Raw genomic sequence first — 72,089 nt, forward strand, 5'->3', positions numbered from 1 at the left:
AGTAGCCACAATCCACTGCAACCACCTTATGCTGTGTAAGCTATGAGTGGGTCTGAGAATATCACAAACCACATGGTTGTCCCGTCACTCCAACAAACCCACCCTCTTGGATGCCTACATTTTCTGCAGAGCTGTTGCGGAGACAGGATGTTCAGTGCACAAGAGCTTGAAAAATGCTTCTATCAGGGCGGTTTGCAGTTAAGCCAGGCTTTCTTCTTCTTCAACGTGTGGCTCAGTTATTTTGAACCCCTTTGCTGTCCCAGAAAGCCCAAAATGCAGCAGAAGCAACAGTTACTCATTTCTAAGTATTATTTCTTTAAAATAACGATCATAGGGTAAGTTATCTGAAAGTACAGAAAACTCTTGCTGAAAGTACAGAAAACTGCAGAAATCAGAGGTTCACATCAGAGAGGAAAGGTTATAGTTTTCTAGCCAACATTGGTTTGATGAAAAGAGGAACCACTCCTTCTGACTTCCATCTTCAACTATGTGCAATGTCAAAAACCATGACAACTCAAGTATAACCCCCATAGAGAAGAACGTATTGCCATTTTTCCAATTAGTTGATTTTAACCCATAAAAAGCTTTAGTTTGGGGTCATCACTTAGACGTCAACTCCCCTCTCAGTTGAGAAGTTAAATAGAACAGCCTTTCTAGATAAATGTTAAATATTGCCAATCTTGCAGTAATGGCTCCGAACTCTAGAATTCATCCCCCGCCCCACTCCAACAGAGAGCAAGTCTGTGCACTTTCAGAGCTATTTTACACAGGTATTTTCTGAGCAGAAGTGTCTTAATTTAGGCTTGGGGAAAGTCTAATTATTTGTGTTAATTGATCATAATGGGACTAGAGTTCTGGCTAGTGCAGTTTTATAAGCTGAAATAACTTCACATTAATAAGAGAATAGCTTTCCTTTGAAGTAATTAAGTTGCTTACTAGTAACTGCAGTTCTCCAATTACCTTTCTTCTGCTTCATTAATCTGGGACTGTTTCAAGAACGTACAAAGTGAGAAGGGTTGATGTACACTACATTTGGTAATGGAATCTCAAAACAGGCTGAGTGATTTTAAAATGTTTGAGTCGTGTACAGTTCAGATTGGACTAGTTACTCTTTGGGGCTAACAAACAGTAGGAAGTCTACAGGAAGAACCAATTACTTTGAAAATTTAATAAAGCAGATCATAGAGAATTCCACCTAGAGTTGCTTTTAAAACAGACACACACAAATAAGCAAAGAAGGTGTTTAGGAAACTTGCGGAATGAGCCTTTAGCTCTTCTGGAGCATGAAATATCTTTCTTACAAAACGTTGCACCACACACTTTGTAAGGTCCAATGCCTTTTTCTGCAGCCAAATTAGGTGAGCAGCAGCCATGAGCCAAGAAGCAGAAAGTCATAGCCTCACGTTCCATCTAAATTTAAACAAAACAACGAAATATCAGGCTGTTAAGAAGCCGATCCTGTATGAATAGTGCCCACCACCAGATAAAACAGATCTTAGATGTTTAAAGAAAACCGTTTGACAGCATTCTGTCAAGGAATCACTTATCAACAGTTGTGGTTGTCAAATCTCTACTACTTCATCATTTGTACGGTTTCTGTCTGGTTTTTTATTTGTGTTTGTTGCAGAACTAGTTTTGCAAGATTCAAATCAACTAAGGTGGTGGGGTATGATTGGGTAAAGAATTATTTCACAATGCGTTAGGATTGGTCAAAGAATTATTTTGTAATATTATAATAAAATGATTGGTTAAAGTATAGCTAAGCCGGAGTCAAGTTTCACTACATAAACTGAGGTCCAAGAAGACTAGCTGGGAAGGAAAAAGGAAAAGGAAAAGCTAAAGAATAAAGACCTGGAAGAAAAACGACTATTCACCTGCAAGACAGCCTGAGAACAGAGCTGCTAGAATCCTATGCATAAGCATGATGTGAAGCAACCAGAAAAAAGGTGAGAATGACCTTGCCTGGCCAACAGGGAAAGTAAGCCTGTGTGAGCAGGATTGGTAGCACAGCATTGCATGCTTAGCATGTGTATTCCGCTTGGTGATTGTTAATACGGATATTACTGTACAAGGCTCTTCCGCTGGTAAAAGGTCCTGCAAACCTGCAGACTGTTATGCCATGAGCCCTTGGAAGGGTAAGGGTGGGTGCCCTGGAGTGTGGGATTATGCCTTGATCCCTAGGAACAGGATAAAGGTAGGTGCCCCCTAGAGTGTGTGGGTAACAACCTGGATGGGTTATTTGAAGATGACACTCCATTAGGACAACTACCTTACGGAATTTAGATGCCTAGGGCAGTTCATGACTGTTCAGTATTGGTCTTACATTCCTATTTTCTGTATAAAGGGAACATTTAAAGTTCAGCTACAAAGAAGAGCTGGTTTTCTGGCAGAACACTGACAAGGGAATAAAATTTGCAAGAATATATTTAAGAGTTATCCAAATCCATATTAGATAGAACTAGAATTTAGGCTGGAAATGGGTACAATTTTCTCTTTATGGGATACATGGGAACTTACAATTAACACAAAGTGTAAAGGTCTCCTGCAGCCTAGGAACAAAGTTGTATTAGGGACGGGAACAAACCAGATGATCACATAAGTCTTGCCCATCTCGAATGTCTGTGATTCCATACCTATGAAAGGACAGACAAGACATCCAGATCTTTCCCCATCCTAATTCTTCACAGACATACTCCATCCTGTTAGCCATTTGCTCAGACTCACAGATGTAGCCCAACCTCATAAATCACGGAGGACCTCACAGTTTTCTCTGCTCTGGGATCAGCAACTCTGAAACTAAGCAGGCTAAAAGTGGATAACTTCTTGCACCTGATTTAGATTAGGACAGTGGTTCCCAAACTTGTTCCGCCACTTGAGAAGGGAAAGCCCCTGGCAGGCCAAGGGACGTACTGGCCGCCACTTCCAACACTTCCCATTGGCCTGAGCAGTCAAACCTGCGGATGTGGCAGGTAAACAAACCAGCCCGGCCCGCCAGGGGCTTTACCTGCACAAGCGGTGGAACAAGTCTGGGAACCACTGGGTTAGGAAATAGAGCAGAACAAGGAAAAAAATTACAATTACCAACCATATTTGAAAGACATGTTGCTAAGTCTGCACTAACTTACTTTGCTCAGGTTTTGTAAACTCCAGATTGCAACTAAAGAGACAAATACAGAGATCATGATTTGGAAGTCAAACATTTAAGCAACCGAGAGTTTTCTGAGCAAAGTAAAAAGGATCTGAATACATGAATTAAGAATGGGTGGCAGCAGACTGGAAAGAGAGATATCAGGATCATACAGCCTTATCATTTTGATCAGAATATTTTTCAAAAGACAATGAAGAGAAAACAAAGACAATTACTTCTACAGTAAATCAGAAAGACACTCTTCAAGATACTACTTGGCCTTTCCTAGTTACAAGTCAGACAACTACTGCTAGCTTTCAGCACATTAAATAAAAATTAAAAAAAGAATCCAAGGATACTTGGAACAATTTGGACTTCCCATTACCAGATAGGAAAATGACCACTCACAGGGCTGAATTTGGAAATGCAGCCCTTCTGAAAATTAAAAGCCTTTCAAGAACATCCGTCAAGAGTGAGCAATGTTAGTAACCTGTACTAACAGACAAAAGTACATAACTCTTCAGAGGATTTTGGAGGTGAAGTCAAAGTTTACATCGTAAGGTGTAAACCTCAACCATTCTGTAAGACTCTCAGAGTTCAAGGAATAATTTCTCTGGAAACCAGTTGATATTATAACCCCCCGGCTCCAATAAATCACTTAAGGGCAAGCTCTAAATAATTATGTTCAGAATGGTAGCTAGTTAAATAAAAGGGATTCATGCATCAGTAATCAGAACCTATGTTTCACTTCTGCTGACAGAAGATTCCACTCCTCGAAATTCCTCTGGGTGAAATTCTATGGCCTGTGATATGCAGGTCATCACACTAGATGGTCACGATCATCCCTTCTCGTCTCAAGATCTCTGGGGACAAAAAAAAAGCTACCAGGAGGTTGACAGCTCTCTTTATTAGACTCCCCAGATAGCACCATGGCCAAAAGAGGGCAAACTCTCAGATGACAGTTTTGGAATCACACATGATTAGTGCTTTTAAACATTCTTCTCCCTTCAAGTACAATCTTTGAACACGGCACCAAACTCAAAGAATGTCCTTGTGTTAAACATCAGATATAAAGCACGCTGATTCATGGAATGGAGATTTACATGTATATTTATCACTTTTTGAACTCCGATCGTACAGTTTTACGATCAGATGTGATGGAATCTTTTTGTCCTAGACAGCTTTTTAACTTATTTTTTTAAAAACCAAAACATGACATAGCTATTTCCGTAACAAGACAAATTCAGAGTATACAACCCATAACAGCTCTACCGTAACCAGGTCCATGTTTGCCTGCAATTCTAAGCAGGGGGGAGCTGTTGAAGCAACTGCATCAAGAATTAAGAGTCATGTTATACAAAATTTACAACAATTCACGTCAAAATAGCTATACATTATTTAAGAGTGGATAATTAAGTGCACCCCAAATTTTGTATCAGCATACAAAACAAAAAATGTATAAGTAACTAAAGGGGGAAAAAAAGACAGTGAATGAAGTTTTTATTGTTATTTTGTTGGGCTCAGTTTAATATACTCAATTTTTTGTTTCGCTGAGCTTAATAGATTTTTCATAAGGGCTCCTATTTATCAATAAGTGGTCTAACAAAAGCTATCGAACTAGCAATTTCATTTAAGGTAAACTATTAAGTAGGTTTTCTGGAATGAAACGAGCTGGGCTTATACCTATTACAGACTACAAAGATACGAATGCAAATATTAATTGCAGATTCAACTGAAAATTTAATTTGGACAAACCTTTGCACCATGAAAAACAGGCAAAAAGGCAAATTAAGTTACAATGGTCCTAATGGGAGCAAAGATCACCAATAGTTCAATTTTTAAAAATTTTGTAGCTTTCAAATACATTTTTTCATCAAAAAATATATATGCAATACATTGAACTGTTTCCGAATCAGAGATGGAAAATGGGGGGAGAGGGGGGGCAGGGGGAGGGGGAAGGGAAGGAAAGTTTGCCAGAACTTGGATTTGTCTAAATAAATTCCCTCCCCACAAAGCACTGAAATATATCCTAAATTAAAAATCTGACCCATTTAAAAAAAAAAATGCAATCTAAAAATCAAGAGACAAAATGAGTTCTCAAAGCAGGCCTATGTCACACTAGTAATTTGCAATATGCCCATGTGTAAGCACAGTTGAGAGTTATTTTATTAACTTAAAGTAGCGCTATGCAAATCACTCTTCTCTGTGCAACACATTCTGTTTTCCATTTTTTAAGAGCTAAAGCTACATCAGAAAGATTTTGTTCCTTACAAGTATTTTATACAAGAGATTTCCAGCCAACATAGACAATAAGACACTGCAATGTTTCCAATCAGTTAAATTTTGTTTTAATGACGTGGGCATTTCTTGAAATGAACGCAGCTATTACCTACAAAATAACGCACATTAATTTTGATGGTCTTACAAAACCAGTACTGAGCTGCAAATCTGATTCAAAGTAATATACTGAACGTTCGAGAATATCTAAAAACAGATATTAATTTTTTTACTTCAATTTTGCAATACTTCTTGAAGAATTTGAAAAATATGATGTTGTAACAAGATTATAAAAACTGGAAGGAATAATACACTGTATCACTGATCCTCAGTAAGTAGAATTCTGATTAATATTAATCACACTAAGTGTTTAAAAAAGCGTTCATGGTTATTTAAAAAGTGTTGTGGCCCCCTAAACGTTTGAAAACTGATAACCTTTCCACTCTTTATTTAAAGTCAAAAAGTTTTTTTAAAAAAAGTCTCACAAAACAATAGCAATAATCAAAAAGCATGAATTGTATTTTTGTAATCAGTAAGATCTCTAGTGCTGAAGGGCTTTTCATAGTAAAAAGCAGATTCTTTGGGGATATTAGTTAGTTAACTTAATAAAATTCAGTTTTATGATGATTTTTCCTTCCTCCTACGAGGCGAGTCTGCTCCATTTGAGGTTACTGTTCCATTTACTCCATTTTCTAGGAACAAGAAAAAAAACTGATGATTTCCCAAGCAAAATAACATTTTATATTTGATTATCTTTAAGTCATTTCTAAGTCAACATATAGCTTTTGTATATTTTATTGCAATGTAAGTATTACTCTGCTAAATGCTGTCTTAAGAGACTTTCATGATGCAATAATTGCAATAGCTTAAAAAACGTTCTGTGTAAAAAAAAAAAAAAAAAAAGGCTGTTTTACATAGTTAGCAGAAAATATTTTAAAAGAGACTGATTTTGAGTTCTGGACAACTGAACTTCTAGTAACCAAGATATCCAACTTTACAGATGAAGGGTTCTAAAGAGATAATCCCAATACAATTTTTTAGAAACTCAAACCTTTTGCTTTTCTGCAATGTGTGGAGAATACATAGTATAGTGCAGCAAAAAGCTTTACTGGCATTCATCTGGGATGACTTACATAAGTCACTCATGGATTCACCTTTCTTAAGTAATGTATCCACTCCAAATTTTTGTTAACAAAATACTTCTACCACACCATCAAACACATGTAATAAAGTATACAGTGTATTATGTGCAGTTTGTAAATATGATTGTATTAGTGATCTTTTCACCTGCCTCTTTCTCTGTAGACTTTCCTTCCATGTGAAGTACCAATGGAAAGTTGCTGGATTGTTAGTTTATTATAAAGCAAAAGTCATATGCATGCATCTAAGCACATTTTTTAACCTGTTATAAATTAGCCAGAAGATTGTGGGTTTGTGTTTTTTTTTTTTTAAAACCAGTACACAAAGGCAGATCTGTGACCTGAGAACTATAACAACTTGAATTTTGGCACGGGCAATCTCCCCTACTGGAATACTTAAGCTGTTCAAGAGATTGCAATGCTGAATTTTCTTTTCTTTGCTAAATCATGGCAAGGGTAGTCATTCCCATTCCCTTTGTTCTTGAAAATGCCTGAAATACTTGCTCAAACAGACGTTCTGAAAAATTTAGTTTGAGAAAATTCCATCCTGGAAGGCTATGGAGTTTGAGGAAGTTCTAGTAATCCAAAAATGAACTTTCAGAACAAAAGCACTTACACAACCAAAAAAGTAGGAAATGTAGCTCCTAAACCCCCCACCCCCAAAAGATTCATCCAGTTCCCAAACCATTTCTTTAATATGCAGGGCCGGCTTTAGGATGTGCAGGGCCCAACTGGAAAGAGCTACCACCGAAGTGCTGCCAAAGACAGTGGCAGCGATTGAACTGCTGCCAAAGATAGCAGCGGCAATTTGGCGGCAGCTCAATCAGTTGCCACTGTTTCTGGCAGCCCCTCTTAGGTGCAGAGTCCAATTCCCAGGAATTGGGGGAAACGCCCTAAAGCTGGCCCTGGTAATATGCTTTTCTATAACAACAGGCTTTGGAAATTAAGCCTTTTTAACCCTTGACTGTCCAATGACAGGTTTCCTTAGGCTATGGATTTCTTAAACCTGCTGTATCCTTGCAATTAAGTTAGGTACGTTCTGCAATGCAAACCATAGTAGACAACATCTGTCCGCAGATGCAGTCAAAGTGCCACAGGGGCTTAAAATTACTTTTCCCTTCCAAACTGCTTTCCACATCACCACTACTGTCTGGTACTTTCCTACACTAACTCTGGCACGGTGAATCCTAATAAGACATTCACCATTGAAGTGGTGCTTCATTGTTGCATCCTAGAATCCCCAGCAGAAGGAGCAGCAGCAACATCACAGAACTGGGAATTCATGTGGTCTTTGCCTTAAGGCAACCACTATCACCACTACCATGAAAACACCAAGGAGCAGACAAGTGTACAGTCCCAATAATCACATCCATAAATTTGACCCGTACAGCAGTCATCCGCAACCAGCTCAAGCTTCTGCAGAGTTTGCATTCAACAAGCCCTATATTACTCCAATTTCAGATTAAACACTCAATTTTGCATGAATCACACGTAACTAGCTATATCATTCTGCCCTACTGGTCCCCTATTGGCTTGCTCCTGGCTTCAGTTGGAGTAAGTAAAACCAAGAAGAAGAAGAAAAAGAGATCTGGAGACATACACTCTTGCAAGGGAGAAAAGAGCTGGAACCAAATCTCTGTAGCACCAGGACCTGCCACATGACTTTCTGCCCTTTTCCCAGTGGAAGGGTGACGTACACCAATACACCTATCTAGCCCCAACCCCACACCATCAAAGTCTCAATCTCACAATGTGTACATTTTAATTCTACAGCTATTTCTGACATACCCAGATGATGTTAGCAGGTGTGGGATTTGGTGCACTCAAGCACATGTGCTTAATACATACCACTACCAGGCCTGAGCAGCTTTAAGTCTTCACAATGGAGATAAAGTTGTGTATAATATCAAAATGAAGGAAAGACATTTTTGGGAGGGTTTTAAGCCATTTTTCCCTTTAATTTGTACTTCTTCTCCCATGGTTTTTCACATAGCAACAAGACAAACAAAAAATTAAATGGGAAAAGTAGTTGTAAACCCTCCAAAATTGGCTGGGCCTCCAGGGTAGGTATAACATCTAAAATTACTTTATTTTGTGAAATACCACAATTCAAGGTGGATATTAGTTGGTAATTACATATATCATGAGAACGGGAAAGAGAGGCACTTAACTTGAAGTTTGTGTTGCAACTCACCGACATCACACATAGGAGGGTACTACAATGATTTAAATCAAGGTGATTTAAGTTACTGAATTGTATTATTATTTAAATCACTTGATTTTTAAAAAAAGTCATTAAGTCAGGCTGAATTTTTGCAAAACTAATTAGATTACAATTTAAATAAACGGAGACGTTTTGTTTGTTTGATTTTTGTAAAATATCAGTACTGGAAGAGTATCTTACTTGAATTTTATAGAACTATGGCAAAAAAAAATTACTGCATTAATATTACCAGTGAGAATTATTTAAACTTTCAAATACATTAGAATTGTGATTAAAACAAAAACAAAATCATACAGACTAAAATTTACAAAACCAAGAGCCTTCAGTTAAGGTCCTAAGCAGCATGGAAGCACAAGTCCCATTTACTTTAACCTGCAAACCCAGCTGGAAGAACCTGTTATTTGCTTAAACAAAAAGCTATAATTAGAGAACAAAGTCTCACATCACACCAGAACTCCAAATAGGGACAATTGTTCCCTTAGGCAAATTGCCTACATATCGCTTGAGAACCAGAGGGGTGTAAATGTTAATACACCCTAGTGTGTCACATGCTAACTGTCCTGCATGGACCCTGCTGGGAAGCACCAGAAGTTCCCTTGTGCCTGTTACACAGTATTACTTCAGGACTACATTAACAGGCACTAGTGAACTTCTAGCGCAGGACAGTTAATGCATGACAAGCTAGCGTGGATTAACATTTACACCCCTCTGGTGCAAACTAAAGCACCATGTGCACAAAGCCCATAGTCAATTTGAAGAGACATTCATAAAGGATTACTCTCATGTAAATCAGGCCTAAGAGTGAGACAGGTAAATATAGAGTGCAAATCAGAGGTGACTTGCAAAGTCTTAAAAACAGCCACAGATTTTGAGATATCCCTTTAACCTGGCAAACTGGAACACATTATCTTAATTTTTACAAGGTATGAGTTTGAGTATCAAAACCAGAAACATCTCATTTCACACAGCAAACATTCAACAGCACTTTACCCAATTATGCTAAATAAGTTTTTCATATTGGTTTAACTCTATCTTCAGAAAGAAAAACCTTGCAATACAAACCTCGCTCTTTTTTGGATGGTCTACCTTTAGTTGTTACAAATTTCTTCTTCAGTGACTGAGGCTGAGAAGAAGAATGTTCTCTCCACCTTCTAAGCTGGAAATTAATGAACTTCCACATCATAAAGGCTTGAGTTCCACAGATTGAGGACAGTACAATGATTCTATAAACAGATTTAAGACAGAGCAGAGGTAGTCATGTAAACAAGTATCACACGAAGGCATGTCAACAAGTTTGTCAAGTTTACCAAACAGTTAACCATCAAGGTTTGTATTTGTCAAGAGAAGCTGCCTGTTTGCTCACCAAAGTATAGAAAATTTCCTCAGACACATGCAAGCAATCATTCTTTCAATAGGCAACAAATTAGAAACTCTTCCCAGTAGGCAAAAACTGATTTTTCTCATGAGTTTTTATGGAGGCACAAGTCAGCCTGGTTCTGACTTTACTTCTTTATTTTTGATTATCATTAAGAGACAGATGTTAACACAGATACGGAAATAGGATTTAGCAAAAGAAGAACAAAATTAGAGTGAGAGACCTACAGAGGGTGGAGACTGGTCAAATGCACAAATATGGAAGCAGTAGCAGATTCATGGCATTCTCTCTCCTTTCCTATGTTTGTCAGAAAAGCTCCTCCGATTACCAGCGGGCTATGGTTTACTTCCCATAAAACTGAAATTATTCGATAAGATGATCCCTGACCCTAACAGTATTTTCATACTTTCCTTCTTCCACAAATTAAAATCCTGAAAGGTAGAGAGGGTGCACAGGTAGGACAACAGCATGGCTCCTAACTGTGCCATGTTACGGCAGATGAAAGAAACACCTGGCAACCAGCAGTGCGGACTCTCTAGGTCCCTGAACAAGTGCCCTATCCCTTTTATTGGTGCCTTCAGAACTTCAAGACTTCCCTGAAGAACCCACAGCTCATTTTCCTGGGTGAGGGAAGGGAAATGGTGGCTGCTCCTTTCTTGTGCCTAAGAGGGTGATCTGTAGATAATTCCACATGTTACAACTTGGTTTATTGGAGCTTACAAGATTTTTTCTCAGTGGGATGCATCTAGAGGCCAATCTACAGATTTTAGGAGACGCTGAGAGACTTAAAACTTCTGTATATCAGAGGGCCTCTTTAAGTCTAAAACTGCATTTCTCTGGCAAGACAACCAACACTATGATCTATAGTAGTACAAGAATTCTTCAGTTAATAATTTTGTTGTGGAGTTGGGCAAATGCCTTACCATTGCTACCAAACCTCTTGGTATGGGCTTTAAGTAAATTACTAAATGTCTTCAGTCTAATATGAATAAAAACATTCCATAATATGAATTAAGTTGCATTTTATTCCTGGGGAAATTCTGCGCCACTGCACATGTGCAGAAACACATTTCCCCTCCCCCCCCGCAGATTCTCTTTGCTTTCCACAGAAAAATGTTTTCTGTGGGGAAGGAAAGAGAAGCTGCATCAGTGCTCATTCACCCTTCCCAGTAGAATGGGCACATCTGTTCTGGCAGCCAGGGGAGAGGTAAGTCACCGCAGCTGGGTGGCAGGGAGAGGACGACGGAGATGGAGTTCCCCATCCCCTGCATGGAGCAGCTGGGTTTGGGTCAGATCACTCCCAGAAATCTCCCCTGGCTGCAGGAAACTCTACACTGGTATCTATGAGAGTGTGCACGTGCAGTAGCTGAAGCTCAGTGGGGTGGGGGTTCCAGGTGGAAGGGGGGGAGGCTCGGCAGGACGGAGGGGGCCCACATGCCTGGGGGTTGGGTGGTCAGAGCAAACGGTTCCCAGTACACAGTGATCCCTCCCCTCCCCTACTTCCTGGCCCCCTCATTCCTCACTCACAGGGGGAGGGGTCAGTGTGTACTGGGAACTGCTTCCTCTGACCGCCCAACCCTTGTGCATCTGGACCCCCCCCCCCCCCGAGCCTCACCCTCACACACACACCTGGAACCTCTCACTGAGGTCCCCTGCATTGGGAGCCCCTGAACCCTCCCCCATGCCAAGCATTACTTCCTGCACCGAACTCCCCTTACACCAAGCCCCCCAAGCCTCACCCCCTACACTGGGACCCCCCCCAGACCTGGACCCCACCCCACTGAGCCCCAACAATCTGCATCCTGACCCCTCAAGCCAACCCCATTCCCCCAGCACTCAGCTCCATCGCTGAGACCTAACCACCTTCACCTGGACCGCCCTGCAGAGTCCCATTCCTCCTGCGCCCAGAACTCCCGTGCATCCAGATACCCCCTGCCCCAGATTCTGCCACACGCACAACCCTGGTACTCTTGAGGAATTCTACACCAAAAAATTAAAAATTCTGCAAAGTTCTGCATATTTTGTCAAAATAACACAGTAATACAACAATAAAATTGAAATGACACCATTTTCAATTATTTTGGTAATGTATTTCAAAATAACTTGACAGCAAATAATTGAAAATGGTATCATTATATTGTGTTATTTTGACAAAAAATGCAGATTTTAAAAATATTTTGGTGCAGAATTCCCTCAGGAGTAATATTTAAAAAAAGGTTTCAATTTACCATACCTGATACCCAGAACATTAAAATTTCCGGTAGTTAAACTGAGGTCCTGATTCTCTGCTCTTGCCAGGCCAAAGCCAACAGTGAGAACAGAGAGAATCAAAGTCAGAAGTCTTCCAAAAACAAAAAGACCAGCCCACAACGAAAACCTACAAAGAAAGTGCCACAAGTCAATAAATATGCATATTCATTATTTGGATAACATCAGAAAATCATTAGTCTGACTGTTTATTTCCATTATGTGGGACTCTATTTACTTAGAGAAAACTATCAAGATTTCTTTAAAAATTAGGACTGATACTCAACATGAGATGTTACTGCTAATCTCCTTTAAATTCTCAAATGTTTACACATTTACTAAAATAAAAATTTTAATTATTCTTTGAATAAGGAAGATGCTGCAATAATTATTGAGGTGTTTTTTTTTAATTACAGAAAAGACGACGTGGTGATTATGTATCTTAAATATGGTGATAGCCCTTAAGTTAGATTTTAAGCAGCACAGTCATTTATGCACAGTTTTAAGGATCAGCATAAGTGAACACACTAGATATTATTCAACTTCAGAATGTTATCTAAGAGGGGTATAAGTTGCTAACTAGGAGCTACTAATTTTGATTGCTAAAAGCTTAACAGGAAAAACTACCTCAACTCTTGGCCTTTAACCCTCATTTTCTACAGAGTTCAAGACATGTAAAATCAATGACTGTGCTCTCCCCCGCCTGTATTAAGGGAAACAATGAACGTGATACTTATTAGCAGCTATGAATTTGAAGAATTTCATTTGAAATTACGTCAAGTTTACTGTGTCTGCTACACCAAATATCCCATTATAATTTTCTTGCATATATCAATATAAAGTATATAATAAGGAAGAGAATTCTGCTGTATCAACAATTGCTTGAGTAGGCAATAGGGTAATATGAAATTATTTGTTTTATAGCATAGAATTAAGGAGTAGTACTCTATATTAGAAATATAGAAGTTACTTCTGAAGGGCAAGCAAATTTTAACTGAACTCATTTTTTATTGTGGCTATTGTACAGCAGAAATACAAACTTTGCAAGAAGCTCATGAGCCACAAAGTAGTTTTCTTTGTTACAGTTATGATAAATACTTACCCTTTTTGATACTTTTCATCACTGAAGTAAAAGAGGCGGGAGATGTGGAAGAGAAATTCAACAAAGTAATGCAACACCAGAAGAACGAGTCCAAGACGGGTGAGGCTATCAAAACAAGAGCAAACCAAGTATTCAAACATTTTATGAAATATTTATGGTAGCAGATAAATCCAGTGAAATTTATCTTAGAACTGACTTACTTCAAAAGATAAGCTCCAGCAATATGAAAAAGATAAAGTCCAATGTAGACGAGCTGGCGAGGGATATCTTCCTATTAGACAGAAGAATGAATTAGTCTATGGGACACAATGTTTTCATGTTCATTGATTTTATAAATTTCATTTAGGCTGCTCAGACACCTTAATTCTTCCTTTCATAATACTAAAAGTGTCTCCAATGACTAGATTTGTTTGATTCTCTCAATTCCATACCAGTCTCATTCAGAAGTTAACAAATAGATTAGTTAGTGGTAATCTCAAGCATCCACCAGAATAAAGAAGAATAAATGGGGGGGAGGGGGAGATCAATTGTCAGATAAAAATCAGAGGTGCTTTTCAAAGCAGCTCAAGTATTTTTCTTAAGGCAAATTTGAAAAATTATGCCTCTGTACTATATTTCACTTACATATCAAAATATACAAATATTTCACACACTAAAATTACCTACTATGGCATCCAAGGTTAACCCAATTACAATTTAAAAGTTTATTTTCTGCTCAGTTTTACTTTTTCTGTATACACTAAAAAAAGTTCTATTAATTAATGAACTCAAGAATTTTCACATAAAATGCAATGCTAAGAATGCATCTGTTTTAGAAGCGCGAGATCCTCAAGATGCTTCCATTTCAGGATTCCATCCTCTTAGGCTGATCTGTATGCTGACAGCACAGTGAATTTTTTTTTTATTAGAAATGATACCAGTATATGTGCTGGCACTTCAAGTTAGGCTTTTAACTGGTTCCATTTTGATGATACCACATGGAAGTTAAACAGAGAGAGGAAGAGACTGAACAGGCAGGAGGAAGAGATAAGAATAAGACTAGGGCCAGAGAGAGTGAAAGTAGATAGAGCGATTTAAGAATAATTATAAACCATTTGCAAATATTAAAGAATCACCTATATGACCACATATTCCAGTGATACATAATAGTGTGGGGTGTAATACAAGCCATGTTCTTAAAGAGCTACACACAATGTACAGGACACTGACAAAATTTCAGAAAACCTCTACATTTTTGGATGAGCTTCCTCTATAGATTGAGTGAAGTATTTCAGTTTTCGCTTGCACATATTATATAGTAGTTGAAATTGTGAAAAATCCATCCAGCAAGAACTACATTAAATAGACCCGTATTTTCATGTCAAATCAAGTTAGCATGTGCAAATCTGTGTGCATACCATAACACTAGTGAGATACAAAAATCTAGCTAGAGCATGTGTGATGTTATCTGATTAAAATATGACCATATAGATCATTGTTGCAACACTGCTATATATATATATATATGCAGCAAATTTTGTACAAAGGTTGTCAGAGTGAGGTGTCTATGAAAAGGTTATGATTTGCTGGTTATGATTATGCTATCTGAAGGCATGTATCATTTTTGTATTTGAAGTTATAAGTATTGGCTCTATACCTGGATTTCAAATGTTGGCTCCTGGGGTACCGCCCACAAGGCAGCACATCTTGGAGGGACTATTCAAATCAAGGGGCTCATCAAGAAACACTTGGTTGACAATAGACCGTGGGAGATGCCTATCTACACTAAGTGGACTGTCATGTAAATGTGCTGTCTGGAGTGTAGGTAATGGCTTCCTGCAATGACTGAGTGAAATTAGGCATGAACATGTGACTTGCCCATGTGACTCCAAACTCCATCTTGTTATTGTAATTTTAAACAGTAAGAACAATGGGATGATCTCCACATGGCAAAAAGACTATAAAGGGCCCTGGAAACACCTCCTTTTTGTCTTCAATCTTGCTTCCTGCCTCTGGAGGAACTTTGCCACAAACTGAAGCTCTGAATAAAGGGCTGAATGACCCATCCAAGCTGTGGATGTATTCCTGAGATTTGACTTAAGCCAGCAGTTTATTCCATCACTGCTACAACCCTGAACCAAGACCTTTGCAATTACTGTATGTATTTGATTCTTTTAACCATTTTTAACTCTCACCGTTCTTTCTATGAATAAACCTTTAGATTTTAGATACTAAAGGATTGGCATCAGTGTGATTTTTGGGTAAGATCTAAATTATATATTGGGTGTGTGGCTGGTCCTTTGGGATCAGAAGAATCTATTTGATGAGACTGGTTATAAAGAACCACTGATCTGTGAATCTGGTGTTTTTGGTGGTGACATAAGAACTAGAATGCCCAAGGAAACTGCTTTTATGATTTCTTGTTAGCCAGTGTGGTGAAAAAGAAGTTTACTTTTGTTGTTGGTTTGGTATATCCTATTGGGGATTAGCCAGCAGTCTTGGAGGTGTATCTTCCCTATTTCTCAGCAGTTTGTCCTAAATGTGGCATCCTCAGTTGTGACCCACTGAAGCATGGTTCTAGCATGACCTTCCCCATATGGTCTGATGGAAAAGAATAAGAAAATTATCTTTATTATAAACAGGCATTTTTAAGACTCGTGCTCTTAATACATGGCAAGCAAAAATTGTGCAAGCTAGAATTCTAGATCTGTTCACTGTCCAGCAAGGAAATACCACGCCTCCTTATTAGGTGTCCCCATACCCCTCCTCTTTAAATGACAGCTGCTGTCTGAAGTGAAAGGTGAAAAGTTACATGCATAGAGAAGACATACACTTCAGGATCTGCAAGGGGTGAGGATCTGTAATTCTGAAAATAAGAATTAAAGCTCAGTTTTGTTCTCTTCATATGTAAGGAGACTCCACAGCCAACTCACTCATTAAAAGCTGCATCAGAAGGAAACATATCACACTGGGTACAGGTTGGCTAAATGTGAAGTAACACCAATAGCACAATACAGCAGATTTTCTTTTAAAAGAGCAAAATTAGCAAGATAAGAGGTAATTTGTTTTGTGATGTACCATCACCAATATGGATGAATATCCATCTAATAGAGAATAGCCAATACAGATACAAGTTAACAGCTCAGTTCCATGTTCTCCTCCCTGGGTGACAAGAGGTTTCTTCAGCTGACACCTTCCAGAACTGGAAAAAAATTACAGCTAGCGTACACTCCTCTGCTTAGTCATTTGTTTGAGCTTGATGGGCCACTGGGATGCCCGGAGTGGGTGTCCATATGGGTGTTGCCACAAAAAAAAAACAACAACAACAAAAAAACAACACAGTTGAAATTCCAGTAAGAGAAAAAGTAACTCTGGATAAGCCAAAATGGGCTAGAGTAAAGTGATGGGTGAGGGGAAGGATCAGCCCTGAGCCCACTAGGGTGAATGGAGATCCTTCCCATAAGACCGCTCAAGAGGGCACGGGCCCAGTATCAGGCGGTGGCCCAGTACAGCTCCATCCAGTAAATGCAGTAGAATGGCTACTGTTCTGGTAACTTGTGAAAATTGTCTCCTCAAAGATCTACTGGACAACCACTTCAGGCTCAAGCCATACCTTCTAGAGATGCCACTAGCTGGATTACAGGCATCAGTTGAGGGATCTTTCCTCAAAGTTTTTGGGTTGGAAATGCCTGCAAGGGAGGAGTGTTGGATGCAGACTCTGATACCTATCTCCCAGCCTATGAAGATCTTTGAACAGTAAGAAGAGAGACCTAGACTCATGGAAGGGTTATGCTGAAGAAAGGTGAACTGGGTAGAAATCCAGGAAATGCCAGCAGACTGAGCCTGGCCACAGAGTTTGGACAGAAAATAGCTTGGAAAGGCAAGCACAAGTTTAAATGAGTCTGAACAAACAACATTTAGAAGTAGAATTTAGGCTCCAAGGTGGAAAACCAGAAAATTTACTAGAGAGTCTAACATAGGTGCTGTAACTAGGGGTGCTGCAGCACTTCATGGATTGAAGTGGCTGCCATTTACAGTTTGGTTCGGAGTCTCAGCACCCCCACTATAAAAATTGCTCCAGCACCACTGGAATCTAAGGCAGCCTCTACCTTATGAAACCTAGTTACAAGAGGATGGGACCCCAAAGGAAAATCCTGGTACTGAGTGGAGCAGAGACCTCTTTTTCAAACCTATCTTGAGAAAACCTTAGGATAAAATTAATAGGGGATTTCCTGGCAAAGATCACATGAGATCGAACACACCCTGTAGTAAGCAGAGGAAGTACACTTATTTTGCAAACAAAATGGATGACAAGGATCCAGATTTCTAGCTTTGAGAGCAAGGAGCGTTCACAAGTCAGGCCCGAAAACTAAGTGGCATGGGGTTGAGGTGAAAGAAGGAAGAGCTCCTGATGTTGTAGTTTCTTTCATTCCAGCAGATGGAAGCTGACATCATGCACGACAGAGGTCACAAGAATACACCTTCTGTGGCTTCAGACTCTATTGAGGAATACAACTCTGGCACATACATATTTCCTAGGCTGTCATTGCAGGCAGAGCCTGAACAGTCAACAGGTGAACTACACCTTCCTATTTTTCCACCTCAATTTATCACAGCAAGGATCCATAATAGACAAAAGATGTTTCTCTGGCTCAAAGTGGCTGCCTTTTGCAACTGCAAACTCTGCTGTTATTACCAGGGCCAGGCATTTTAATTTGCAAGACAATCCGAAATTTAGACATTTAAAATAGTGTGCAACAACGCCCTCCCCCCCAACAATACATACAGATTTGTTCATTTTTCTATTTAAGTCAATCTTTGTTGGAAACACAAACTAACCAGATGAATTTCTAGGTTTAAAAAAACAGATAGCAGCCTGAATCAGCAAACACTGAACACACTGTGCCATATAACCATAGAGGACATGGCACATAAGAGTTTCCTGAACAATATAACAAACCTTGATGTAAATACTTTCCAGGTTTGTCAGAAAGATGAAGTGTTTATCCTGTCGAAAGAATGAGACACTGAAAAGGACAATCCTCTTGTAAACGGATTCTAAGAACATCAGGACTGATCCCCCATATACTTTGTTGCCCACGTGAAATGCATGGAACCAGAAGATAAGTCACTTTGACTACAAGGAAACTCATATACACAAAATTGCTCATTAAAATGTAATCTGAAGAAATGCAAGTTTACCACCTTAAAACTGCTTAGTCAGTAAAATGAAATAGTTACTATTCACTAGAATGAAATACTCCGCAATTTACAAGCTAGAAACAGCCTTAATCTAGTCAAGACTTATTAATGCCCACTGAAGGAAAGACTTGAGGCAACTGCAAATTCTCTTAAGGAATCTTAGAAGTTCATGTAGAAAGCTAGATTACTTTGTTTTCTGATGGATCTGTGGCTGAGCAAGTACACCTCTATCCTGATAGAACACGACCTGATATAACATGAATTTGGATATAGCGCAGTAAAGCAGTGGGGAGCTCCTGGCCCTTTAAAGCGCCACCTGAGCACCGCTGCTTTACTGCATTATATTTGAATTCATGTAGAGCCCCAGGCCCTTTAAATCCTCGCCCAAGCCCTGCTGCCAGAGCTCTGGCAGTGATTTAAAGGGACCGGGGCTTCCTGCAGCGGCTGGAGCACCAGGCCCTTTAAATCACCGCTCGGGAAGCTGATCCAGTCTGGCACGGTGTACCAGACCAAACCTGATATAACGTGGTCTCACCTATGTGGTGGTGAGATTTTTTGGCTCCCAAGGACTGCGTTATATCAGGGTAGAGGTGTATCTGTGTGCATCAGATTTGTATCCTTTGCTTACACAGGAAACGGAGTCTGGGACAGCTAATGAAATCATGCAAGGAATAGACACAGCTTTAGAAATGGTGGGGATCAAGACAGAGCTCAAATCAAATCTAGGTGATCTGAATTTAGATAGCATACCAGTAAATATACAGTGTTCAAATGGTGTACAGGCCAAAACACTCAATGATATTGTGGACTGCACTAACCACACCCTTGAGCTTGTTATTTAGCTCTCAAAGATCACCCCATCCCTAAAAAGCTTAATTAAAAAATAAAATTCAAATTTTGCCATTTAAGTTCCAACTTCAAGCATTTGATCTCAGAAGTATCTGCTGCATATACTGGGTTGCTAGTCAGGCCAGAAAACTGAAAAAAGTGATTATGATAACTTGGCTATCAATTACTTCAAACACACTGCAAAAACTCAGGCACAAAGCTTGATGAACTCTGAGGGAAATCAAAGCAAACATGTTTGTGAGCTCAAACTGCCATAATAGATGCAATCACCACTGTGACTGAAGTTCCTTGCTTTTTAAGTTGAGGATATCTTGTTGCTCGAGGAATCTCAAAAACCAGAATTCTCAGCAATGAAAGACTATCCCAACCAATATTTATGTTCAGTAGAACTACTAATTTAAATATTATCCAATATGACTAAAGGTAGCAGAATCAAGCCTTTAACCAGCTTCATTTAAGAGCTTGTCTACATGAACATTTAGTTTGTAACAAGCTGGGTTGTCGATCTGCCTCTGGCTAATCTGCCATGGACTGTCTGTCCACGTGGACCCAACTCTGATTTAAAAGAGAACTAAGTCAAAATGCATTAACAAACTGTTAACACAAATCAGTAGGGTCCACGCAGTCAGTCTGCAGCAGAATAGAGTGGGGTAGATCCAGACCCCAGCTTGCTGCAAACTACATGTTTATATAGACAAGCCCTAATTGTACTAGTAAGTATACATGCAGTGCTCTAAATTTACAAATTACTGTAACAACTTTGAAAGGTGTATTAACATAAATTTAGAAAAGTACTCACTGAGGTCTATTTATGTGCCAAGTGAAAACTTGAGGGTTTAGACATATCTGCAAGTTGGCACATAAATACACCTGAGTGACTGCTCTCCTAAATTTACCAAGAAAGTTCACAATCTCTGGCATACTTTTGGACCCTGGAATACTCTGGTATTACTTGTTAACTGCAGTGGCTATGACCTGGAAAAACTTTTTTTAGTACTTTGAGTTGAGGACACAAGTTTTCTGCTTTAAAAACTTTTGTTTTGGTAAGAGATGGACACACACAATAGATGAAGCAGTCATAACCTCTAACTCCCCTTACCAATAATCAACCTATCACTTATCTCAAGAACAAAATTAGTTCGTTGCCAGAGACTGAGAAAGGAAGGAAGTTGCAGTGTTCAAATCTGATGAAAGGGGGATGGAGAAGCATATATAATCAGCATATTGGAGGCACTGCAAACCTAAAGCCCTTGTGATCTACCCTGGCACTCTTTCACGCACTGAGCTAGATGGGACCTGGCAGGCATCACCTTCCAAACCTCAATAAAAAAAGAATGGAAGCACCCAGTAACACAATCCAACCAGCTCTACCAAGTCCTGAACATAGAAAAGCAAAGGGTCTTGGTTATTTCACTTTATTAGATATAACGAATAAAATAAGAATAATGGCCTCTGCCCATTTTCAAAAGGAGGTGAGGATTCTGATATTAACAGGACTCAATAATGTACCTATTGAAATCAATGGTAGATTTAAGATTTCAAAGAGAGTACATGTGATTGGGAAGGTTAAGAAACTTTGACAAAACTATGCCTTGTCTACTCTTCTCCATAAAAGTGACTTCTGAAACTAGTTAATTTTTTGGAAAACCACACACTTTTGGGGCGGTCAAATTATGTTACAGAACTCATACTTATTCCCACCCCAAGATCACCTATAATGGGATCTATACAATACTTGATTTTACACAATCTAATTCAGGACAGTCTCCCTTTGCTAAATAAATTTATGTGCTGTTTCCTAAAATTCCTTGAGCTGGCCAGGTGGGTAATCTTTACACTACCTCCCCAAATATATCTATTTAAGATTCCCTGGAGTTGCTAAATAAGACAATAATTGCTACCAATCCTGCAATAAGCATCAGATATGATTTTTTTTCATTTTAGTGAAAACTTACTCAGACTACTAATTAAATAAAAAGTTTGAAACTGAAACTTACATTCAGTATGCACAGGGAAAGAATTCTGACATTTGTTTTTACTATGTTAGAAGATCACAGTCAATTTTGTTCACACAGAACATATTAGTGTTTAGAGAAAATACTTGATTACACAAATTATCATTGAGGCCAAGAAATTAGCAGGATTAAAAAAAAATTAGAAGAAAAACGAGAACATGCATACTTACTGAAGCAAGGAAAAACTGAAGGGATTATAAACTCATTCTTCAAAGTACAAACCAATCTGACAGATATTATGCAGACCTCACTTACAGTTTGGTGTCTAGAAACTTCCTCTGAAGCATTTGGTAACTGACCATTCTCAGAGACAGGATACTGGATCAGCTGGACCACCGGTAAATCTAATTTACTAAACCTTACGTTCTTAAATATGCTTAATAACTTCAAATTACCAAGAACCAGGGCTGGATCCTACCTCTGTAAAGTCAATGGCAAAAACCCTTCTGACTTCAATGATGCAAAATTAGACCATAAATGGTAAGATTCACTTTTTTAATAACAATTAAACCGGAAGCCACCACTTTGATTTTGTCATATTGGACTGACTGTTTCATCCTTTGAGCGTTGAAAGTTATGAGGTAATGTTTTTATAACAAACTGATTTAAAAGTATTATTTAAAACACTGGTTAAAATTGAGAATTTACCTTATAGATGAATTTTTGATTTGCAGTTCTTTAAAGTGTGTAATAGAACGTCAATCTTATTTGCACCAAATAGGGCTTGCATGGAAATAGTATACTGACAGCTCCCAACAAGAAAGACAACAGCTCCATTCACAATGGAGATATTGAAACAATTATAGGTATTTCAAAGTAACCACTCAGAGAAATGCTTTAACACATTCTTCAATAAATATGCAGCTATCTAATCAACTCTTTGATACTGAAAATCGAAAGCATGTTCAAATGATGGTCTACAAAACAGAAGTGAACTATTGGCTGATACAGAAGCATACACTTCTACCCCGCTATAACTCGGTCGTGGGGAGCCAAAAATCCCTACCACGTTATAGCTGAAACCCCGGCAGGGTTCTGGCAGAGATTTGAAGAGCTCCGGGCTCCAGCTGCTGCGGATAGCCCCAGGCCCTTTAAATCGCCAGTGAGCCCTGCTGCCATAGCCCTGGGGTAGGGGTGGCAGGGCTCCAGCGGGATTTAAAGTGCGGGGGCTCCACGCAGCGGCCGGAGCCCGGAGCTCTTTAAATCATCAACCAAGCCCCGCTACTACCACGCTATATGCGAACCTGTGTTATATCAAGTCGCGTTATAGGTGTATAAATTATATAATTATATTGAAACCTTCATTTCTGGCACAGTTGTGGGAGCACAGCAGTATTTTCACCGTTAAGATTAAAAAAATATTTTCAGCTTACTTTTTTAGTCTTCTGGAAGTACAATTCTGGAAAAGCATGAAACCAGTATGCCAACTGTGAGATGTAGAAAAACTTCATTTGAAACCTGCACGGTACAGCAATAAAATAAAAAACATCACTTCTGTAACTGCAGTCCAAACTCAAAAATTTCATGAAGTTTTCTGCACACTTGGTTAACCATGGGTTTGACAACAAAATGAATACAGCATCTTCTCAACACTATTCATAGAAATAAGGTTTTTGGAAAGTAACAATGATCCAAAAAAGATATTACAAGAATAGCTAAACGCTTATTAGCAACTTCATTCTCTACAATATTGCCCTTAAGAAATAATATTTCTGGTAGTTACTTTAGAGTTGTGGGGCATCAGGTTCTAAGCAGAGATTTTAACCACCTCCATTACTGCACCCCTTAGTCTAAACAAAACACCTACTCTGGGCCACAAATCTTGAAGGATAATCACTACTTTCTAACACTGAAGAAGGAATAAACCTTACGGAATCAGCATGTGTGGGTAGCCCTTCCACAGAGATGTTGGATCCGATACATAGTTCTCCTGAAAATACATAAAACTGTTGGTTACTTTTTAATCACAGGACAGACAGACAATAAATACAGAAGCCAGTGATGAAAGTCTATCACATTTCTCATTTACAGCACACGTGCTACGGACGCAGTATAAGTGAAACTGGAAAATGCACTCTTATTCCAGAATAAGAGTGTTCATACTTAGAGTTAGTTCCAGTATAATGATATAATTATATTAGTAAGTTTAGTCATGTCTCCAGTAATACTCAGGGCTTGCTGACAAGAAAAGACTTCTGTTTCTGGAAACCGGAATGTAGCAGAGATTTTTTAAATTTTTTTGAAGAGACTCTCAAAGCTTTTTACAAAAAGTCATTATGCCTGAGAGTTTGACCAGTATTTAAAATAAATTTTAGAGGAAAGGAACTAGAAGCAGAGTCACTTGTTTACAGTCATACAGCATTGAACCGTTGGAATAAAGGTAAGGAGTCCTGACTCAGTACCATGCTCAAAAATTGATTTGTTGTTTGAAAGGCAGAACCCCCAAAATTAGGGTGGGGGAAGGAACTCTACCATTACAAGTACTAACTGGCAAATCAACTGTGACAGAGACCTATATACAATATGGCTGAAAACGGCTAAGTAATTTTCATAGCACAAAAGTTAGATGAGCAAGGGTGTGATATGTGACAATATAAATGAAAGATAAAAGACATACTCACGGAGACAAGAATATTCGTGCCCCAGACACATGAGAAAAGGTAGAATGCACTAAGTTGTCCAGATTCATTGAACTTGCTGTGTTTTGTTTTGGAAAAGTGCATTCTCCTGTTAATTTTCTAAAACGAAAGTTATTTATGTTATTGATAAACATACTGAACCATTTGTTTTTAAGAGGAGGATGGTTAGATGTTTCTTATGTATAGTTTCATCAAATATCTAAAACTGAAGTCAATGTAGCCACACGTTCTAATTAAATCTTACAATAGTAATTTATACCATACTTATCTTAATGGAAGAAATGCATACTTGGTACTTACATCAAGCACATACTCCTGAATAATGGCATGCATGATTATTGCTACCAGCATGTAGAAAAAAACTGTAGCCAAGTCCTTGATACCATAATGATAAAGGGAGATTGTTTCTGTAGATTGTTCTTCTAAAGGACAAAAACAAAGTTTTCTTTTAGAAAGCTCATTATGAAAATCCTGTCCAGTCCAATTACCAATAAGCTTGTCTATTTCTCAAAGCAGTATTGTTAAGACCACAAATCTATTAAAAAAGATATTTCTATTTTGTGCAGGATGCAAACTGAAACCAAATTAATGATTCATGACTACGTAACTCACTAGAGACCTAGTTTATCAACTCCCTCCCATTAAACTAAATTTGCGTCTGTAGAGATGTACAACGGAAAACAACTACTGTATTTAAACGCCAAAACTCAACTCTTACAGTTCCTTCTTGACTACTTTAAATTATTTGTCCCCCTCTGACTAGCACAGAGCATTACATACAGGCCCAGAAACATAATAAAAAAAAGATATTAAGAGGATTCCTGTGCATCTTCACATCAGGCAATATTTTTAATATGATGAACACAACGGAACAGCCTTAAAAATGTTATCACAAAACTAATCTCAAATGACAGAGTTTAAGATTAAGAATGGATTAGCAAGAATTACTTTGGTCAGCATCCAGACTTGCACAGGGTCAATCTTACAACGAACACTCAATTTGGGAGAGTACAGCATACCAACAATTTATGAAAATGCTGTCTACTCCATGGTACTAATGTTTAAATTCTCAAAAGATACCTACCTGTAGCAGGCATGGTAACATTGTACTGAAGTGTAACAAAAATGACAGCAGCTTTTGCTGTAATCTGAAAGAACAAGACAAAGTGAGTGCTATAAAATCGAAATTTAAACAAACCAAAGTTTACTAATCAAAAAAACACATATCCAACATGGCTTGAACTAGATAAGCAGTGGAGGAGGGTGCTTGGCAATGACAAAAGAAAGGAACCTCATCTCAAAGTCATTTGATCTGACTTTCAACAGGCAGAACTGCTTGTCTAGGGAAGCAAACTCCCACAATGCAGGGATTGAACACTGACAGACTACTTTAACAATCCTCTCCAAAAAGTCGCCTCCAAACTGCCTATTTACCAGTTAATCCAGGGGTTCTCAAACTGGGGGCTGGGACCCCACAGGGGGTTGCGAGCTGTCATCTGAAACCCCGCTTTGCCTCCAGCATTTATAATGGTGTTAAATATATATATAAAAAAAGTGTTTTTAATTTATAAGGGGGTGTCGCACTCAGGCTTGCTATGTGAAAGGGGTCACCCGTACAAAAGTTTGAGAGTCACTGAGTTAATCCCCTTCCATCACATTAAACTAATAACACAAGCTGCAATTCCCTTTCCACTATGCTTCACTCTAATATACCAAAGTATTGTAATGCCAAGTCATCTATTTTAGACCACTACCTTTGCCCTTATTTTCAGTCAGTCACCAGTTATAGCTTTGTTTCAAACTCAATTTTAACATCCCAGCTAAAAATAATAATAATAATACTAATAATAATAATAAAAAAAAAAAAATCACCAACAGGAGGGTAGGGGCGGGCAGACAGACAAAATATAGAGCTGATGCTAACAAATCCTTAAAAAAAACCCCAACCAATGAACTGCAAACCAGGCTCAAAAGAATTAGGCCTCGTCTACACTGCCACTTTACAATGCTGCAACTTTCTCACTCAAGGGCATGAAAAAACATCCCAGAGCGCTGCAAGTTTCAGCACTGTAAAGTGGCAATGTAGACAGTGCTCCCAGTGCCAGTAGACGGTGCTCCCCTCGTGGGTTTTGTTTTTTTTGTTTTTTAAAACAGTGCTGGTGCTGTGACTACACAGCCCGTGAAGTTACTAGTGAAGACAGATCCTTAGAAACCTTTGAATACTAGGCAACACAGAAATGCAAGCACACAAAAAAGAGTAAAACAAGGTGAACAGAATGCAGCTAGAGCAGTGATGCCATTGATTATTCTGGACTATATGAAAAAAATATTAAAAAGTCAGAACAAATTCAGAATAAAATTGCTACCTTTCTTTAGAAAAAACTATTTATTTATTTAGTTAAAAAAGAGCAGCACCATGTTATCTTTTCTACTTCTATTTGCAAACACGAAACCTGGTGTAAAATAGTAAAGATTGGAAAAGATTCCATGAAGTCCACCTAATACACCCAAAACAGTTTTTTTTTTTTTTTAAATAAACAAAAATCAAGTTCAGAATATCTGGAACTGAAGGGTTTAAGGGATCCAACTACTTCTCTAGTGCCATACCATCCATCACTCATTATCACCCCTATACAGTTTACATTACCTATGCAACATTTACTTCTAATGTTTTGAAAAGTACTTACAGAGGTCAAAATATCTAGAGACCATAAAATCCCATTTCCTGTACAAGAGAACAACTTCTAGTGGTCACCTAGTCATTCTTTATTTTGTCCTTTGCTTCCAGCACTCTACAATGTTTTTACAGTTGGCTTTCATGTCACAGACTACATATTGACATTTAAGTACAATCCATGGTGCACCACTTTTGTTGATACCGAACTAACACAAAGAATAAAAGCAGCAAAGAGCCCTGTGGCATCTTATAGACTAACAGACGTATTGGAGCATGAGCTTTCGTGGGTGAATACATAGTGGGTCACCCACGAAAGCTCATGCTCCAATATGTCTGTTAGTCTATAAGGTGCCACAGGGCTCTTTGCTGCTTTTACACATCCAGACTAACACAGCTACCCCTCTGATACAAAGAATAAAGATTCGCAGAGCCTTAAAACTTTCACAGTAAAAGCAACTACTAAAGAAGGTCTTTGTCGGTACAGAATAGCATATAGTGGAAAGACTGAACATAAAATTGAAAACTTATATTCCAGTATACAAAAATATTTTCAGCATTAGCAAAATCAGTTACTACAATAAACAATAAGACATTATCACTTTGTTTTTTAAACACAGTGAATCACAGGTGTACATATAAAGGAAAAAATTCAAATCCATCCTTTTTCCTTTCCACACTAAAACAGTGCATAGACTGTTTTCACAACTAAACACATCCGGGAAAACAGACCATGTCTGGCTTTCAGAGACAAGCCTTTGCGTAGTATAGGACAGATATATATTTCTTTTAAACCCCTACTCTCCTACATATGTTGACAATCTGTGGCTTTCAGATACTGAATATTACTTAAAGTTGGAAAAAACTGATATCAAAAACTAGTGATATATATAAAATGCTTATAAATCTTCAGGCTGCTCATCAAATGAATAAGGGATTGATTACACTCTTAAGAATCATGGTAACACTGACAGACTACTAGCACATCAAATTGAGGCAAACATACTAGCACATCACACTGAGACTGTCTTATCTTGGCTCATAATAGGTGAGTGCTATTCTGAAGGTAGCACATATGTTACCAGTCTTTGTGCACGTCCTCAATAAGCAACTGAAGAGAGGCAAAAGAGACATTTTGCAAAATAGGAGATCCAGTAGACAAATTTGCCATTTCTTTTTCACTTCAGTGACTTTTAAAAAGAAAATTTAGAAGAGTAAATTTTAATTTTCAACTTGATCAGATAGTTTAGTCAGTAAGTGTACTCTGACTTTTAACCACTGTCTCAAAAGCAGCTAGAAAATACCTAGATTTCCAGGTGGCTCAAATATATTTTTTGTTGTCCCAGGCAGCAGCATATCACCACTCTTCTGGATGGTTGTCATAAGTAGTCAGTGATGAGCCTGAATGCAGACAGATGCAGCTTTAAAGCTTAGTGGATACTTAGGTGTTGGGCCTTGTCTACACTTGCAAGTTGCAGCGCTGGTGAGGGGGTTACAGCGCTGCAACTTAGCAGGTGTCTACACTTAAAAGCTCAGCCAGCGCTGCAACTCCCTGTTTGCAGCGCTGGCTGTACACCTGGGTCTGCTTCCGGTGTAGCGAGACAGCGCTGGTGATGCAAGCGCTGGTCATCAGGTCGTGGACACTCACCCAGTGTTTTATTGGCTCGCAGATATTAGGACTTATCCCAGCATTCCTTTTCCAGCCGTCTCTCGTTCAACTGCTTAGCACCAACTGCTTCTGGGCTTAGAGCCTGGAGAATGAGAGAGCGGGGCTTGCCCGAGCTCAGGCCGGGAGAGCGGGAGAGCAGGGTTTGCCAGCCTCCGGCGGGGAGAGCAGGAGGCTTGCTGGAGCTCCGGCCGGAGCCACAGCGGGGCTTGCGGGGTTTTGCCGCGCTCCGGCCGGGAGAGCGGGGCTTGCTGAAGCTCCGGCCGGGAGAGCGGGGCTTGCGGGGTTTGCCCGCGCTCTGGCCGGAGAGCGGGGCTTGCCGGAGCTCGCGGCCGGGAGAGCGGGGCTTGCCGCGCTCCGGCCGGGAGAGCGGGGCTTTGCGCGCTCCGGCCGGGAGAGCGGGGCTTGCCGCGCTCCGGCCGGGAGAGCGGGGCTTTCTGGAGCTCCGGCCGGGAGAGCGGCGCTTGCGGGGTTTGCCGCGCTCCGGCCAGGAGAGCGGCGCTTGCGGGTGTTGCCGCGCTCCGGCCGGGAGAGCGGCGCTTGCTGGAGCTCCGGCCGGAGACGCGGGGCTTGCTGGAGCTCCGGCCGGGAGAGCGGGGCTTTAATAGAAGCTGCATGTATGTATTTCAGTTCAGACTTTGGCCTTTTACTTTTTAACCAGGCGGTGAAGAAAGGGACAAAACAGATATATGCTAACCTGATTGATTTTGGAGTTCATTTTTCTCCATGAAACTGAAGTACAAGGTATAATACAGAAAGAAAGAGAGATTATAACAAAGGACATATAGCAGTATGGGATGGCAGGGCTGTAATTTAGTTTTCTTGTGATGCTAGTTATAAAACACTACCTGCAGTGGTGGTGTTTTTTGACATCAGTAGAAAAAATCGGATAGAATATAGCCTTGAAATCATCTGGGAATAGAATGCAGAAATCTATAAATCAGACAGAAAACAACCTACAGAGTCTCATTCAGGAGGGCTCTGTTCCTTAGAACTAATAAATGCGTTAGTGTTCAAATACTATGTTTTATCAGAACCTCCACCACATACACCTAGTGCACATAATTACTAAATATACACCATTGGCGCGGAGATCAGTCTCCTGACTCCTCCATCTTATAAGAAAGAGAACAACCTAGTAATTGATGGAAAAAAAGAAAGAAAATTAAGTTATTGAAAAAAACAAAATGGCCATAAAGTTTGTTAAAATGTAATAATAAAAAAAGTGCATACAGCATCCACCACTGCATCCAAAGAACTGCCCTAGAACAAGGAGGGAAATAATCACCGTCCCCCCCTTCCTGTTATGTACTGTATTTTTATAAAGGATTTCTTGTCTTTTATTCACTGTTTATTATTACAGAAACTGTAACATCTACTACAAGTAAAAATAGGAACTGCAAATCATGAAACCACTGCAGGTAACTGCTGGGAGCAATGCTCTTAACTGCAGTGGAAGGCACCCAACATTACTGTTGGCTTTCAGCCTCAAAGTGCTCCTTTAAGGCATCCCTTATCCTTGAAGCCACTGTGCTGGGCCCTCTAGTCGCCCTGCTCTCTGGCCTGTTCAAATTCAGCCTCCAGGCGTTGAACCTCGGAGGTCCATTTGTCAATGAAGGTTCACCCTTCCCTTCACAATATTATGGAGGATACAGCACGCGGTTATAATCACTGGGATGCTGCTTTCCCCCACGTCCAGCTTCCCGTAGAGACTTCTCCATCTCCCCTTTAAACGGCCAAAGCATGCTCCACGGTCATTCTGCACCGGCTCAGCCTGTAGTTGAAACCGGTCCTTGCTCATGTCAAGCTTCCCTGTATATCGGTTTCATGAGCCAAGGCATTAACGGTAAGCGGGGTCTCCAAGGATCACAATGGCATTTCGACGTCCCCCACTGTGATCTTACGGTCTGGGAAAAAAGTCCCTGCCTGCAGCTTCCTGAACAGGCCACTGTTCCGAAAGATGCGTGCATCATGCACCTTTCCAGGCCATCCTGTGTAAATGTCAGTGAAACGCCCACGGTGATCCACAAGCGCCTGGAGAACCATGAGAAATACCCCTTCCGATTAATGTACTCGGATGTCAGCGGTGGGGTGGTGCCAGAATAGGAATATGCGTCCCATCTATTGCCCCTCCACAGTTAGGGAAACCCATTTGGGCAAAGCCATCCACAATGTCCTGCACATTCCCCAGAGTCACGGTTCGTCTGAACAGGATGCGATTAATGGCCCTGCAAAATTGCATCACCACTATTCCAACGGTTGACTTTCCCACTCCAAACTGGTTTGCGACCGATCGGTAGCTGTCTGGAGTTGCCAGCTTCCAGACTGCATATAGCCACCCGCTTCTCCACTGACAGGGCAGTTCTCAGTCTCGTTCCTTGTGCCTGCAGGGTTGGGGCGAACTCAGCACACAGTCCATGAAAGTGGCTTTTCGCATCCTAAAGTTCTGCAGCAACTGCTCGTCATCCCAGACTTGCAGGACGATGTGATCCCACCACTCAGTACTTGTTTCCCGAGCCCAAAGGTGGCGTTCCACGCTGCAGAGCACGTCCGTTACTGCGACAAGCATTTAGTGTCAGCAGCGTCAGCAGCATCTTATCATCATCTGAGCTCTCACTGTCACTTTTGGAGCATAAGGAATAGCTCAACTGCCAGACGGGATGTGCTGGCAACATTCATCAGCACACATCCTAAGCAGCTCGGGCTCCATTTCTTACTGAAATCACACGCTGCAGATCACAATGGCACCAACGGCTGAAAAGGGAAGCGATGCACCACGGGTCGTTGGAACAGGAAGCGGAATGACCCGCACTTTCCGTCCCCTTCCCACAACCCCAGCAGAAATTGGGACGAGGTGCTCTGTGGGATAGCTGCCCACAATGCACCACTCACAACAGCGCTGCAACTGGTGCAAGTGTGGACACACTGCAGCGCTGGTCGCTGTCAGTGTGGACACACTGCAGCGCTGGCCGTACACAGCTGTACGACCACAGCTGTAACGGCCAGCGCTGCAAAACTGTAAGTGTAGACAAGGCCTTGGATGACCTTGCCATGCAAAATCAATTGGGAATTAGTGAAGGTTTAGTATCCACCTTCACTATAACTACTATCCAAACAAGACACTAAACCACTGAACTTTAAGGGCAGGAAAAGGGAACACATCTGCCCACCAACAACATTCTTTCCCTTCGGCTGCTGCCTGGAGATGCAACGCGCACCTCCACATGTCACTACTGTCTGTGTGGCTCACTGCTGAGTGCTGCTGTTGTTTCTCACGCGTGTTTGCAGTGGGGGTGTGAATCACATAGCTGCTCATGACCCTCAGTACCAGGTGACAGAGCATGGCAACTGCAGTCAGCCAGGGGAGAGGCAGTCTGGGACACGTCACCTTTCGCTCCCCTTTCCCTGGGGCTAGTTGGGGACAGCTGCCACTCCAAGGGCAGGCAGCAAAGAGTCCTGTGGCACCTTAGAGACTAACAAACGTATTGGAGCATAAGCTTTCATGGGTGAATACCCACTTGGGCGGATGCATATGAAACGCGCTCCGCAGCAAGGCCTTACATCCCTCCCCCCCATTCCCGCTGTTTACACACGGCAGCCTCGCAGCGCCCCAGCGGCCGCTCCGCCTCCCTCAACACTACGAGCCAGAAGCTCAGTCCCCCGCCCCCCGGCAGCCGCTCCGATCCGACTGCCACGTAACCTGGCCGAGGGCAGCAGGAACCGCAGGGCGCTGCTGTTGCTGCCGCACAAAGGGGAAGCGGCGCTTCCCCCACCCCGGCTGCAGCGCCAGCGGGGCCGCCCCATAACCCAGTCCGGGGTCGGCACAAGAGGGCTGGGGAGGCGGTTGCAGGCGGTGTCCCAGCTCCAACAGCCCCCTTCCCAACGCGCCCCTCCTGCAATCTGCTCCCTGTGCAACGTGTCGGCCGGCAGGGGCAGCTCTCCCAGCAGCCCGCGCGGTTAGGAGCCCTCAGGTATTCGGGGGCGGGGGGTTGAGGTGTGCTCGGCATCACCCCCCCCCCCCCAGCGCACAGCGGGAGGAGGAGCCTGAGCAGCCCAAACCCCGCCCGGCTGGGCCAGATCAGCGTATCAGCTACACACACATCCACGCCCCCTGCGCCCCCTAGCTCCGGGCTCACCCCCACCCCGGCAGGGCCCCTCTCCCCTGGTCCGGGCACTAGGGGTGGGCACCCCCGGGGCCGTGCGCAGCCCGCTCAGCCTGCCCGGGGCGTGCGGGCGGGGGCGGCTCACCTCGAACATGAGCCCCAGCAGGAAGACCATGGCCACGCAGGAGACGATGTCCGCGTGGTTCTGCACGATGAACTCGTGGCTCAGCACGGGCGGGTTCTTGCTGCTCTTCTTGCGGATCGCCATGGTGTTGGGCAAGGAGCTGAGAGCCGCCGCAGCCAGCAAGGGGCGGAAGAGGAGGCGGCCCGCCCAGCTCCTCCAGCGCTCGCCACGGGCGGGAAGCGGCTCGTCCTAACTCCGCGCCCAGAGAGGGAACCCTTGGCCGGCCGCTGGGAAACCGCAGCGCCCCCTGCTGGCGGGCGGTGGCGATGTCCGTTCTTACTCTCTCCCGTCCAGTGGGCGGGGCGCTCGGTAAGGGTAAGGGCGGCCGTTGGCTCCCCGTTGTTGCACGGGCCGCTGACGTTCAAACTGACCAATCACAACGCCCGCCTCAAGGCCGGGCTAGTGTTAAAAACTGCCACGGTAGGGGCAGATTTTGCTACCGGTAGGCTTACTGGCGCGTGCGGTGCCCGGTCACAATTTGCTACCCACCCTTTCTCATTGGTCCGGGATAGCAAAGTTCTGACCGGCCATCAAGCACCATCACAACTAGATGACAATGGTGAGAGGTAACAAACCTTGGTGACAGTTGTTGCTCTTTACAGTTTGCTACCATTTTGAAATCTCCATTGGAAATGAGGACACCAGGAGAGGTATTTTTAAAAATGTAAAAACTTTATGATTGTAACAAGGTATATAAACAGGAATAGCATTTCAAAAACAAGCATCTAAACATATTTCTAGATAGAGAGTTAACACTTCTTTCTTTACTGAAATGTACATTAAAATAATGGGCAGCACATGAAGCACTGCTGGGGGACGCTAGCCCCCTGCCCCGCCCATTCCAACCTCCACCATGGCTGCCAGCCCCTGCCCCAGGCTAGCGCCCTCAGCCCAGAACTAGGGTTGCCAGGCGTACGGTTTTCGACCGGAAGGCCTGGTTGAAAAGGGACGCTGGTGGCTCCGGTCAGCACTGCCAACCAGGCTGTTAAAAGTCCGGTTGGCGGTGCTGTGGGGCTAAGGCAGGCTCCCTGCCTGTCCTGGCTCCGCACTGCACCCCGGAAGCTACCAGCAGGTCCGGCTCCTCGGTGGGGGGGACCATGGGGCTCCATGTGCTGCCCCCGCCCCCGAGCACCATCTGCTTGCTCCCATTGGCTGGGGACCACGGCAAATGGGAGCCGGAGGGGTTGTGCCTGCAGGCAAGAGGAGCGCACAGAACCTCGTTATCATCCCTCCCCCCCCAAAGCTGAACCTGCTGGCCACTTCCGGGGCGCAGTGCGGAGCCAGGCAGGCAGGGAGCCTGCCTTAGCCCTGCTTGCTGCGGAGCAGAAGCTGCCCGAGGTAAGCCTGCACCCCAGTCTTGAGCCCCTGCCCCAGCCCTGAGTCCTCCCCAAACGCAGAGCCCCTGGCTGCACCCCAAACCTCTCATCTCCAGCCCCATCCCACAGCCTGCACCCCCTATTTACTGAATGGTTGCAATGATTTAATGCTAATATATATACACTTGGTTTCATATTATCATATCAGAGTCTTATACTATATATTGATTTGCTATGGCCCGTGTTGCTAATAATATCTTCTCACTAATGCTAGATGCTAGTGTTTTGTGCCCACCTTCAATGAAGCAGTTAGCCATTCTCAAATCACACAAGTTCACTCAATATCCATTATTAAGCACAGTGAGTACAAGTATGTGCTGTTTCCATTTTTCTTCCTTAATATCAGGCAGATATTATCCTCACTTATGTTACATTTACTGAAAATACTTTCACATTAACACTACATTTAAACTATGAAAATAAGTATCTAAAAAATTGCCTCCGGTTCCTCAGGGAGGATATGTTGTCTCATCACACAAGGGATTAATTATTAACAATTCTTTTGTTTCCATTAATGTTATCTGTAAATGTAAATATATATGCATATGTTATTGGTAATATAATAATTTTATAATGATTTTTCAAAACATTGCATGCAGATATTCTCATTTATTATGTTTCACTAACACACAAGATAAAATCATATTGTGAATTCCTTGGTTAAAACACTACAGACTATATTCTTTAATTTTACATTACCAATATAACACTTCACACTAGCATTTTAGTTTTTAAACTTCAGTCCTCAGAATTTCAAGACTTACACTGAAGTTCCAATTTCATTTGCACATATTAAACTGTATTGAAAACCCATAATACAGGAAGTTATAACACTGCTACACAGCTGTATTTGAAACCTGTGATATAGTAAAACATTTAGTGCATACAATCCCAAAGTATAACCATGGAAAACATCTTACCACAATAACCCAATGAGTTGGTGCGTTGAAAGGAAGCAATAATATATAATTTTGCATAATTCCACTCTGTGTTCATTGAAAAAAAGAATTAAGAATGCAGTTATACTTTTTAATGAAGCAAACCATGTAATGTAGATTATTCTGTATTTCTCAATTTCAGTACATGCTTACTATCACTCATTCCCCAACATAGCATTGTATTTGCTGTTTCTTATAACTGTGCTTATCTGCCTTTATGAAAATGTGCTTTGCCCATGTTGGGCATGAAAGCTTGTTAACATTTATCTTCTTCAGTTTCATTTGTCTTGCTCTGCCTGACAGAACCCTAATGGAAACTACTGACAAGATGGCTTGTACCTGTTGACATTTAAGCAAGTTTTTAATGTATTAATCATCGTGGCACACAAAGAATGTAATGTAGTTCATAAATACATACATGGAAGGGATCCTTACTGTTACAAATAAGTTATGTAAGATGGATTACAAATCTTTTCTTTTTAAGATCCCATGTGCTCTTTCTTACTTACTTTAAAAACTGACTAACCAGTCACATACTGGTGTTGAAGTCATGTCCCTACTGAACTGTATAGCAATAAATAAATAAATAAATAAATAAAATAAAATGGCTACTAGCCTTTCATAACTGTTGTTCTTCAAGATGGGTTGCTTGCATCCATTCCATGCTAGGTGTGCGTGCACCATGAACACAGTTGCCAGAGATTTTTTTCCTTTAGAAGTATACCCTTGCACTATGTACTGGTATAAGGGGCACCTTGGCCTCACACCCTCTCAGTTCCTTCTTGCTGGTAACTGACAGAAGGGTAGGAGCGGGGTCATGGAATGGACATGAACAACATATCTTGAAGAACAACACTTACAAAATGTTAGTAACAGTTTTTTCTTCTTAGAGTGCTTGCTCACATCGATTCCATGCTAGGTGACTCACAAGCAGTAGCCCCAGAGGTGGGCTCAAAGTTCACAGATGTGCTGATTGCAACACTGCTCTACCACTGGATTGTCACGGGCCTGTTGGATGATGGCATAGTGGGACATGAAGGTATGAATTAACAACCATGTCACAGCCCTGTAGATGTCCTGGATTGGTATCTGCATGAGGAATGCTGCCAATGAAGCCTGGGCTCTTCTAGAGTGGGCTCTCACGATGGCTGGTGGCAGGACCTTTGCCTGCTTGTAGCAGGCCTGGATGCAGGTGGTTATCCAGGACAAGATTCTCTGAGATGACACTGGCAGCTCTTTCATCCTGTCCACCACTGCTATAAAGAGCTGTGCTGACTTGTGGAAGGGTCTAGTTCTTTCAGTGTAGAAGGCCAGGGCCTGTCTAATGTCTAGGGTATGTAGATGATTTTCCTCTTCGCCTCTGTGAGGCTTCAGAAGGAAGACAGGTAGAAAAATGTTCTGGCTGTTATGGAAACGTGAAACGACCTTTGGTAGGAAGCCCATATAGGGGGTTCTGAAGTCAACGCTCTGATTTTGGAGACCCTCCTGGTTGAAATAATTGCCACTAGGAAGGTGAATTTCTTCCTAGTGGCAAGAGGAGCAGCAGTGAACAAGATGCCAGAGGTTCAAAGGGGGGCCTGTGAGCCTCAACAATACCAGATTTAAGTTCCATTGGGGAATTGGGTTGCAAACCTGCAGGTAGAACCTCTCTAAATCTTTGAGGAACCTGATTATCATTTTATGAGAGAAGACAGATCAACCTTGGACTGGAGGGTGGAAAGACAAGCTGGTTGTCAAATGAATCTTGACGATGACAGAGCCAGACCTTGTTGTTTCAGGTGGAGCACAGTCCAAGATGAACTGCAGGGATGATCGAGATGGGGAAAGATTCCATTTGGAGGCCCAACAAATGAAACATTTCCACTTAGCCAAGTAGTTTGCCCTGGTGGAGGGTTTTCCTGTACCTAGCAAGATTTGCTGGACCTGCTCTGAGCGAGCCTGCTTCTCTGGAATCAGCCACGCAGCAGCCATGCTGTTTAGTGTAGGGAAGCGAGATTCAAGTGGAGCAACCAGCCTTGGTTCTGCGAGACCAATCCTGGGCATGGTGGGAGCTCTAGTGAGGTTGTTTCCAAGAGGTCCAGGAGCATGCCAAACCAATGCTGGCGTGGCCACACCAGGGCTATCAAGATAACTTTCACCTTGTCACTCTTGATCTTTAGTAGGACCTTGTGAATTAAGGGTATTGGTGTAAAGGCGTACAACAGCTCCCCCGCCACAAGAGCAGGAAGGCATCGGACAGGGAGCTCTTGCTGAGCCCGTTGGTATTTCCTATTCTGTCTGGTAGCTAACAGGTCCACCTGGGGAGTCTTCCACTTCTGGAAGATGGCGTTGACTCCTCTGACTGAAGGGACCCCTCGTGGCTAGAAGAAAAGGACTTGCTTAGGTGATCCAACAATGCATTCTGGTCTCCGGGGAGGTGTGACGCCTTGAAGTGAATGGCATGCTTCACTGAGAAGTCCTACAGTCAGACAGCCTCTTGCCACAGGGCTGAGGAACAAGTTCCCCATTGCTAGTTGACATAAAACATCGAGGCTGTGTTGTCTGTCAAGACCTGCACCACCTTGCCTGACAGGTGGAGAAGGAACACCTGGCCGTCCAAGTTTATCACCCTGAGTTCCTTGATGCCCGACAACTGGAGCCAAGAACATTGCCTCATTGTGACCACAGTCGCCATCGTTCTGGCCACCAAGTAAGTAAGATCCAAAGGTGTCTGGAGAGAGGTGCTGGCTATGGTCTTGCCTTCCTTCTGGATGGCAGCAAACTCCTGCTTAAATGCCTGTGGCAGGAAGTCTTTGAACTTGGACATTGAGTCCCGCAGATTAAAGTCATATCTCCCCAGCAGGACCTGCTGGTTCGATATGTAAAACTGTAGGCTGCCAGTTGAATTAACTTTCCTCCCAAGAGATTCGGTTTCTTGACCACTTTATTTTTTGGTGTGGCACTGGGCTACCCTTGCCTGTCAGTTTTGTTTGCTGCCAACACCATTAGGGCCCTAGGGCTGGGGTGGGGGGAGAGGAGTATAAGTACTCAAATCCCATTGCAGGCACATATTACTTCTTCTCTGCCCTTTTATGTTGGAGGCAGGGAAGAAGAGGTTTGCCAGAGGGTCTTAACTGGCCTCAGCTCCTCTTTGTTGACTGGAAGGGCCACTTTAGAGGGAGCCACAGCAGCCAAGATGTCAATTGGGCTGTGGGTGGACTCTTTCAGTTCCTCCACTTGCAGCCCAAGGTTCATGGTGACCCGCTTCAGGAGTGCTTGATGAGCCCTAAAATCATCCAGTGAAAGGAGGTTGGAAGGGCCTTCTCTTGCCTCGTCTAGGGACAACAATGAGGAGACTAGTGCTACTGGAGGGGCTGGTACTTCCTCCTCAGCCTGTCCTATCGCTGCCTAGACCATTTCGGTGACCTTGGTGCCAGGATCAGTGCCGTAAGCGTGGTCCAGGGTTGGACGGGATAGCACCATGGTATGCCTCTCGGATGCCACAAAGCATGACTGCTGAGACGGGATGCATCTTGTGGGGACCACAAGATGCATCCAGGGGGAGAGTCCTTGAAGAAACCCTCCCTAAGAGTCTAACTAATTCAATTTTCCCCCTAATTTATACATTAGTAATACAAGGACATGTCACGTGAAGAAAACTTGTTAAGCAACACTTTCAAAGGTCAAGCAAGAGGTTTCCTTCTGGTCATTGATTAACCCAGCGTTTCCCAAACTTTTTTGGCCACGGAACACTTATAATATTATTTTGTAGTCTTTTTTGGTTTTCAAATTAAAAAATTGCATTATTTATGCTCAAATATATTTTATTTTATATAACAAAGCAAAAATACAAATTTAAAATAACTTGAACTAACAATTTCTAACTAGAAAGCATGTATAAAGTAGTACAAAAATCAAGTGCAAGAGTCAAAATTAAAAACAGTGTTCTACTTAAAAAAATCTGTTTTTATATATACACAAACACCAAACAAATTAGATTTTTACTAGGAAAATCTATTTTTATAAACAAATACAAATTTGGATTTAATGGGATTGGTGTTTCTGCATTTTTCTATCACAAATTTGCTTAATGTTAGGAATAATGCTGGAAAGTTGAATCCTTATGTCAGGCGCAGCATCAAGTCTATTCCTATATTTGTTTTTTGTTGCAGTATAATAAGAAAATCCTGTCTCACGCAAATAAATTGTAGCAAAAAGAAGGAGCACTCAAACTGCATGTTTAGCCACATTAGGGTACTCTTCTATTAGGCTGCTCCAAAAATTATTCAGTGGAAGATCCTTAAACTTTTGTTTCAAATCAGAGTCAGAAATTAAGTCAATTAGGCTTTCATAATCATGCACAGTAAAGCCGACTGGTTTGGCTGTAATTACAAATGGATTTCGAACCCAAGCATTATCATCAGTAGTTGTAGGAAATATTCTAATAAAGAAACCTGCAAGTCACGTAAGTGCTGTAAAATGGTGCTGGAAACGTCTTCATGGACTGTAGAATTTATTTCAGTCAGAAATTCATGTACTGTAGGGAAGCAGTCAAAGTTATTCTGTTCTACAGAAGATGCGCAGAATTCCAGTTTCTTTTTTAACAACAAAATTTTATCTATTGTAGTAAAAATGGTTACATTCTTTCCTTGCAGCAACAGATTAATTTCATTTAATTTTGCAAAAATATCTGAAAGATATGCAAGTCTCATTAGCCATGAGGAATTTGTCAGACAGTCATTACATTTTTGTCCTGAATTATCTGAAGTGAAGAATACCAGTAGTTCATAAGAAGCTCAAAAAGCCTCACAAGCACTTTTCCTCTGGATAACCACCTCACTTCTGTATGTAAAAGAAGTGTTTTGTGCTGACTACCCATTTCCTCGCACAAAATTTTAAATAACCTGGATTGAAGTGGTCAAGATTTCACAAAAGTGATAATTTGTACTGCTTCATCGAGCACAATTTTCAGATATGCTGGTATTTTTTTTAACTGCAAGAGCTTGTCTGTGTAGAACACAATGGCTTTTAGTGCTTTCTGGTGCCACACTTATGATGTGCGTTACAGCTCCCTTCATCTTCCCGATCATTGCCCGAGTAATGTCAGTATATACCATACATCAATACATTTTTCCCAACTAATTTCATGCTTTCTGATAAAATTGTTGATGCAGTTGAATATTTCTTCTCTAGTTGTGTTGCTTTGCAGAGATTCACATAAGAGCAGGTTCTCTTCAATAATATTATTAAATCTATATCGGACAAATACTAGTAGCACAGCAAGTTCTGAAATGTCAATGGACTCATCTAGCTGCAATGAATACTCATGGCAAATTTTCAGTTGGCAAACTAGCTCTTTTCTATGTCATCGGCAAGATCTTTAATATGGCATGCCACAGTATTATTTGCAGGGCTGGTGCAACCATTTAGGCGACCTAGGCAGTCGCCTAGGGCGCTGGGATTTGGGGGGCGCCATTTTCTTCGGCGGCAACCGCAGCAGCCAGATCATTCGGCCTCCCTGGTCACCGCCAGCAGTTAGACGGAGGGAGCTGGGGCAGGGGAGCATGGGGAGGGCCACCTGCAGTAAGTAAGGGGGGGGCAGCACGCAGGGGAACTCCCCACCTCAGCTGACCCCTGCCCCGCCTCCTCCTCCAGCATTCTGTGGCTGCTTCACTTCTCCTGCCTCCCAGGCTTGCAGCACCTAAGCTGATTGGCGCTGCAAGCCTGGGAAGTGGGAGAAGTGAAGCAGCTCACCCCTGCCCTGCCTCCTCCCTGAGCACATCGTCGCTGCTTCACTTCTCCTGCTTCCCAGGCTTGCGGCGCCAATCAGCTTAGGTGCCGCAAGCCTGGGAGGTGGGAGAAGTGAAGCAGCCATGGCTTGCTTGGGTTGCTTGTGCACGGAGCAGGGGTGAGCTGGGACGGGGGGGATGCCTCAAGGTGGGGAGCTGCCGCAAGGGGGGGCACCTCGGGGGTGGGGCATGAGGTAGAAGTTTCGCCTAGGGCGCGAAACATCCTTATAGAATCATAGAATCAAAAGGTTGGAAGGGACCTCATGAGGTCATCTAGTCCAACCCCCTGCTAAAGGCAGGACCACTTTCCCTAAATAATCCCAGCCAGGGTGCGGTCTAGCCGGACCTTAAATATCTCTAAAGATGGAGATTCTACCACCTCCCTAGGTAACCCATTCCAGTACTTCACCACTCTCCTAGTCAGAAAGTTTTTTCTAATATCCAGCCTCGACTTCCGCAACTGCAACTTCAAACCATTGCTCCTTGTTCTGTCCTCCGTCACCACTGAGAACAGCCTAGCTCCCTCCTCCTTGGAGCATCCCTTCAAGTAGTTGAAGGTTGCTATCAAATCCCCCCTTAGTCTTCTCTTCTGCAGGCTAAATAAGCCCAGTTCCTTCAGTCTCTCTTCATAAGTCATGTGCTCCAGTCCTCTAATCATTTTTGTTGCCCTCCGCTGGACTCTCTCCAATTGTTCCACGTCCTTTTTGTAGTGTGGCGCCCAAAACTGGACACAATATTCCAGATGCGGCCTCACCAGTGCCGAATAGAGGGGAATAATCACATCCCTCGATCTGCTGGCAACACTCCTACTAATACAGCCCAGTATGCTATTAGCCTTTTTGGCTACAAGAGCACACTGTAGGCTCATGTTCAACTTTCCATCTACCGTAACCCCAAGATCCTTTTCTTCAGCACTGCTACTTAGCCAAACAGTCCCCAGCCTGTAGCAGTGCATGGGGTTTTTCTGTCCTAAGTGCAGGACTTTGCACTTGTCCTTGTTGAACTTCATGAGGTTTCTTGTGGCCCACTTCTCCAATTTGTCTAAGTCTCCCTGAATCCTATCCCTGCCCTCCAGCGTGTCCACCACTCCCCCCAACTTGGTGTCATCTGCAAATTTACTTAATGTGCAAGCTATCCCATCATCAAGATCATTAATGAAGACATTGAATAGAACGGGCCCTAAGACAGACCCCTGGGGCACACCACTTGTTACTGGTTGCCAACTAGAGAGTGTGCCATTGATGCCTACCTGCTGAGCCCGTTGATTCAACCAGTTTTCTATCCACTTCACAGTCCATTCCTCCAACCCATACTTCCTTAGTTTGCTGATGAGAATGCTGTGGGAAACCGTGTCAAAAGCCTTACTAAAGTCAAGGTATACAACATCAACAGCTTTGCCCCCATCCACAAGTCCAGTCATCTCATCGTAGAAAGCAATCAGGTTGGTCAGGCATGATTTACCCTTGGTGAATCCATGCTGACTGCTTCTGATCACCTTGTTTTCCTCTAAGTGTTTCAGGATGGATTCCTTCAGCACCTGCTCCATGATTTTTCCAGGGATTGAGGTGAGACTGATTGGTCTGTAGTTCCCTGGATCTTCCTTTTTCCCTTTCTTAAAGATAGGTACTATATTTGCTTTCTTCCAGTCCTCTGGGACCTCTCCTGTTCGCCATGAATTTTCAAAGATAATGGTCAACGGCTCTGCAGTCACATCAGCTAACTCCCTCAGCACCCTCGGATGCAGTTCGTCCGGTCCCATAGACTTGTGCACGTCTAACGTCTTTAAGTAGTCCCTAACCTGACCCTCTATCACAGTGGGCTGCTCTCCTCCTCTCCTCTCTGCGTTCCCCAGTGTAGTAGTCTGGGAGTTGATCCTGCCCGTAAAGACTGAAGTGAAGAAGGAATTGAGTACTTCAGCCTTTTCCATATCTTCCACCACTAGGATACCTGCCTCATTGAGTAAGGGACCTACACCATCCCTAGTCCTCTTCTTGTTGCTTACATACTTGTAAAACCCCTTCCTATTATCCTTCACATCCCTTGCTAGTTTCAACTCAAATTGCCCTTTGGCCTTTCTGATTCTATCCCTGCAGGCCCGAGCAATAATCTTATATGCCTCCCCAGTCATCTGTCCAAGCTTCCATTTTTTGTAAGCTTCCTTCTTTTGCTTCAGCTCACCACTGAGTTCCCTGCTAAGCCATGCTGGACACTTTCTACGCTTGCTGTTCTTCCTGCACATCGGTATGGTATTTTCCTGTGCTCTTAGCATGGTTTCTTTAAAAAACTGCCAGCTCTCCTGGACACCCATCCCCTTCAGTTCAGCTTCCCAGGGAATCCTGCCCATCATTTCTCTAAGGGAGCTGAAATCCGCTTTTCTGAAATCCAGGGTTTGCGTTCTGCTTCTCTCCTTCCTTCCTTTGACCAGGGTTCTGAACTCTACCATGTCATGATCACTGCTGCCCAGGTTGCCGTTCACCCTTACTTCCCCGATCAACTCTTCTCTGTTTGTGAGCAGGAGGTCGAGAGGCGCAAGGCCCCTCGTTGGTTCCCCCAGCATTTGTACCAGGAAGTTGTCCTCAGCGATCTCCAAAAACTTCCTGGATTGCCTGTGCACTGCTGTATTTCTCTCCCAGCAGATATCAGGATAATTGAAATCTCCCATGAGAACCAGGGCCTGTGATCTACAGACTTCTGCTAGTTGTCTGTAAAAAGCCTCATCCACCTCTTCTTTCTGGTCTGGTGGTCTGTAGCAGACACCCACCATAACATCCCCCTTGTGACATTCCCCTCTAAATTTAACCCAAAGACTTTCAACTGGCTCATTTCCAGTTTCGTAGTGGAGCTCTGAGCATTCATACAGCTCTTTTACATACAGCGCTACTCCTCCCCCTCTTCGCCCCTGCCTATCCTTCCTGAACAGCTTATACCCATCCATGGCAGTGCTCCAGGTATGCGAGCTATCCCACCATGTCTCAGTTATGCCAATAACATCGTAATTCCCTGTCTGTGCCAGTACTACTAATTCTTCCTTCTTGTTTCCCAGGCTCCTCGCATTTGTGTACAGGCACTTTAAAAATTCAGCCAACTGCCCTACTTTCTTCTGCTGCTTATTTCCCCTGTTGCATCCTCCTCCTTGAATTGTCTCCTGGTGTTCTCTTTTCCTACACACCTCAGATATAAGGGCTTCATTAGGACACTTAAGGCAATGATTTGATTCCCCCACCTCCCAGTTCCGATTACTTTCTCTTTTCTCCCTGCCATTACAAACCCCGCATTCCCCAAGTTCCATCCCTTCCTCCAGGTTTCCCTCTTTGAGACTTACCTGTGGGCTTTGGTCACCTTCCCCCGTCGAACCTAGTTTAAAGCCCTCCTCACTAGGTTAGCCAGTCGATGTCCAAAAATGCTCTTCCTTGCATCGTTCCTGATTATTTGACAACTGTACAGCATCAATTTTTTTTACCAGACTGCTTGCTCAATGTGCATGTTATAATATCTTTCACGCAAGACTTGATAAGTGTTTCTCCCATAGTCTGAGTTTCTTCGGCAAGCGCTATATGGTAACTTAATAAAATGTCTTCCACTTTCGTTTTTTGTTTTAGCAGTTTTAATCATCAAAAGTTTACATTTTCCAAGTGAGTCACGCTGCCTCTTGAAAAAACTTATATCTTTGTCTTCGTATTCAGCATGCTTGGCTTCCAAATGCCTACGAAGTTTAGCAGGGGTCAATGAACTATTTGCTAGTATTTTGTTGCACATGACACACTGCGCATCAGGAATATCTTTATTGCCAACACATGTAAAACCGAAAGACAAATAACTTTCATCATACTTTCATTTTGGTCTTTTAACACCTGCTTCTTCTTGTTTTTTGATATACTTCGGTGGAAATTCTTTCACCTTGGATAACTCACTAGTACTAACAGATTTTTCGGCAACAAAAGACTGCGATTGTTCATCCTCACTTTGAAGGGTCACAATATTTTGCTCATTTATTTTGACCATAGTTGGAGTACCAGAAGAACTTGCTTTTCATTTCAAAGTTCCTTCTTTTAGCCACAAATCCATGGTGATTACGTTTAGTAACAATATTAAAAAATACTGATTTTTGTCAAATTTTGTTGGTCACAAATATTTATATTGTTTTGAGCAAAGCTAGTTTAGTTGTGCTTATCGCACACATGGTAAAGACCCACAGGTTTGAACGTGTTGAGTGAATGTTATATTCAACATGGCGTAAAGAGAATGGTGTGTGCATACTGCTGCAGTTCGCGCAGCCTCAAGTAGAAGGGGTATGATGTCACTAACTGAAACATGCCCGAAAGGGGTAGACGTCAACATGCTTGCGTGCTTCATTCTCTTTGTGCCATGATATTCAATATGAGATCTATCAATAACTGGAAAAAGAGTTTTATGTTAATTATAGTCATTCAAAAATAGTTGTAAACTATGCTTCAAATATGCCAAATTTAAAATTTAAAAAAAATTTAAAGACCCTATTTTTTAAAATTACGATTCTTTCACGGAACACCTATTCACATTGTGTGGAACACTAGTGTTCCACGAATACAGTTTGGGAAACACTGGATTAACCAGGTGTGGTTTTTCAGAGTTTGCACGCCTGGAGGCCCTGTCAGAAACATTCCTGAGAGTACATCAACAGCCTTCCTGTTCTTCTAAAATGCATGTATCAGCAATTTCAACACCATTCTTATCAGGAAAGATGGGGGCGGGGTGTCAAGTTGCCCGTTCTGTGGCACCCAAAACCCCTTCGCCTCCTGCCTTGGTTAAGCGAATGCTGCTGCATGTCCAATTTACGGCTTGTGGACATGGTGCTTTTAGCAATAAGCAATAGTGGTTTCAGGCACTTTACTGGTTTGCCAAAATCTCGCCATACAGAGTGGGCAGTACCAGAATGGACAACAAGTCCTTCACAGCTTGGAAAGCCTCTGGAGTCGAGAGGCGTGAGGGACCATGACTGCTCCCAGGAATCGGAGGTGGGTCCCAAGCTTGGTGCCCTCAGGAGGATGGAGGGGTGTCGCTGGAGCTGACCATGGCTCTGAGCATGACAAGTGGCCTGGCACGGGTCTCATGACGGCCCCCCTTGTGACTCTCTTTGGTGACAGGGAATGTCCTCTTTCTGCACTCTGTTTCCTGTGCCTCTTTCTTGGCATTGTGGATGGTGAATGGTTCCAGAAAAGCACGGTGCCAGTAGTGCACTTCATACCGAGGCCAAAGTTCTCAGTGCTGATTCGGAGCAGACGGCCCTGACCCCCGTCCGAGGGCTGCCTCCATTAGCAGAGCCTTCAGGTGAATGTCTGTTTTTTTTGAGTTCTTGGCTTGAAGCCCCTGGAAATCTTACATGATCTTGTCTTTGATGTGAGCTTCCCCAAGGCACTTCAGACAGGCTGAATGTGGGTCGCTCGCTGGCATAGGTTTGCTGTAGGTGGAGCACGGCTTGAAGCCTGGAGACCAGGGCATGTCCAGTTCCTGGGACGATGTCCCTCTAAGAATGAGACAACTAGCTACACTCTATCTCTAACTCTAAGTATAATTATAAATATATACAAAACTGAAGACCACACTAGGAAAGCTACGTAACAAAGTCCTGAAATCCCACAACATAACCCTTTCAACAACAACAAAAACTTTACAATGCTTTTGTGTTCACATCTCTCCTCTACTGCTGTGAAACCTGAATACCATACAAATAACATATCAAACAGCTAGAGGCCTTCTATATGTGGTCTCTGTGTGCCATTATGGGGATCCACTGGCAAGACAAAATTACCAGCCTGGAGGTTCTCCAAAAGTCAAATGCCACAAGCACCGAGGCCAGGCTGATAAAAGCCCAACTACACTGGGTTGGACACATCATTAGGATGCCTGAACATTGACTCCGCAGAAAAATGTTTCTATGGAGAATTGGCACAAGGACACTGGAATCAAGGCCACGCCAGAAAGCACTATAAGGATAGCATCAAGAACAGTATACACTTCAGTGCAATAAAACCGCATGATCTCAAGAAGTGTGTGTCAAATAGATCAGCATGGCGACACACAATATTCAGAGCTTTCCAAGCCTTTGAAGAGGATGAAACAATCAACTGTTAGCTGAAAGGGAAAAGCGTTATACCACTACTATAGCTACCAAGACCCTCACCAATGACGTTGTCCGCCTGATCTGCTTACAAGTATGTGCATCACGCTTTGGACTTAGGAGTCACTCTAGAATCCACAAAAAGAGAGAGCATGAAAACTTCATCATCAAACTGACAGACTACGCGAAGAAGAAGACCAAACCACTGTAGAAGGAAAGTCTTGCAAAAGCAAGAAGCCATTCAAGTAACTGTCACAGGCGGTAAGAAGGAACTGAGTAGGTGTGGGGCCAGCGGTGCCCCATATACTGGTACAGAGGAATGGGGCTCTACGGAGTGCTAGGGCTGGCCCTACGGATACCATTGAGAGGAAAAATCTCCGGCAACTGTGAATGTGACACATGCACACCTAGCATCGAATCGACATGAGCAAGCACTTGAAGAACTAATGTGGTCTTCAAGATGTCAAGGGTTGTATCTCAGGTATATAAATCAAAATACTTCTGAGTACATGTTTGGCAGCAACAAGTACAGCAAAATGCTGCAATTAGAGTTTTATATTCACACTTTTAGGCTATTTGGACTTAAATGTGTTTTACCACATATTCATCAGATGGTTTAATTATTGATAAAATTGATATTTCCATGTAGAGTCACAATAAGTAGCCTACCTTTCCACTTGCTTTCTTGACCACAGAATACAAATACAACAGATGATGGGAAAAAAAGAGTTAAAATTTCAAAAATATTTGACAAATCAGCCCAGTCACCATCCATGTTTATTGCTATGTAAAGGTACCTCATCACCCAGCATCTTCTTGGCTTCAGGCCAGGAAACGAAAAATTATACAGACTGATTTTTCTCATTTTGGCCTCCAGTTTCTGTGTAACCTTGTGGGTCTGTAAAAATGTTACAAGTTAAAAAAAAAAAGGTAACACACATTACATGCATAATTCAGTTTCCTTCTTCTCTGTTTTACTATTGTGAATGCTGCCATTTTTACATGAAAACTTTTGACATACTTCGTAAATGGAAATTCATTAAATTGTTTTAAAAAAGGATGCAGTAAGCAATTACTTTTCAGAAGCCATTCTTTGTTTTTCCCATCCTCCATAAGCAGGTCATCAACATCACTTGGATTGCTGCCTGCAACTTCTTCCACTACACACTCCTCTTCTTCTGTGTCTGAGACCTCCACATTTATAACTCTGCTGTCATAAGGCTTGCAAGATACATGCTACCCCCTTTCCCAATCTCTTCTGAGGGGACTGTTTTTTCAATGTCATCCACAGCAGTTTGATTTTCCATATTTTCCTGTGATCTGTTTTCAGCACCTAATGTTGGTGGCTCTTTAAATGGCTTTAAGTGGGAGATACTGTACATGGATCCTAAGTTTCCCTGAGATGATTTCCAATTTAACTCTTATACCCATAGCAGTGGTAACTTTGTATGGTCCACAATAGGTACTTTGCAGTGGCCATCCCTTTCTTGATCTCTTTCTTGCATTCAGTAACATAACACTGTGCCCAACCTCAAATGTTATTTTCCCATATTTAGAACTCTTTCTTCAAGCATACTGTATTGGTTGTTGTTCTTGTGCCTTAAAAATATTACTAAGAACCAGTGCAATGTCAGCATCCTTTCTAGATTTCAGATTTAATCAGTACTCTTTGTAGTATTGTTCACTGAGAACCTTGAAATTTGGTGGCTTTGTAAAGAAATGGAGATGGGGCTATATTTGTGAAGTAAAGAATCACTGAATAACATATTTACATGAAAGCTGATGGTACTTAAATACACTTACCATATAATTCTCTGAGAGTTGGTCTGAAAATGTTGCTTCAAAGCCATACCGTAGTCGAAAGGGTGACATCTTTGTTGTCATGTTCAGTTTAGATCTCACACACACACACACAAAAGTCATCAATAAATTCATCCCAGTTACTCCCAGTGTCATCAACCAGCTTCCACAATCCTCTGTAACAAATGGTGATTGATTTTAGTTTGTGGAAAAAAAAGTAAACATAATGTCTTGACTGAGACAGATTACATGGAATCAAAAAGGTGTAAGGAGAAGGCTATCACTGCATTGCTATGATTATTTTTCATTTCACATGTGATATGGTAAAAAGACTTGCAAAGTAATAAATTCACTTTTGAAGATTTAGAACCAATTTTCAGCTTCTGGCATGGTGCATTCTACTTGCCTTTAGCACTGTAATTTTCCCATCCTTAAAATTACCTTTTGATGGATTTGTTAGTGTTTTCAGCCAGTCCTTTGGTTTGTGGATGGTATGGGCTGATGAAGCTACATTCTATTACCATTTTTTTGGACATATCCAGATTAAACTGAAAGAAAATTAGTTATAACTTTCCTTTGGTCAGTCCATGAGCTGTCTGTTTAAGGAGGCTAACGTCTGGCCCCACCCCTTCTACCCAAGGCTCCACCCCTCCCCTGCTCCTTCTACCCCTCTCCCCTGATGGAACCTCGAGCTCCTCACCGCAGCCTCTGGCCCCCCTGCTTCAGCCCTGGGCCACCCAGAATGCCTGCCCAAGTTCTCCAGCCCTGGAGCACCAGGTGGGTAGCCCCAGCGCCCCCAGCCCCAGAACACTGGGCCGTGCGGCCCCAGTCCCGGAGTGTCTGATGGCCAGCTCCAGCATCCCTAGCCCTGGAGTGCCAGGTGGTGTGGCCTCAGTGACCCCAGACCCAGAGTACCTGGCGGGCAGCCCCAGTGCCCCCAGTCCCGGAGCACCAGGTGGCACAGCCACAGGACCCCCAGCCCTGGGACACTGGGGGCCCCAGCACTGGATGGCTCCACCACTGTCCCCAGCTGCCTCAAGTCCTAGGCTGGCCCACCCTATCCCCAACCTCAGTCTGCTTTGGGGAAGAGGAGCAGCCTGCCTGGGTTGGGGCCACGGGAGAAACGGCAGGAAGCAGGAGGCAGCTTTGGGTGTTTGGGGAGGCTCAGCTTCCTCTGGCCTGCAATACCTGCTGCCCATGGACAGATCAGTATGTACGTTCCTTCCCTATTTGACATTGCTTTTATGTGCAATTACTGTGGTTTACTATCCCATCTTTTAGTATTACTACCTGGAATAATATGTTCGGGTTTTTTTTGCTGGGTAAGAAAAAATAGTGTGGGTGTTCAGAAAAACTTGTCAGCAACAATTTACATTTAAAAAAAAATCATGAGGGTAATGAAGCACATGGTCACAGTCAACTATCTGTGACCTGATAGTGTGTTTGAAGATAGTAAAAATAACCACAAGAATAAGTCTTGACCTCATTATTTAATTCAGAACCGCGATCTGTCAGTATCCACTGTGGACAGCCAAAGTGAATGATGATTTTGTACATTTTCTTTGCCACCTCCTATACTGACTTATTTTGAAGTGGAAATGCTTCTACTCATCTTGTAAAATAATCTGTGGCTATCAGTATATACAGTATATCCCTTCTTGTTGTTGGTAATGGCCCTATTAAATCGATTCTCACCAATTCCCAGGGCTGACTGACGTATATGCAAGGGTAAGGTTACACTAATACGTCGTATCTCTCTTATTAAATGTTCTGAATAAACCCACATGTAAGTAAGCAGAGTAAACACTGTAATATGTTTTCCTCAACAGAATCTAATTTCCATTTTTAGAAACAGAACAAAAACAAACAAACAAAAAAGAAATACAGGAATAGGGGTAGGAAAAATGATACAAGAATAAACCTGCAGAAATATGCCATGCCAGCGCAAGGAGTAATAGAAGTCATTGTTGAACTCTGTTGTGCCACTCACTGCATCGCACTGATTGTTGTGAATTCAAGGCCTCATTTTGCAGCAATAATAAAAATGGATAATTATAAACAATTATCTTTGACTCTCTCTTTCAAAGATTTCTTACTGCTTTTTAGGGAAGTGAATAAGACTTGATATCATGTATATCAGGGGTTGACAACCTTTCAGAAGTGGTGTGCCAAGTCTTCATTTATTCATCTAATTTAAGGTTTCGCGTGCCAGTACTACATTAACGGTTTTAGAAGGTCTCTTTCTATAAGTCTATAATATATAACTAAACTATTGTTGTATGTAAAGTAAATAAGGCTTTTAAAATGCTTAAGATGCTTCATTTAAAATTAAATTAAAATGTAGAGCCCCCTGGACTGGTGGCCAGTACCCGAGCAAGGTGAGCCACTGAAAATCAGCTCGCGTGCCGCCTTCGGCACCCGTGCCATAGATTGCATATACATCAGGGGTAGGCAGTCTGCCCTAAGAACATTCCTAATGCATGGACAATGGAAAGGATATAATTTCAGAAGATACGTAGTAGATGTCTTAGAGTCCAAAATTCACTGTTATGCTTTTGAAGGTGGTATCCCAGATTTAATTCCTTTCTCACTTTCTGGCAATGCAGACATCACTCAACCTGGTTTGGACAGAATAATATGATGACATTAACATTCTTGTATGAAATTATTATTATGAGGGAATGAAGTTTACATTTTCACACTAAATGTATAAATATTCTTTGTACTGTAAATTTCAAATTTGTATTTTAAATTACATATTTCAGGATTTTGTTTTATAACCTTACATACCGAATCTGTGATGTCTTTTATCATGCCCAATAGTATCTTGAGATCAGCACAAGTCTTGTTTTGACTGTTCCTTCGTGTTCACCCCATGGATTGTCATGATACTCTTCAAAGAGTTGTAAGGCTTGTTTCATGGTGTGCACAACTGCAATCTTTCTTCCTTTTGCAGAATGGGAAAAGTGTCCATAAAAGATAACTGTATACAGTCTGGGTCATCATGGCTTGAGTACAAGGAGGAGGAGAATTTCACTATATGGTAATAATTAGATGTTGACTTTTTTTAAACTATTGCTCAGTGAACATATATGGATTGTTCCTGTATGTAGAATACATTGGATAACATAGTTGAGAAATAAAGTTAAATTATAGGGATTTTTGGTAATTATAATTTATAACTGTAACCCTTCTGCCCCTCTCAGTTGGCAGCAACAAGGGTCAGGAGTTTCGTTTCAATAACGCAATGCAAAACTGGCTTGATCCCCCACCCAGTGACCTGAGACAATTACATACCTCCGCTCTAGGAGGCAGTACTTCCCCTCTGGCAAGCACCGAGTCTGAGTGTAGCAAAATCCTTTTAATAAAGGACGGAAACAATGTGGCATCATATTGGGAAAACACCACAATCAGGATTCATAACATACTTGATGGGTCTTTTGCTCATAATTTAAGTTTTGGCAGTGTCCTTGTCCCCTTAGGGTCTTAAGTCCAATCACCCCAAAGTCCAGCAACCCAAAAGTCTCTGTCCCTGGTCAGTGCCACCCCAGAGTTCAAAAGTTTATCTGCAGAGTTTTACCCCTCCCCAACCTGGGTGGAAATGGTGGGGGGGCACACAGGGTGTTAAGGAGCACTTTATGTGGGCCGAGGCTGATTGCCATGCCTCTCTGTGGAGTTCTGCTGCAGCCTTCACCATGACCGGCTCCACTCCCCCAGCTGCACCGCTCCTCCAGCTGACCTGTGAGCTGCTCCAGCCATCCCCGCAAACCGCTCTGCTCAGCTCACTGTTCTGTGGGCCGCTCCAACTGTCCCACAAACTTCTCCATTCTGCTCACTGTTCCGTGGGCTGCTCCAACTGTGCTGCAAACTGCTCTGCTCTGCCACCCACTTAGTGATAGATCTTCAGGCTCCCCCACTAGTTTTAACACAGCACTCAGCTCAGTAAGTTTAGCTCTTTTAGTGATTTCAGCTTGTAGTAGTGGAGCCCCAGTGTTCATGCACCATTGGCCCAAAGTGAATTCTGCTCAGCAGCCTCTAGATAGACTCCTAATAGAATCAAAATTAGTCCTGCTCTTCAACAGTGGAGAGACGAGGAGGAGGTGCAATTGGTGTTCCAGGCCCTCAAAAGGGGCCCATCTCATCAGATACACATACCAGTCCCTTTTCTCTATTCACTGGGTTTTGGAACCCATGTCCCTTGTCTAGCAAGTGCTACATAGTTGATGGTGAGACCCTCTGTCATAAAACAGTTTCATAGTCCTCATTCACATAATCAGGGTAACAACACGTTATTCCTCCTGCCCCAATAACAGAAAAATCGGGGATCCCACAGCTGTCAAAGTGACCGTTCCGGGCTGCTGTGGACTCATGCTAAGCAGGGTGGGTGTGCCTATGCAAACAAGATCAGCCCCTGACATTCTTTTCCATGCTAGCCATAATTCACCACCAGATGTCAGGGTAGAGCTCATCCTGACTCTGCTTAGATAACCATTTGTCATGTAATTGACAAATATGTTTGTTACAGTGCCTATATATGTAGCAAAGGAGATTTTTCTGGGAAATTTAAAGAAAACCAGTGATCCTAATCCTGGTCCCATTGAAGGTAAGGTTAATACGCCAAATAATCCTAGTATTGGGGGATCAGGACCATCATTTGTATGCTGAAGATTCCATTGTATTCTGTGTATTGCTTGCCTTCCAAAGAAAAGTTGGCAGAAAATTGATGCAGGTTAACTGCCTGTTTTATTCATTCCTTCAGGATATGTATTACTCCTCTCATATGCCAAAACCTGTGCAACTTTTTTCTCAAAAGATTTCTCTGAGTATTGTTCACAGAAGAAAACATTTCACGCTGTTAACATTTACATAATTGCAAACATATAGTATCTATCCATATAATAATCAGACTATTTTGTAGGTATGATATGAAAATTGCAGACATATAAGTAGCATGTGCCAAACTCAACAATGCAGCGTGCATACACCAATCACAAGAGTGACATAAGTAAATCTGACCTATGTGCATTTGTGGCTTACAAAAATCTGACTATATTTGATCAATGGAGATCAAATTTCATTTGAAATTAGATCACTTATAAGATTTTAACCAAATAAAGTCATAGTAACTCAGAACAGGAAATATAACAACACAAAAATGTGAATTTCAAGAAAAGCACGAGGCGGGTTGTTTGAAGACACTGTATAATATAGTCAGAAAACAATAGAATATATATGGCAATCTTCTTACCAGCCATACTCATGTTTATTACAGTGACTTTTTGCCCAGTACAGCTTTTTTGGGGGAAAAAAAAGCTTTCTGTAATTTTGACGAATCTGAATTTTAAAAAAATCTTATAACATACACATTTTAGTATCATGATGATCACAGGCATGAAAAACGTTTAAAAAGCACAAAGTGACTTTAGAGTTTTTGTGAAAGTTCTTGACTATTCTTGCCCACAGCCAGGGAGACCTTAAATCTTTGAGTATGTAAGACTGAAGGATGAACAGTGGTAAAGGATAAGTGGTCATGGCAAGATAGTTATCTCACTGGAGAATGGTAAGTGGAGACACTTGAGGTGTTCACCACAAGGTAAGTAAGCAAGGTCAGTAGTGCATTCTTGTATGGGTTCACCAACCCCTATGTTATCTCACAGTAAAGCTAAAGTGCCTTAAGTCCATGATGTTTATAGCTCAAAAAATAATAATAAGTGACACGTTAGCTTTATGACAAGCTGTCTAGGAAACATCATCACAAGACTTATTACATAACACTTGATAAAAAACAAGTTTCTGGAGCAGAGAGAACCAAGTGTTCATTGTTTTCAGAATGATTTAGAAAGCATTCTACAGAGTTGAATTTCAGGGCTATTGTGTGCAAAACCCTGAATGATAGTCTGAATATTTCTTTATTAGTCCTTTTCCACTGCAGAGTAGGTCATACCGTTTATTTGTAAAGAAACATTGAATCCGCACAAAACATTAAAATTAGTGTAAAACATTGTAAATAGTATCTGAAATACTTATGATTTCTTTTTGAAAACAAGCTAATAAGCAGAAAATCTACCATTGTGCTTTATACAGACTTCCTCCCTTTGTCACTGTTACACATATTGAGCAACAAGATTTCAACACAAAAATGACACTTTTATACCAGGGCACACACATGTCACTACATTGCTCTCTGATCTTGTTTTTGAGACAATTTATTGAGCTTTTTCACTCACTGCTAAAATTCAAGTGCTTGTCCTTATTGTGTTACTTCAGAATAGCTCAAACACCTTTGTTGCTGCAAGGTGATAAAAAATTCAAACTTTTTTTAGCAGTTGCCTTTTCCGTAACTGGTGTTCTTTGAGATGTGTTGCTCATGTCTATTGCTCATGCACACTGGCAATACCTGTAGGGGAGCAACCTAGCGACCCCTGGAGTGGCGCCTCCATGGTGCGATATAAGGGGTGTTGTGCGCCCTCCCGCCCCCCCCCCCGCCCTCAGTTCCTTTTTGCCAGACAACTCTGACAGAGGGGAAGGAAGGCAGGATGTGGAATAGACATGAGCAACACATCTCGAAGAACACCTGTTTCGGAAAAGGTAACTGTCTTTTCTTCTTCGAGTGAGTGCTCATGTGTATTCCACAATAGGTGATTCCAAGCTATATCTGTTGGAGGTGGGAAGGAGTTCACAAACTCTCAGGATGGAGAACAGCCCTGCCAAACCTGGTGTGCTCCCTGGTCTGAGAGACAATCGCATAACGCGAAGTGAACGTGTGAACTGAAGACCACGTGGCAGCCCTACAAATGTCCTGAATGGGGACATGAGCCAAAAAGGCAGCTGACGAGGCCTGCACCCTAGTTGAGTGCGCCTTCACAATTAATGGTGGAGGGATTCCTGCCAGGTCATAACCAGTACAGATGCATGAGGTGATCCAGTTCGAGAGCCGCTGAGTGGAGATCAGCTGACCTTTCACGCCTAGGCGATGAACAGTTGCAAAGACTTTCTGAATGGCTTAGTCTGCTCCAGGTAAAAAGCCATAGCCTGTCTCACATCCAGTGTGTGGAGGCGGTGCTCCTCACTGGACGCATAGGACTTGGGGTAGAGGACCGGCAGAAAAATGTCCTGACCCATGTGATAGGTGGAGACCACCTTCGGGAGGAATGAAGGGTGTGGGCGAAGCTGGACCTTATCTTTATGAAACACTGTGTACGGGGACTCGGAGGTCAGGGCCCTGAGTTCCAAGATCTGCCTAGCCAATGTGATTGCAACCAGGAAGACCTCCTTCCACGAGAGGTGTGACCAGGAGCACACGGCTAGTGGCTCAAATGGGGGCTCCGTGAGATAGGCCAATACCAGGTTTAGGTCCGGAATCCCAATGTGGAGGACCACTACCGCTGGTAACAGCTGCTCTGCGATCGGCTCCAGCAGGCAGACCCACTACAGCAGGATGCTGGCGATTGATGCCCGGTCCTGCCGGTGTTTGCTCCTCAAGGCGGAGCGGTGCCAAGAGTCTTGGTCAGATGGAACCCAACCAGACAGCCTGGTGGATGTTGAGGGCAATCCACATGGACTTTGTTCTGAAAGAACGTTGGGCAGCGAATAGTGTCGGGAACATTCCCTTGACCAAAACCAGTACTGAACCGGGGGTTACTGCGGCAATCCCAGCGGCGGCTTGCCTCTGAAGCACAGGGCCAACATCGGTGGTGCTCCTGGAACTGGCATGGACATAACATTCTGGGCTGCCTGCAGGGCCTCTGGTGTGGAGGGCATCCAGACACCTGAGGAGTCCTGCTCCAAATAGGCTACTCCGCTCAACTTGAGTCAGAGGCTGAGGCTGGTGGGGATCGAGGACTGCCCAACATGGGTCTAGCCTCTGTCCTGGGTTTACTTTGGTGCTGCAGCAAAGAAAGCCTCTTCCTAGCATTCTTGGCATGCCCCATGGACGGGGAGCGGTGCCGACTAGTTGATGGCACCAAAGAGTAGCCGTGTACCGACACCGCAGTGGCCGGTGCTAACTCAGAGCAGCGCGCTGGAGCCGAGGTCAATGCCAACTCCGTCAGAATAGCCTGGAGTGCAATGTCCCTTTCTCTCTTGGTCAGAGGCTTAAATGACCTGCAAATCTTGCAGCAATCGCTGAGATGAGTTTTCCCCAAACAGCATAAACAGTGGCTCTGCGTGACTCTCAGAAGCAGTGGCATTTCCCCCTGCTGAATTCTACACATAGGGGCAGCCAGGGGGCTCTGCACACTGCCCATGCCCCAAGCATCATTTCTGCAGTTCCCATTGGCCAGGACCTACCACCAATGGGAGCTATGGGGCTGGCGCTGCAGACGGGGCAGCATGCAGAACTGCTTGGCCACGCTTACCTGTAGTAGCCAGAGTGGGGCATATTGTTGCTTCTGGGAACTGCTGCTTGAGGTAAGCACCACCCGGAGCCTGCACCTCAACCCTCTCCCATGTCACAACACCAGCCCTGATCCTCCTCCTGCCCTCCAAACCCCTTAGTCCCACCCTGGACCACCCTCTTACACTCCAAACCCCTCATCCTCAGCCCCACCTAGAATGCTCACACACAACTCCCCGCCCCAACCCTGATCCGCCTCCTGCTCATTGAACCCTTCAATTCCAGCCCAGAGCACCTTCTTGCACCCCAAATCCCTCATTCCCAGGCCCATACCCTCAGCTAGAGCCCTCATCCCCCTGAACCCCACCTCCTGCCCCAGCCAAGAGCCCTCTCCTACACTCCAAACCCCAACTCCTCAGCTCCACCTGAGTCTGCACCCTCAGCCAGAGCCCTCACACACACTCCTGCACCCCAACCCTCTGATCAAGCCCTGATCACCCTCCTGCTCAACAAACCCTTCAATTCCAGCCCGGAGTGCCCTCCTGCACCCCAAATCCCTCATCCCCAGCCCCACACCAGAGCCCAGACTCCCAGCTAGAGTTCTCACCCCCACTGCACTACAATCCCCTGCCCCACCAGCCTGGTGAAAATGAACGAGGGTGGGAGAGTGAGTGAGGGTGGGAGAGGGGATGGAGTGAGGGGGGGAGCAGGGCAAGTGTGTTCGGTTTTGTGCAAGTAGAAAGTTGGCAACCCTAGTTGAGACACCTCTGACTGACTGGTCACAATCTGGTGTTGCAAGTTTCCACAGTCAGTTCAGCTCTCGTTTTGGCAAGTTTGGCACACAGATCCTGGAGTGTGACCTTACACATCAAAAGTTCTGCACCCACTGCTCATAATCCCAAACCTGCGATCCCATCAGATGGAACTTGTTTCTCAGGGCCAGAACTGGTTCTCCACCATCTGTAGTTGCTCCATGAATGCTGCCAAGAAGTTTGAATTGGTTGTCACTATGTCCCACAGCAATCTGTCCTGCATGGAATCATCATCTCCCTTCTTTTCTTGCAGTTCTGCAAATACTGCAAGATCATGAACCCTGGGCTTGCAACACTCATGACAATAATGCAGAGCTGTGCAGGCTCCATATGTCTGTCAGAGATGGCTGGCAGTGAGGAGGGCCACGTGGGTTTGTGGGAGTTACATATGCAATACATACAAAATTAGGGGATGGTGAACATTGCCTTATAGAAAGTTGATCCCCTGATCACAGTCATTCCTGTGTGACCCATTTGGGCTGCAGCATAGGTTGCCAAAACTTCCCAAAATACAGTGCAGTAGACGGTGGCAAATCGCACAGTGGGATACCTATCCATGGTGCACCACACTCTGAATTGATACAAGCACTTCTGGTAAGTACGCTCACGGCAGAAAAAGAGTCAGGTAGGCATGCACACAAGTGACATACTAACTGTGGTGACTGTATGGTGATGTAACTTGAGTTAACCTAAGTTTGTAGTGTAGATATGGCCTTAGGTATATGAAATGTGGGGGAGAGGCAACAGGAAAAGTATGAGGCTAGGCTAAGATTCTTTCAGGTGTTTAGACTCCTGCTTTTGTTGAACTGGGCCTACTGTACCCTAAAGACTCAGGAACACAGAGGCATATAAAAAGAATCCAATATCATTTAAAAGATGTCATGACTTGAGGGTGTATAACTCATGATTTTTGAATTCTTGTGGTTGTCAAGCTATGTTAGGGTTGTAGATGTGTGTTCATAATGTTGTGAAGACCAAAACTATAAATAGTTCAAAAAAGAATTAGATAAGTTCCTCAGGATAGGGCCATCAATCGCTATTAGCCAAGATGATCAGGGATGCAACCCAATGTTCTGGGTGTTCCTAAACCTCTGACTGCCAAATGCTGGGAGTGGATGACAGGGGATGGATGGATTAGTTGATGATTGTCTGTTCTGTTCATTCCCTCTGAAGCACCTGGCACTGGCCACTGTCAGAAGACAGGATCCTGGGCTAGATGGACCATTAGTTTGACCCACCATGGCTATTCTTATGTTCAGCAAAACTTACAGTAGATTTTTGCCTTTAAGAAGGATTTACTATGAGACAATGTACTGCCCTTATTGAATATTTGAGAATCAAGTTCTATACACAAGCAGTGACCCGCGAAAAAGCACTTAGGGCTGGACTGAGAGGCAAAATAACAGTTGCAAAAGGCAATCCCCATTGGTGGATCAAATGAAAGCAAAGTTTTGACACTAGGCCAGGAAATCAGTCAGACTGGAAGTCACATGATCCAACAGAATAAACTTGTGCTATAAAAATAAAAAGTTAGAATTAAAAATTCCAAATTAAAAATCACAGTAAAAAACATAGCAAGTGGTATATTAGAAACACAGAGGTCATTGCTAAGACTACTAGCAACTATTAACTTATAAATATTTTCAATGAGTATTTGCTCTTAAAATATAAATTAAACAGCACAGTGACATGCATCTGCACAATGCTAACAAAGGTAAATGATGAAGTGGAAGAGTACAAGAGTAATAAGAATAACGTTTAAGAAGTAAACAATTAGGAGAAAAACTATACTTAAAATGGACTACAAAGAAAGGAGTTCAATTCAGGGAATCACAGCAGGGGAGGAGGGCATTAAGAGGGGATCAGTTGAATGCAAAGAAAAGCAAAGATAGAAGGGATGGAATTAGCTGTCAATGGATGGTGAAGAAAAGGAAGGGGCTTGAGCTGTAAACTTGGGGCAGGGCTTAGTTTGCTAGAATTTAGAAAGCATAGGAAGGTGGGCAGGGTATATGATAAAGAGATTTTGTGTAATGCGGTGTAGCTTTATATTTTCATGAGCTAACTTCACAAGATAGCTTCTAACTGGTAAACGTGGAAGCTAGCAATCAACACAGCAAACTGAAAGTTACCACTCACAAGGAATTTAATCATAAATTTATCTGACTTGACATTCCTGAATGTTAAAGTAATAAATGAGTGACTGACAGGACTGAAGTAATGAAAGAAGACGACTCCCTTAATTATACTGTAAGACAATGCATTCTAGAATTACTGTATATTAATTCCTGCTTCATGTGAAACTGTAATTGAAATTATACTTTAAAACTTATTCCTTAAGACTACCAGATGGAGAGACAGCTTATTGCTCCTTTAAAATACATATTCCAATTATAGGAACAGCCTTTTTGGATATGAGAGTTACAAAGATGATTTGGTAATACTCACAAAAACATGTCATTTTACTATATAAAGAAAACTTAGAGGAAATCATAATCCAGCTAAAAGAAACCAGTGTCAATAATATGTATTCATCTCTCAGTTATAACTAGTAACCTACAGATGTATCTGGTCATATGCCGATTCCTTGCATTTGTAGGAAACTTGTATTTTAGAAGGATGTGTCTTGCAGTACAATTCTAAAAAATAAAGACTAACTCTAGCCTGGGCTATTGCAACTCACTACACTAGGTACAAACATTTCAAAAGGCTTTACTTCAGAATGTCAGAGCTCAGCACTTTAGCAACAGAAGTTACCAAAAGCATATTACCTTAGTGCGTTGCTCACTACATAGCTCTTCATAGAATAGTGGACCAAATTTTAAATATTAATATTAATCTTCAAGGTTCTTCACTAAATTGGCCCACCCAACATTTCACTTTTAAAAATGATAACCTCTCTTTGCAGCTGTGTTCCTCAAGAACTATAAAACACTGTCCACCTTAGCAGGCTAAAAGTTTTCTTGGCAACCAGCAGAACCCTGTGCGGATATGAAATTTGTGTCTGCATCCAATCTGCAATGCACAAACATGGTCCACAGATGTGGTTATCCACGGACTTGCAGGGCTCTAGCAACTGGGCTAGGGCTTTGGAATTAATTACCAGAAGACAACCAAAAATCTCTGTTCTGAATGAAATGTAAAATTCACTTCGACAGTTCTCTCACAGCTGCAACTGCAGCAGAAAAAAAGAAGAAGATAAAGCAGGAAAGAGGAAAGCAAGAACAGCCATAACAGGAGAGAAGAAAATTAAGTATTATACAGAAGTAGCATAAAAAATTGGAGTACCAGCATACTGTGATCTCTTTTGGGAGATGCTCCATTGAAGTTGCATCCTTCAATGTCAGATAAGAGATTACTTGCTCTTAAGACAATAAGACCAGGGAATATCCACAGAGTTAAAAATAAATTTAGAAATCGTGCAATAAAGCCACACAGAATGATTATGTGGTTAGAACACAGGACTGGTAGTCAGGAGTTCAGGGTTTGGTTTCCAACAGACTTCTACCCCAGTCTTCCCCATCAGTAAAATAGGGATACTTTCCTGCCCCATAAATGTCTTGGGAACAGTAATTAATTGTTTTTGAAGCTCTTTGACATGCTCAAAAGTCACAGTAGAAATATGTTAATGGGGATATCAGGTGATATATCTGGCAATGATTTGTGGCACCAGTAATCTACAAGGATTCCTCCTTCTTCCCTCCCAATCTCCTTTCTTCCCAAACTGCAGAATTTCTGCAAGCGGTTATTTTTAATATCTGTTCTACTTGGCCCTTATATTTCATCATATGAGATTTTCTTTACATATTAAAAGTCAAACATTTGTAGGCAGGGCCGGTGCAAGGATGTTTCGCACCCTAGGCGAAATTTCCACCTTGCGCCCTCCTCCGTCTCCAAGCTCCCACCCTGAGGTGCCCCCCCGCAGAAGCTCCCCCCTCCTCCGCCTTGAGGTGCCCCCCTGCAGCAGCTCCCCAGCCCCCACCCTCCACCCTGAAGCACCCGCCCTTCCCCAGCTCACCCCTGCTCTGCCTCCACCACGAGCACGCCATCACTGCTTCACTTCTCCCGCCTCCCAGACTTGCGGCGCCAATCAGCTTAGGTGCTGCAAGCCTGGGAGGCGGGAGAAGTGAAGCAGCCATGGCGTGCTCTGGGAGGAAGCGGGGCAGGGGTGAGCTGGGGCGGGGAGTTCTCCTGCATGCCACCCGCCCTTACTTGCTGCAGGTAGCCCTTCCCACACTCCCCTGTCCCAGCTCCCTTCGGCTAAATGCCGGCGGCTACTGGGGCGGCCGAAGATCTGGCTACTGCGGTCGCTGCCGAAGAAAATGCCACCCCCCCAAATACTGGTGCCCTAGGCGACTGCCTAGGTCGCCTATCTGGTTGCACCAGCCCTGTTTGTAGGCAAGTTATCCACCCTTTATAACTCTAATTTATAAAGACCGTAGCAACTGGTGATAATTACAAATTTTGCAAGCAGGAAAATATTGTATGGATGTGATTGCAGAAATGGATGAGGTGAATGGGGATGGTGTAACAACTGAAATAGTTTTAGGCATACAGTTTTGGGTGTTAATTTTCTCCCTTAAACTGAACAGGGACAGGCCAGGTCCTTAGTTGGATAGGAAGCCTCATTGGAACATAAGCTGCAGGAAATAATGTTTTCTCAGATTGTACTGAACAATGACCCAGCACCATGTTACATTCTTTCAACTGTCAGCTTCTTGGCTTAAACATGTCTTATTAAAAACATTTATCCTACTTCCTGCCCCATTCCCCAGTACATGCTACTGCCTGACCAGAACAATTTCCATACCCTTTCTTCATTGAGCTGCTGCTCTACATGATACTTGTCATTACTATGGGGAGGATAGTAATACTTCTTTATAATTTCTGAAGGTGAAAGCCAGTTTCAGTTTTTAAAATGAGACATTAAAATACATGGGGGAAAAAGTTCAGAGTTGACAAATTTTGCTCATCACACCTGTAATTTTCTAATCTGTCTCAGAAAAGTAGCAAATAAGACATCACAGTCTGGCAGCTGTCCAAATGTGTTGTGTGTAATCTTTGGTGATCTCAAAGTTCCCAGTGGGAAGGTTTCTCTGAAAAAAGCTCCATCACAATTGCCAACTCTTTTTATGCTCTCAGCAGAGAGTTGAGAGACTAAATTATCCTCATATTTCAGAACAATATTGGCACATATTAATGGGGTATCTTGCATGTCTACATACTGGACTTGATTCTGTGGATAACAGAAGTTTCAGTTTCTAAGACTATCAATCTGGTACCTTTCACAATCACTGCATTTAATTTTATCTTGAATTTAATGTTATTTCTTCATTGTAGCTACATGCAGGTATGATGCTGGCAGACCAGGTCATGCTAGAATGTATTCAGGTCAATTCACTTGTGTATTAGTGCAGATCAAAGTAATGGTCAGTTGTGTAAGAGTGTATTGTGTATTTAAACTTCATGAAAACTAATGAGATGTTATTTGCATGTTTTCACTTATCTGTTCCTGTTATAACGTAATAGCAAACATTTACCTTACGTACACCCTGCAATTGAACAAGCAATCAAAGAAATCTTGTGAAATAGTAATGAAGGACTTAAACACAGAACACTCATTTCAAAGCAAGTGGCCATTATATATGATGGTCAGAGGTCATCAAAGGAAAAGCCCACATGGGTAGAGACACTGTTAGCTTCCTTTCTATATGAAGAAACTATAAATATGGATTCTAAGAAAGATCTATGAGTGGACAGTCCCAGGGAAATGTTTCAGATGCAAAGCGGAGATCCCCAGAGCCAATCTGGGTACCTTGAAAAACTTCTGAGAAACTGGTAGTTTATTACATCATTAACATCATATGGCATTACAAATGGTGACTCACCTGTTAATATATTTTACCTGTGTTAACCTCTCAGTAACTCATTTCCTATTCTTAGCTAATAAACTTATAGTTAGTTTCCTATAGAATTAGCTGCCAGTGTTGTCTTTGGTGTAAGATCTGGAGTGCCAATTGATCTGAGGTAAGTGGCTAGTCTCTTGGGATGTGGTGTGATTTTTGGTTTCAATAACATTTTACCACAAAGTTCAGTTTGTATGGGTGGCAAGATACCATGGAGTCACAGACTGTCCCCTTAGATTTTCCAATCTAAGACTGGTATAATGATCCAGGAGTTTACATTTGTTACTGGTGTGGTGAAATCTAATTACAGAACACACCACCAGCTTGAGAAATCTGCCCTGGTTTCTGGCAGCTGGTCTTGAGATAGGCACTCACAGTTGTGAGCCACTCCAGACAGTATGACAGAAGGTTCTACAAACTAATCATTCACTGCAATCACAAGAATGACAAGCAAAAGTCCCAAAGGGTATTTTGGTGTCAGAAGATTTTCCCTCTTTCTGACTCCCCATAGGAAGCTTCTACAACATTCAAATAAAGAGGAGTGCTAGAAATCCTTAAAGACTAAGCAAATCAGTTACTAATAACTCTCACTACATTGGCAACATTGGAGTTTAAGTTAAGAATAATTGAATAGTTAGTGTGAATCAAACAATTACATATTGTTCGTAATATTGGGGGAGGAAAGAGGTGGTGGTAAGTGAGAAAAGTAAGAGGTCCAAATCTTGGAGATGCAGCTTTACAGGTAAAACATTTTTTTAAATTTCTGCAATACCTATAAGGAACTCCTGAAATTGAACAAGCTGTTTCATAGTAAGACTAGGGATATCAGTTAGAGAGACCACTATGACCAAAAGTCATGGTTTCAGGCAAGAATATCAGTCCTGTAATACCTAATGAAAGAATCATGGTAGACTGTAGCTTCATATTTTCCAGCAAGATAAAGGGAGGGAGGGGGAAGAAAGGCAGGATGAGTTAATGCTATCCAGATAAGGGTGAAATTTTACAAATCTAAACTGTCTGAGGAAAATAAATAACAGTAAGAAAGTTGGTCATTTAATAAATGAGGGAGACGAAATTGACGCAAATGGCTAATCCTTCCTCTAAAAATAATGATCAACAAAGAAAATATAGAAAACTGACTAAATAGGAAAGAAAAGTCTGTTATTGATAAAGAGATAAGGAAATACTTGGAACATCTGACCATATACAAATTAGCTAATGTGGAAAATATGGATCCTACAGTATTAACAGAATTCGTTAATGAACTTACTCTATGTACCACTGACCATTATTTTCTGAAATGAAATTCAAATAACTGGGAAATTTCAAAAGATTGGGAAAAAACAAATGACGTTTTCAAAAAATAAAAAGGAAAAGAGTAATCCTTGAAATCCATATGTTGAATTTCTATTCCTAGCAATGGAACAGATGGGGAAAAATTCATGAAATAGCTACAGAATAACAGGACCATAAATGGTAAGTAGACATTCACATATGGCAAATTGTGGGGAATTCCAACCACCAGAACGGGAAAAGAAAGAATTCAAAAGGACCTAGACAAATTAGAAACATGGACAGAAAAATAATTCAATTGGAAAAATACCAGCTAACAGATCTTAATTCAATTAAATGCACAAACATACAGGGACTGGAAACTTGGAAAGCAGTAATGCTGAAGACCTAAGAATGATAATGGATTGAAAGTTAGACTTGAGCAGGCAAGTATGATTTGGCTCCAATCCAAATACAGTTTGCCTACACAAAAAGGATCATTCCACAGAGCAAGGAGGTAGCATTTTCTCTCCTTACTGTCCTGGTGAGACTTCACCTAGTAGATTAGGTTCAGTTTTGGCAACTCATTCCTAGAGATGCTGATAAGTTAGACATCATTCAAAACAGCAGAGCAACAAAATGACCTTCTGCTGTTGTCTGTATAATCAGGGTGGATAAATATCAATGATTTAAAAAAAATCAGATTTTTAAAAATTAAATTGGATTTTTTTTTATAAAATGCTTTTTGAGGGAAAAAACCTATCTCATCATGGAATAGGGATTATAAATTCTAATTCTATAGTATAAGACAATATAGTCATGTGATGTTTAAGAAAAATTTTGTAAATGAGTTCCGATAGTTCATGGATTAAGGACCCAATCTTATAGGGTTTCAGGAGCTTCTGTATGGATTATTTAGGTTCATCTTTCTATCTACCCAATGGGACTCAGTGCTCAATCTAGAAGATACCATCAGAGATGCTTAGTTTTGCAGTTCTCAAAGTATGGATTTGTGTCTCCAGAGATAACATGCTTGTTAACAGCAAAAATGTTTTAAATATACAGAGATGAGAAATAACAGACCTCAACTCTACTGTCCCTCTGCAGATTTATGTACACAGAGTCAATCCCTTACCTCACTCTTTAAAAGTGAAAAGTTTCAAAAAGTTCAATGAATAGAAGATTATTGGAGGGTGGAATAGATCTGGACAAGTAATAGTAGTCTGGAGTGAGAAGGGAGGGACAGGCAGTAGAAACAAATGTGAAACTGTTTTAGCAGCATATTCCAGAAGTCTTGAGGTCTTTCTGAGTGTAGCCTTCATTGATTTCTCTCACTAGAAGGGAAAACCAATAATGGCAGCAGCCTGTAAAAGAGATCCAGTGTGGGAATAAGAACCATTCAAGAAATATATGTTTGCTGATGATGTTTTAAAGAAAAGTCACACAAGTGAACTGGTGGAAGTCACTGAGCACTTGGATTTAGAGACTGTTGAAGTGATAATCTCACTTTTAACAGAAGTAGCTTCTTCTGCTGGTGTAGAAAGAATATTTTCTTCCTTTGGACTAATTCATTCCAAACTGAGAAATCATTTGGGAGCTGAAAAAGCAGGAAAGCTTGTTTTTTCTTTTCCAGATTTAGAACAAACAGGAACATGAAGGTGAAGATGACTGAGTTAGCTGCAGAAGTCAATATTTTAAGTTTCTCATATTGATCTGGCTGATATTTTTTAAAAAAACAAAAACAAAAATAAATCAACTATATTTCATTTAACTATTTTAGTTTAAAACAAATTTTAACAAAAACAAACCTGATTTTAAAGAACGTGAATGTTTAAATTCAAAAATTCATATGGGTTTTTTGTTCAAATACTGTATGTTTGCTGTTGAAGAAAAAAATCCAGAATACATAATGTTGTTGTTTTAGTTAAATAAAACAATTTAAATTTGGTGTCTGGTGATGTTCTCCCCCTAATACACCATAGCAAGGAAATCCTCCAAATATTAATGATTAACTTGTTGAACTGGAGATAGTTCACCTCCCAATCACTTCATAAATATCTGCTTCAATTACCTTTGGTAAATGAAATATCCAAACAATCATTTGTTTTCTGATACAGCTGTAAAACTAATCTGAAAAGTTTTCAAAATAAATCATTTAAAAATGTATAGTGTGTACCTTCTAAAAATGAAACCTACATCTATCTCTGAGTTGTGAAGAATATGTATGAAGATAACAACCAACAACAATGCACTTTTATGTAGAAATCCATGATTAAATCAAGTCTTCCTAACTAGTGATTTACATCAAATCCATCCTGTCTATAATCCATGTGTATTTGCTGTCAACTAACATTGGAATAATACAACTTCTAAAGCCAACATAAAAAACCTAACTGACAAAATGTGCACATGCCGCATATGAAAATATAGGGTTGAACAATTTTAAAAGTCTGTAAAGAATTTTCCAAAGATGTAAGCATGAAAGATAAATATATCCATATTCCATATTAAGTGATTTTAAAACAAGATTTGTGCCAGGATTAGAAGGTACATTTAAACCATACAGACATGTACTTTCTGAATACACAAAGTAGTGCAAATATTTACAGGTTCAGCTACTTCAAAAGTTTAAGCTACACAGAAAACCGAAATTCAGGTCCAACGTGATCTTCAGTTAAAACATTCTATTGTATTTTTAAATCACAGACAGTATATAGAGTCTTACAGTCAAATTTTGCCTTGTTCCACCTTTGTAATTTATATGATGTTGATGGGCAACTGAGGGCAGAATTTATAAATCAATATTTAAAACTGGCAAACACCTGGGACTTCAACTGCTTAGTGTTCAATACATCTCTAATAATTATCTGTATAGTATTTTTAAAATCATGTGATTGTTTCATTTGCACATATAAAGTTTTGTTTGCATTAATAAAATAAAATCACAGCAAAAGTAAACAATTGTCTTAACTGGCACGAACAGTTAAAATTAACAGTAGCTCCTTACACTAAATCTGCTAGGAAAGGTTTTTCCTCAGAGACTACAAAAAGCTGGAACTACTTTTTTGCTCACTTAGCTCTTGCATTGAATCTTTCTAGATTAAATAGCAACAGCCGACATAGAGGCCAAAAATTTCAACTTTGGGTGTCTAAAATTAGGCTCCAAAAAACAATACTTAGATATCTTAATAAAAGTGGCTGGATTTTCAGAAGGGTTGAGCACTCACAGATCCCAAATAAAGTCATTTTTGCAGTAGTATGAACAAGTGAAAATAGGTCATTGTGAAAGTCACTCTGCCACCTTTTCAATCAGTTTTTGCACTACAGTTGTCATCAATAATTACTTTATACTATAATAGTACCTTTACTAGCTGTTTTCTGTCAGTGGCAACACAAAGTCAACAATTTTACAAAAAGAACAACATACAGCTGTTCACAGTAACTTCATTTGACTAACTGAATACACAAGCTTTTTCAATTCCCATCAGACAGAATATGACAATCATTGGTTATCTGAGTACTTTGTAACAATAGATTACGTAAAATTTATATAAGAGAGCAGAATTATGTAATTTATTTTTCTTTCCTAACAAAAATGTTGTTCTGATTTTACATAACAGCGGAGTGCTTTTGGATTCCTCTAATTCTCCATCCAATGTTCTGCATATACAAGTTCATGTATTTATATAAAAGAGGTTGCGTGTAGGTATTTATCTGAGAATACACAATCTTGTTTCTATTTCTTGCAACACTTACAAACTGCTTTTCCACCTGAAGTTGGGAGACTTTTCATTTACTGTTAAGGAAAAAAAATAAAACTGGCCAAGTTAGTCACTGAAAGCTATCATTGTTGGGTCTAAATATACATTGTTTTTTGCTATGGAAAAGGAAAATATTAGCAAAATGAAGTAACTCAGAAAGTTTAATTTTAACCTCAGACACATGAAGTTGTCACACCATATATCTTAAAATCCATTTGTGTATGCACAGTAGGAGACTTTATTTTAAAGCCACAATGCTGTCCACCTGAATACTGAAGGTTAAGGTTAAATGTTTAGTTTACTGGAGATTGTTAAACATTCACAAATTGGCTAACTATAACAAAGCCAGACTTCTAGGGATATAAACCATATTAAGAATGAATTTTAATGAATATAATTATAAAACTTAAGGAAAACATACTGGAACTTCTGAATATTAAGAATCTTTGAGCAACAGAGCATGCTGTTCTTTTAAAGTTTGTACCCAGTTTGAAAGTAAGTCATACTGTTAGGTTAACAGCACAAAGTAATTTTCTATCAAGGTTTTCAAAACCTGGCAGAAATTGTTTTGATTCATTCATGACATCTTTTTTAAACTGTCAAATACTGACTTTGATGTAAGGGCCCTCACAATACTTGCATCCAAACTAGGGAGAGAGCAGAGTTTATATATAAAAAAAATTATAACACACTACTGTACACATACTTTTAAAAAAGTGAGATACAAATCAATAAAGGCAGTACAATTCTGAAATGAGGTTATAAAAAAAGGTGTAGAACCACACTGCAGTCTCTAGAACTACATGGAGAGTTAGTGACTCCATTAGATAGAACCATGTGCCAAACTACTGTTATAGCTTTCATATAACAATGGAATAAAATATGTTAGGCATATTCAGTGCTGCACATTAACAAGAGGTTTCTTTGGACAAATATTTTGTGAAAGTTAGAAGAAACTTTCATTTGACTGCAGCTACTGTTTTCTAAGAACAGACCAAAATTTTAAATACTGCAGCTCAAACTGTATTAAAAAATGGCTTTGTACCAAAACAAAATCAAAGGTCAATGATCAGTGGTATGAATATACAAGGACTTGTACAGTACTCATTCAGGACCAATAATATGTATTTTTCTCAATATAAATCCTTACGCTGAACTGAAATATTGACAAAGGTATTGTGCTGTCACGTGTATCACAAATCTAAGCTCTATTTAGTACTTACAAATTTAATATTCGCACTACGAAGTGTACCAATCAGCAAGCAAAAAACCATAGTTCTTATATTTTAACTTTGCTGCCCCCCATCAACCTCCCACAAGAATACTCAATGTGCATAAAGGACCTGAAAGCATCTTTTTGATTCTTCCAAGGAAGGAACAACATGTAAATTAATTTCTATATGCATCAAAAGTAACATGTTGAAGAAAAGTCACCAGAATTATTCTAGCCAGCATTTGGTACAACCCATAATCGTTAAGGCTGCCAAACAATTTTAGATGCTCATTTCTTTCTGAAGCACACCCTTTTTTGACTGAAGCTCAGTGTCCTTGGTCGCTTAACAAAAAGGTGAATTTTTATGGTTTCAGGAAGTGTGAAAAAATTCTTACTTGGGAAAAAACTGGCTTTAACAACTTTTGATTGTTTGAAAGGTACACACTGAACATGCATAACCGAACATATTAAATTGACAAATGTACATTTAAGGTGATTTATTGTGCATATGTGCACAGCTTATTAATGGGCAAGCTGTCGCTCCTCTGAGGAGGGGCATGGGAAGCATCTACTCATCTATTCCTTGGGTATTTGCACAAGCCCCAGAAAATAGCCTGTTGATTGTGCTACCTCAGATGAGGCTTTGGGGGTGGGAAAGGGAGGGACTTGTTAGTATGGTTAACAGCACGTAAGGCCCACAGAGGTCTTACTCAGCCAAGTTGGTGAAGTGGCCAGGACCTATCCTCAGTGTGCTTGCCAGTGTCCAGCAGTGGATGGGAGAACACATGCTACACAATTTAAAAGGTGTAATGACTTCAAGGGATCATAATGATGCCCTACTGCATTCTGCTTGCATTGCTCTTATGCACAAAATATGGTTCATAGTATTGCTTCTTCAGCTTCTACAGTTACAGCACCAAAGCAATGATTGTGCCTGAAGGCATGATTTAGACTTCAATGCTTCCTTTTTAAAAATTCTATCTTCAGATGTTTTAACTTAAAATGATACCAAATCCATTTATTCAAACTTTATTTATCACTTTAAAAAAAATCCAAATTTGAAGAAAATTGGGCTGAATGTTTTTATTTAAAACCCTGACAGCTTATTCACTTGTAAATATTTATATTTTTATATACTGGTACATACACTTGTTAGCCTTTGGCTAATGCCTGTTAAGGTTTTCAAGTGCCTCGTTTTCTAAAGACACTGATAACCATTACATGGCCTTTTCTTAAGGGGTCTTATTACATGACTGGAACATTTTCTTGACCATTTTTATTTTAAAATAACTTGAAAGTAAAATGCAAAAAACTCTAAATACAACACAACATTAGGTTTCAGTTAATTACTATAAAAGTCAGGAAATGTAAACAATAAGGTTACACAATTTTTAACTTTGCCCCCCCAGTAACAAATGCCTAAAAAAGTCATTAGTTATGTAATCACAGCTGATCTAAACTTTTAGAAAAACATTATAAAATGTATCTGAGCAACTGTGTGTGATGACAAATACTACTGTTATGCATATATACTTTAATTCTGATCTCTTGAATATATGCATTATTATAGTATTTATTTGTCACAGGCAGTTTCTCAAATATATTATATGATCTTTACCAGAACTTTAGATATCCTTAACGTTAAATCACTTTAGTTTTTAATTTAATTCTACTTTAAATTGTCTGAGTGACTACTAATACTACAAAAGTTGTGTGAAAAACTATCTATGTCTGAGTACCAGGAAATAATTTAACAAAATACTGTACGAAATAATTTATAAAAAGAAAAAACTTACACACTTTTCCTTCTTTTTCTAATTTCCTTAAGTGAAGGGTAAGGTTATTTTCTGCTGCTTTAAGTAAGTTTTCAGGAGTTTCCTAAATAGAAATACAATGAATATATAGTCATGTCATATCTGCCAATAATTTTTCTTTTTTTATTTTCCTCAATACACAAAAGGGAACTCTTCTATGTTCAACTACCCACCAGCAGTGGCAAAGAAGTGAAATAA

The 72,089-nt window shown here is 41.5% G+C and overlaps 2 protein-coding genes across 3 annotated transcripts in view; both read right to left on the minus strand.

Annotated features, from left to right (window-relative positions):
- Positions 1-4,015: 4,015 nt before the first annotated feature.
- On the minus strand, positions 4,016-32,984 carry TRAM1 (translocation associated membrane protein 1). Its single transcript, XM_032794452.2, has 11 exons — positions 32,764-32,984; positions 25,260-25,323; positions 24,476-24,597; positions 24,158-24,274; positions 23,408-23,466; positions 22,910-22,994; positions 13,692-13,762; positions 13,492-13,596; positions 12,376-12,519; positions 9,830-9,990; positions 4,016-6,096 (listed from the first exon to the last, which is right to left on the minus strand). Exons 1-11 carry the CDS (start codon positions 32,884-32,886, stop codon positions 6,023-6,025), a joined length of 1,125 nt encoding a protein of 374 aa, XP_032650343.1. The 5' UTR covers positions 32,887-32,984; the 3' UTR covers positions 4,016-6,022.
- A 35,073-nt stretch (positions 32,985-68,057) lies between these two features.
- The window catches only part of LACTB2 (lactamase beta 2), a 16,840-nt gene continuing 12,808 nt past the window's right edge, over positions 68,058-72,089 (minus strand). Inside the window, exons 6-7 of one of the 2 annotated variants that reach the window (XM_075063073.1) lie at positions 71,878-71,955; positions 68,058-68,899 (exon numbers count right to left, since the gene is read on the minus strand). In XM_075063073.1, the coding sequence (XP_074919174.1) occupies positions 68,897-68,899; positions 71,878-71,955 (81 nt within the window). In that variant the 3' untranslated portion in view covers positions 68,058-68,896. Of the gene's footprint in view, positions 68,900-71,873; positions 71,956-72,089 lie in introns of both variants that reach the window. The other variant, XM_032794456.2, reaches the window with a different exon arrangement.

Source organism: Chelonoidis abingdonii, chromosome 2 (assembly GCF_003597395.2).
Source record: "Chelonoidis abingdonii isolate Lonesome George chromosome 2, CheloAbing_2.0, whole genome shotgun sequence".
Lineage (NCBI taxonomy): Eukaryota > Metazoa > Chordata > Testudines > Testudinidae > Chelonoidis > Chelonoidis abingdonii.

What these genes read in the sequence shown, in the direction of transcription:
- TRAM1 (XM_032794452.2), bottom strand. Translation starts at nt 32,886, where the DNA reads ATGGCGATCCGCAAGAAGAGCAGCAAGAACCCGCCCGTGCTGAGCCAC. An exon ending in TACCCACACATGCTGATTCC is followed by an intron (nt 22,995 to 23,407) that starts GTAAGGTTTATT and finishes TGTACCGTGCAG; the next exon opens with GTTTCAAATGAAGTTTTTCT. An exon ending in ACCATCCAAAAAAGAGCGAG is followed by an intron (nt 6,097 to 9,829) that starts GTTTGTATTGCA and finishes TCTTGTTCCTAG; the next exon opens with AAAATGGAGTAAATGGAACA.